The sequence below is a fragment of the Paroedura picta genome, chromosome 15, assembly GCF_049243985.1.
Source record: "Paroedura picta isolate Pp20150507F chromosome 15, Ppicta_v3.0, whole genome shotgun sequence".
Taxonomy (NCBI): Eukaryota; Metazoa; Chordata; class Lepidosauria; order Squamata; family Gekkonidae; genus Paroedura; species Paroedura picta.
This window is the reverse complement of record NC_135383.1, coordinates 22,196,652-22,267,915: the sequence shown is the minus strand read 5'-3', so window position 1 is coordinate 22,267,915 and position 71,264 is coordinate 22,196,652. Positions and strand designations below refer to the sequence as shown.

Below are 71,264 nucleotides of genomic sequence, written 5' to 3'. Positions count from 1 at the left end.
CACCCAGAGGATCTGATGCTTATAGTTTGATCGGCTGGAATTCCAGGAGATCTCCAGGTCCTACCTGAAATTTAACAATCTTCTCTTTCCTTGAAAGACAACATTCCCGCTGTATACAATGAAGTCCTAAAGAGTTGCACCCTTTCAAAGCCAGCGAATTTAAAGGGGGGGGGGGATTTAAGGTTGCCTTAGTAACAGCAAAGTACTCCAGAACATAATTGAAGTCGAGTGGCACCTTTAAGACCAACAAAGGTTTATTCAAGGTATAAGGTTTTGTGTGCATGCACATTTCTTCCGAGACATTGAAATGGAAGTTACCAGTTCATACACAAAGGTATAAGGTGAGCAGCAAATTAGCATAAGTATAGTAAAGGTTGATTCCGGTAGGTAGCTGTGTTGGTCTGAAGCAGCACAACAAAACAAAATCAGAGTCCAGTAGTGGCATCTTTAAGACCAATGAAGATTTATTTAAGGCGTAAGCTTTTGAGTGCAAGCACTCTTCCCCAGACTTGGTTGTTTAACAGATGCAAGGACCAAATTTAAATAAGCTTAGTTTATATGATCGGTCACCATTTGTTCAGGTGTAATTCCAGGGGGAGACATGGTAAAAGAAAAGTATACATTAACAAAATTGGAGACTGATGTTCAAATGTACCCTTTTTAATTGTGAAATGCTGGAAATAATTATGCTGAAATAAAAAAAATGCTGAAAATAGATCCTGTTGTTATGCTCCATCCATCTCCTTTCAAGCATGGAAGTAGCTAACAGCATCCTTTTCTTTACAGTGGGGTGACTGGCTGTGTAGTGTTATGTTTCCTTTGTCCTCAGTCCTGAGAAAAACATTCCAATCTCCATGTCATTCTACTATTCATTACACTATAAGCACTATTCCAATCTTCTAAATAAAAGAAAGAGGATGTTTAGCCCTTCTTAATGAGAATACAGATGTAAAGACTGAACTAGATGAGCATATGTAATGAGATAAGAAAACAAGAAACCAATATCTGTGTTAAGTCCAGGGGGTTTCATTGTTCTGAATATTTATAATATGTAACCCAGCAATTTCCCTTTCTAATCTATTCCTAGAGTTCCTTTATGATAAAACAGCTACTTTCAGGTAGTTGTTGTTAAAACCAGTGATGGTGTCTGGGTGTTCTAGAGTGGAAAGAGACCGTACAGTAAGGTGACCAGATTTTAACATTGGTAAAGCGGGACACCATTGACCGGGGGGGGGGGTATTCTTGATTAAAATTTTGGTCTATATGGAGCAACAAAAATTTTCATAGAACGCATAGAATGCAAAAATAGTACTGTAATATATATATAATATATATTTTTTAATTTCAACATAAGTACAATTTGCCAGGTGCCCCCAGATGTCCCTCCAAAAGTGGGACAATCTGGTCACCTTACCATACAAGCCATCCAGTCTATCCCCCTGCTCAATGGAGGATCAACCTAAAGCATCCATGTGACCATAATATATTTATACAGTGGAGTCTAGAAAGTGTATTTCTTACATAGATTGTTTAATTGTCAGGTTGATGGCGAGGTGAAAATTCTTGAATGCTAGGTGGCATCTGTCCAGGGCTTCTTTACCATATATCCAGACAATAAAAATGTTATAATTGAAACTATAATGCAAGTATGGGAAAGGTGTGAGTGGGCAGGAATTCAGGAAGCACTGCTCTAAGTCGGACATGAAGATGTTGGCATACTGTGGTGCCATGCGGGTGTCCATGGCTGTAGCATTAATCTGAAGGTGCAAGTTGTTACCAGATTTCGAGTAGTTGTCGGTGAGCAAAATGGCAGAGTTTTGTGGCAAGGACAGCTGTGGTCTTGTCGGAAATAATGTTTCTTATGGCTTCTAATCCATCTTTATGTTGAAGTACTAGGCTTCAAAGCCCGCTCGTAAGAGCAGGTTTGAAAGGGGGGGGCGCAGCGGCAGCCCCCACACACCCCGGTCCTCTCCACACAGGGACCCCCCTCCCAGCCCCCTCCCCGAGGTCAGATTATTATTATTATTATTAGATTTATTTCCCGCCTCTCCCAACAGGCTCGAGGCAGGTCACAACAACTAACAAGATGTACTTCCTTGGGGCCAGGGACCATCAACCAGCTGGAAGTGGCAAAGCATAGCGCTCTTTCGGGGGCATAGGCAGAGAGGTAGTCCCTCAGGTACACTGGGTCTAGACCATGTATTTCCTTAAGGGTAATTATCAAGACCTTAAGTGTGATCTGGGATTCAACTGTTAGCCAGTGCAGTTGTTGGAGAGCGGGCTGGATGTGGGGCCTCCACAGTGTTCCTATGAGGACCCCGGCTGCTACATTCTAGACCAGCTGTAGTTTCTGGATCAAGGTTAAGGGCAGAAATCTAGTCTAGAAGTGACTCCCGCATAGAACACTGTGGCTAGGTGTTCTGGGGCCAAGTAGGGTGCTAGTAGTTTGGCTTGGTGCAGAAAGTAGAATGCCAGCCATGCTACTTTTGTGATGTGTGCTGCCATAGAAAGGGAAGCGTTCCGGATCATGCCCAGGTTCCTGGCAGAGTGAGCCACTGACAGTTGTACCCCATCCAGGATGGGCAATTGCGCTTCCTTGCCCAGAACTTCCTACACAGCCATAGAAACTCCACCTTTGAAGGGCTGAGCTTCAGATGACTCTGCTTGAGCCGTGTTGCCACTGTGTCCAGACACCTTATTGTTAAATTCAAAATTTTGAACTTTCAATTTTTATTTTTGTTCATTGCTTGTATCTTTCATTGTATATTGTCAAGCAGTTTATCTGTTAGAGTGCTGCATCAAATAAACAAATCTAAACTGAGAAGAGCTCCTGAAAGAGTTGTGGCCAATAAACGGTTGAGAATGGCTGCTCCAGACAGAGCAAAGACATCCCCCGCCCTGCACTTCCTTGTTTTCTCTGCAACCCACACCAAAAGGGCTCTGCAGGTTGCAACTGACACCCTCTGGCCAAATCGAGCTGGCACATGCTGTCAGGGCTCCTCAATATACAGCCCGAGATGTTGTTCTTTCTTTTTATCCTTTAGCTGGCAATTGATGGAGCAGGTTGTCCTCCTGGCCAATCTGCTGCTGTGGGTGCCACTGGATTTTTTTTTTGCCTTGTTTATACTTCTACTCTTGGCGGTTGCACAACAAAAGTCTGAGGAAGAGTGCCCACACTGGGAAGCTCCCGCGTTGAATAAATCTTTGTGGTTCTTAAAGATGCTTGTTGTTGTTGCGTGCAAATTCGTGCCTGACCCATGGACTCCAGGCCTTCCTGTCCTCTACCATTCCCTGGAGTCCGTTTAAAAGTGCTACTGGACTTAATTTTTGTTGTGCTACTTCAGACCAACACGGCCACCCACTTCAATCTTGGCGATTGGGGGCAGTAGGTTTGGCCATTAGCCCCAGCTGTAGGAACCAACAAAGGGAGACAGCCCCTGCGAGAAGGGAACCTGGCAGCCAACCACTTGGGAAGGAGCCTGGGGGCTTTCCCCGCCCCCACCCTGCCCCCTTAGCAGGGAGACCCTCGTGCACAGGAGGATGGACCAGAGCCCGCGGGAGGCAGCGGCTCACGTACTCTGCTCTCCCATCCCTGAGCTCGGAGCTCGCTTGGTTGCTCTGCCCTCCCATCCCTGAGCTCGGAGCTCGTTTGGCTGCGCCTGGTTGCCTTAACGACAGCCAGAGAGCCACCAAGCGCCGGCTTTCCTCCCCCGCCTGACGTGCTTATGAGCTCATTACGTGCTGAGACGGCCACGCGCCAGCGGCGGGGCGGGCACAGATGACGCGCCCTTGTTTTCCTGCTCTGATTGGCCGGTGTTGGTCTCTTCCCGTCGGCGCTCTCGAGGAATGCTGGGAAGCGTGGCGTGTAAAGGACAAGGATGGGGGCAGTTGTCATGCGCCCTTCCAGGGATGGTGGAGGAGAGCCTCGGCCTCCCTGTTAACCATTGCGTTGCTGGGCCAGAATAATTCCCAACTGGCCGTGAAGGCGGCCTCACTGTTGACTTGCGTCGTCCCCACCCTGCCCTTTTCTTCAAAGGAGACCCAAAGCGCTCAGGTCGAGCTCCTCTACATCATTTCATCTTTACGACAACCCTGTTGGGTAGGCTAGCGTGAGTGGGTGACTGGCCCAAGGCCTCCCAGCAAACTTCCAAGGCAGAGTGAGGATTCAAAACACGAATCCGTACGTTGGCTGGTTTGTCCCCCACCATGCAGCTTCAAGGGGGAGCAGGCAAAGTTCGAGTCTGCTGACTCCCTTAAGACCAACAAAGAAAGGTTCATCCAAGTGAGAAGCTTCCCTGTGCTTCTTCAGATACATTGCAACGGAAATTACCAGTCCATTCAAATAGGTAGAAAATGAGCGGCAAGTTAGCCTACACATAATAAAGAGATTGAACAGATACAAGGTCCAAATTGGAATGGCAAGCATAGTTTATATGGTTACCATTTATTTGGGTTTAATTCTGAGAGAATACATAGTGAAGGAAATAAATATATCGGCAGCAGGGATGGATGCGCACATGGACCGTTCTTAGTTCTGATGAGAGTAACGAAGAATTGAGACCCTGACGCTTCACCTGTCCCAAGTGTGGAGGTAACCTTACAGCATCCTCTCCTTTGGGGTGGAGCAATTGGCTGTGCAGGGTATCTCCTCTGCCTCAGACCAAAGAAATACATTCCAATCTCGCAAATGACATTACATTCTACTATTCATCACATTACATTACATTGCTTGTTGTTTCATTTTATCATTGTTAATCTAAGTTATTTGTACTGTTTCTGTTCGGTTTCACGTGAACTGCCCTGAGCCTTCGGGGAGGACAGTATACAAATATAATAAAGTAAAGGTAAAGGTGCAAGCACCAGATCATGTCTGACCCTTGGGGTGACGTCCTCCAGCGTTTTCATGGCAGACTCAATACGGGGTGGTTTGCCACTGCCTTCCCCAGTCATTACCGTTTACCCCCCAACAAGCTGGGTACTCAGTTTACCAACCTCGGAAGGATGGAAGGCTGAATCAACCTTGAGCCAACTGCTGGGATCGAACTCCCAGCCTCATGGGCAGAGCTTTCAGACTGCATGTCTGCTGCCTTAGCACTCTGTGCCACAAGAGGCTCTACAAATATAATAAATAAATAAATAAATAATGCATTACAATATACTATTCTAAAATAAAATAAAGGGTATTTATTTATCATATTTATTTACCGCCCTCCTAGGTGATTACTGAGAATACACACAAGCACTGACTAAGGTTAGTGTATGTAGTGACATAAGAAACCAACAACCTTTCTGTTTCTGTTGTTCTAAGTGTTGTAATAATGTCCTGGAAGGTTGTTACAGCAGTGGTTCTCAACCTGGGGGTCGGGACCCCTTTGGGGGTCAAATGACACTTTCACAGGGGTCACGGCAGGGGGAGCTCTATTGCCTCTCTGCATAGAGGTCCTCTTTACCACCATAAAGATAAAATTGTATTCAAAGTGTAAGCTTTAGTGGGCTATGCCCACTATGTGGGCTATACCCACTATGACTGTGAGTGGGGCTTGTTTTTAAGCAGCCTTTAGATGTATAATAGGGCATATGATACTTGCTGCTTAAAATTGTTGTCTAATCCCTACAACTGAACAAGTGCTACAATAAAATATGGTTTGCCTGAAATACTGGAGTCCCATTTTATTTTTGCTGTGACAGACTAAAAGTACAATCTTCAAGTCACACAATTCTGAGCACATTATGTTCAATGATCTTGAAGGGGTGACACTCTGCTAAGGATTGCACTGGCAGGATTCGTTGCTGGGAGACCTAGGTGCATTTATCTAATTCCTCTGCTCTTTATTGTTTAAGGTTCCCCTTAGCAGTGTATGATCACCATACCTTGTGCAGGGAATGCCACTTGGCAGATAGTGCATGCCATCCATCCTCCTTGTTAAATCAAAGCAGGGCCGGGCTTGGTGAGGGAACAGGTTAACTGGATTGCCCCTGGTACTAGTGTAGAGTAAAAATATCCTTCTCTCTACGCTGTTCACAATCGGGCAATGATCTAGAAATTAAAAAGTGGTTCAAACTGATGTCTTGCATTATGGGGCACAAATTATAAATTTATTGTGCTGAATAATGAACCAAGTGGATCAGATCACACCCATCACCCATACCCAATTAAACCTTCATTCCCCCCCCCCTTTTTCACAATCAGTATTCTAGCTCTCATATGTGTAACTATGGCATACATTTATGAATGGAAAGGTGTTCTAAGGTTTGCTACACAGAACCTTCTTTAAATGGACCTACCCTATCCATATTTACTTGAAAACACTCTATTCATGTGCAGCTTAGTTTCAGGCTCTTTTATTAAATATTTATGTATTTATTTAGAAACAGGATAGTGATGCATAAAGGATCCTAGCACCCGTTACCATATATTTTACAAGTTCTTTATACACTTTAACATTATCTGGTACCATATTTAATAACAAACATTTTGGATTCAATATAAATTTGACTTTCAATATGTTTGCCTCTCATCATGAATTATAACCCACTATATTTCCTTTCTTTCTGACAAGACCACCACATATGATAAAATTATGCATGTATATTTTGACCTTTCCAGCATTTAGCGATACAACTCTTATCAATTTTGTAATGTCTTGAGGGGTAATATAACACCTAAAAATTAATGCAAATTTTGTTTTAACATTTGTCATTCAGTGAATTTCAATTCATTGATTCATAATCTCTTCCTTTGATAAAAACTTATGCCCTCTCCAATATTTTGAGCCCATGATATCATAAAGTCTTTCTATTTGTTCTGCTTCTAAATCATACTGCAATAACAATTTATAATTTTAACCTAGAAAACCAGCAATCAGTTTTTCATAAGTATTTTTTTCTCTTGGGTGACCACTTTTTAAAAGTTGTTCTTTCAATTTTGAGACCACCCGATAATAAATTAAACATCATATATACTTTCCTTCTTTCTTGATAGTTTGCTATTCTTTTATTTTCCCTTGTTTATTCATCATATTCTCACAAGTTAAATTGTCTATTTCTTTCTTGAATTTAAATCAAGATGAGCATTTGTTAAAGATGTCAGCAGTGAGAATGATGGACTTAATCTTTCTCTGCACTTAAACCATGTTTTTAGTAAACTGTCACTTATAACATGTTTGTCATCTTGTCTCTGGACTGTTCTTAAGGATTTCTTTTCCCATAACCAAATCTGAATCTAGTAGCACCTTTAAGACCAACAAAGTTTAATTCTGAGCATAAGTAAGAACTGATTGACTTAGGTTGTATAGTGAGATAAGAACCTTAGATCTCTGTTAAGCCTTGGGAATTCCATTCTAATAAATAAATAAATAAATAAATAATCAGAAATGTTGTGATACATGTAATCTTCCATTTTAGTCTGCTTTTGAAATTCATTTGAAACAAAACATCTTGCAAAGGAATTTCAGAAACAGACTAGGAGACTGATGAATAACAAGTTAAGACAACACTCAAGGCAATGGGACCCACAGGACTTAACAGAGATGTCGGGTTCTTAACATGCTACATCACTCAGTTCTCTCATCTGTTCTTTTATTATCTGAATGCTGATTTATGCTATTCACAGGTTTTACCAACTGCTTTAATCCAATCTTAGCTATAGTTACCACTCAGTTACTCATGCATCTTGATTCCATTTAGCCCTTGCTGGCAACTACCCCCCGCCATTATCTATATGTAATTATTGGTGAAGTCTTTTTCAATTAATTAGAAGACATGTGCATGCACACAAAAACCTACACCTAGAATTAAACTTAGTTGTTTTTAAACATGCCAATGGACTCAAGCTTTTTTTTCTGTTGCTTCAGACACAGATACCCACCAGAATTTATGAATGAAGACTTTGTTTAAAACCTGCTTTTTTGCTATTGCTTATGATGTAGCAGGATCTGGCTCATACATCTGCCCCAATAGATTTGTCGATTTTTCAGGTGTCACCAGGCTGTTTGTTCAGGTGACACATATAATCCAAAATATAATAATAATGATAATAATCTTTAACTGCTCCTGCAGAGCGGAATAAATATAAGAGTAAGCCCTAAGGGGGAGGAGAAAGGGTGGGCTCTGTCCGGGATAAAAACTCGGAGGGCCCAATCAGGAGCCGCGAAGCTGAGTGTCACTCCCTGCCTGGCCAGGGACTATCTGCACACAAGGAGAAGCAGCCTTCCCCGACAGTGAGTACTCCCGCTGGCTTCCCCTCGCCCTGATGAAAGGAGCAGGAACACCGTGTTGCAGACGCGGCGTCACTGCTCCTTTCCTGGTTGGGGTCCTCGCGCCGCCGCCGCTTCTCCGCACCCAGACACACACACACAGCCTCACCAGGCAAACCCCCCTGGCCGCCCCCCCGCGATTGCCCTGCTGCCACTTCCCTGCCCCCACAGACACACACACACCGCACTCTCCCACCCCTTCCCCCACCCCACACTCCCATGCACACACTCCTCTCTACCCCCCCTCTTCCCTCGCCACCTCCCTCTCCCAATTCACCCCCCCGTGCGATTCCCCCCCTTCACACACACCCTGTACCCTCCCTTTTCACCTACCTCTCTGCCTGCCTTCCTTTCTTCCTTACTTCCTGTATTTCTCCATCTCCTTCCTGTCTCTCCCTCTCACTAGCTTCCGGTCTTTCTCCTTTAATTCCTTTCTTTCTCCCTTCTACCCATCCCTTCAACCACACCTTGCCCTTTTTTCTCCCTCCTATACCTCCTTTCCTCTTATTCCTTCCTTTCCTACAGTCTCCCTCCTCATCTGCTAGCGCCCACTGTATTTCTTCAACAGCAGGCTTAATTTCTAGTAATAAATATAATAATAAAGAAATCCAAATATAATAATAATGTCACAGCCTGATCTTATATTAACAATGTCACAGCCTGATCTCAGTGCTAAGAGGAAGGCACTTTTTATTAACTAACTACAAGGCTGCAATCCATACGCACAGTTACTGTAGAGCAGTGGTCCCAAACCTGCGGGCCACGGCCTGGTGCCGGGCCGCGGCTCCCTCTCCCCGCACTAAAAAACTTCCCAGGCCGCAAGCTTGCGGCCCGGGAAGCTTCTTACTGTGGGAAGTTGGGGAGAGGGAATCAGGACCGGGTCGCGCATCGCGCATGCGCGGCCCGTGCGGGCGCGGCCCGATGCCCTGCCGGTCCCCAGCCTCAGAAAGGTTGGGGACCACTGCTGTAGAGTAAATTTAATTGAACTCAATGGATCTTACTTCCCTTTAGTTCAGCTGCCCACTTTACTTAGTGGCCAAATTACCTTGGAGTGCCAACATAGAGGCCAAGGCCTGAGATCGCCTCCTAGTACTGATATTCACGGCTGGTGTCTCTAACAGCCTATTCCAGCATAAACTTGTAAGTCAGGTGAATGCAGTGTTCATCCCTAACCTGATTTGTGAACCCTGATGCCAGAACAAGTCTTTTGAGATGCCACTGGGGTTCTCTGTAATAATGCTCATGGCTACCTAGTGGCTTACTGGGGAAGGCACTGGCAAACCACCCCGTATTGAGTCTGCCATGAAAACGCTGGAGGGCGTCACCCCAAGGGTCAGACATGACTCGGTGCTTGCACAGGGGATACCTTTACCTTTACCTAGTGGCTGTCAATTCCCCCATTTAATCCCGCCTTGAAACAAACAATACTTCCACTTGTCTCTCAATGGCAACAAAAGTGTAAAAGCAAAATTTCTTTTTATCCCTCTGTCTTTTCACTCAAGCCCTCACACAAATGTGCCTCCATCAAAAACCAAAACACATGTACTAGATTTAATCGGGGCCAACTCTATCACTTCTTGGCATCTTGACTAGGAGCAAATGTCGTATCTATTCTTATCAGTTTGTGTTTGGGGACCAACCCCCAATGCACAGTATATCAGTCCAAATGTTGGGACTAGGATCTGTGAGAGCTAGATGCAAATCTCCCTTGTTGCTATGGGATCATGCTGGGTCACACACTCACAGCCTGTCCTACCTGAGAAGGTTGTTGTAAGGCTAGATTAAGGTGACCAGATTGTCCCACTTTTGGAGGGACACCTTGGGGGTACCTGGCAAATTGTACTTATGTTGAAATTAAATATATATATATTGCAATACTATTTTGCGTTCTAAGAAATTTTTTGTCGCTCCATATGGACCAAAATTTTAATCAAGAACCCCCCCCCCCAATGGTGTCCCACTTTATCAATGTTAAAATCTGGTCACCCTAGGCTAGATGAAGAGAAGAAAGTTTTGAGTCCAGCGGGAACTTTGGGTCCAACAAAGTTTAGTCTAAGATTTCGTATGCAGGCACAGTTCTTCAGATAACAGAAGTGCAGTATGTCACTTTGGGAAGAACGGTTGGGCATTAATAAAGTCAGTGTGCCCGTAAGGACTTGGATGGGCGACCATGGAGGAAGTCCAGGCGAACCATCAACTCTTACTGTGAAGACCATGGGATAGCTATGGCTTGCCTGGGGCTTTCTCCTGCCTCCTACTAGGCCTCAAATCCTCTTCACCTTCCTTTACTGGTTTTCAACCCTGCAGATATATCTAAAGGGGCTGCCTATAACTTACAAAAGCAAGTTCATACTACAAACCATGCTCAATAAAATCAGAGCCCAGTAGCACCTTTAAGCCCAACAAAGATTTATTCAGGGCGTGAGCTGAGTGCAAGCACTCTTCAAAAGCTCTGCTTTGAATAAATCTTTGTTGGTCTTAAAGGTGCTACTGGACTCTGATTTTACTGTGCTACTTCAGACCAACACGGCTACCCATTTGAATCAACACAAACAATGCTGTTAACCTCTTTTTTGTGGTGGTGGGTTAATACATGTATCTTTGTCTCATTAAACCAAAGAAACAAAATACAGAAGGTATACATTTAACCATTGTGCTGTTAACCTCTGAAGATGCAACTGGTTCTCAAGCCCATACCTCCAAGGATGGCTGGCCCAAGAGAGTCAGGCTCGCTCCACCTAACTTCCTTCAAAAGGCTACTGTGATGATAAAAGAGAGGAGAATCCAAGTAAGTGGCGAATTCTAATCTGCAGAATTGGGTATATATGATTCCTAACTCCTCCTCCCCATGCAGCCAGCTGTGTGACCTCCTGTTCAATCAGTTCTCTTAGAGCTTTCTCAGACTCCCAGGGCCGTTGTGGGGAGAGGAAGGGAAAGGCCTTTGCTAGCTGCTCTGGGATTCCTTCAGGTAGTGAAAAGTGGGGTATAAGTCCCCATCCCGCTCTTCTAATCTGGAGAGCTGGGTTTGATTCCCCACTCCTCCACATGCCAGTGACATTTCTGTTAGGACTGTTCTTGCAAGGCAGTTCTCTCGATCTCTCTGCCCCAGCTCCCTCTGTCTGTTGCGGTGAAAGGAAGGGGAGGTGTTTGTAAGCCCCTTTGGGGAATGAAAAGTGGGGCATAAACTCCAAACCCTTTTTTCTAATGTTTGAGAGCCATGTTTGATTTCCCCTCCTCCTCCCGCTGCAGCCAGCTGGGGGACCTTGGGTTAGCCCCCATTCTCTCAGGACTCTCTCTGCCGCCCCTTGCAGGGTGTTTGTTGTGAGGAAACGGAGGTGTTTGTCAGCCGCTTTAGGACTCTTTCAGGGAGTGAAAAGTGGGATATAGCCCCCTCCCGCCCAGTTTGTCTTCAAATCTGGAGTGCTGGGTTTGAGTCCTCACACTTCCTCCCCCTGCAGCCAGCTCCATATGGGGCCATCCCCGTTCTCTCAGGGCTCTCTCCACTGCAGCTCCCTCACAGGGTGTCTGTGGTGGGGAGAGGAAGGCGAAGGCGACTGTAAGCCGCTTTGAGACTCTTTCAAGTAGTGGAAACGTATACCCCCCCCCCCCCGTTTGTCTTCTAATCCGGAGAGCCGTGTTTGAGTCCTCCGAGTGCAGCCAGCCGAGGGACCGTGGGCCACCCCCATTCTCTCGGGGCTCTCTCCGTCCCAGCTCCCTCACAGGGTGTCTGTGGTGGGGAGAGGAAGGCGAAGGCGACTGTAAGCCGCTTTGAGCCTCCTTCGAGTAGTGATAAGCGGGGTATAAACCCCCCCCCCCCCGTTTGTCTTCTAATCCGGAGAGCCGTGTTTGAGTCCTCCGAGTACAGCCAGCCGAGGGACCGTGGGCCATCCCCGTTCTCTCGGAGCTCTCTCCGCCGCAGCTCCCTCACAGGGTGTCTGTGATGGGAAGAGGAAGGCGAATGTAAGCCGCTTTGAGCCTCCTTCGAGTAGTGATAAGCGGTGTATAAACTCCCCGCCCCCCCCCCCCAGTTTGTCTTCTAATCCGGAGAACCGTGTTTGAGTCCTCAAAGTGCAGCCAGCCGAGGGACCGTGGGCCATCCCCGTTCTCTCGGGGCTCTCTCCGCCGCAGCTCCCTCACAGGGTGTCTGTGGTGGGAAGAGGAAGGCGAATGTAAGCCGCTCTGAGCCTCCTTCGAGTAGCGATAAGCGGGGTATAAACTCCCCCCCCCCAGTTTGTCTTCTAATCCGGGGAGCCGGGTTTGCGTCCTCCGAGTGCAGCCAACCGAGGGACCGTGGGCCATCCCCGTTCTCTCGGGGCTCTCTCCGCCGGCCGGGCGCCTGTGGTGGTTGGGGGGCTCCTTCGGGGGGGGGGGGGGGGCTCAGGCCGCCTCAGCTCTCAGGCGCGGGATGCCGCTTTCCCCTGAGGGGCGGGCTGAGGCCGAGGCTGGGGCTGGGACTGGGGCGGCGCCGGGGCCCAGGCCGCTCCTCCCCCTGCTCCGAACGCGCCGCTCCGCTCCGCTCCGCCGGGGATTGTTGCGTGCCGCCGCGGCCGCCGCCTGGACGCGCCTCCTCCTCCTCCTTCTCTCCTCTCCTCCTCCTCCGCCGCCGCCATCGTCGCTGGAGCGAGCGAGCGAGCGAGGGAGTGAGCGGGCGCCCGGCAGGCAGGCAGGCAGGCAGGGAGGCCGGCAGGGAGAGGTCCCCTCGGTGGCCGCCTCGCCCCCGCGGCCGCATGGCGGGGCCCCCGCGCTGGCTGGCCGTGAGCGTCTCCTCGGACCAGGGCGGCAGGAAATACATGGAGGACGTGACCCACATCGTCGTCGAGCCCGACGGGGCCGCCTCTCCGCCCGCCACGCCGCCGCCGCCGCCGCCTCGTCCCGCGCCCGCCCGCCCGGCCTCGGTGGCCTTCTTCGCCGTGTGCGACGGGCACGGCGGGCGGGAGGCGGCCCAGTTCGCCCGCGACCACCTCTGGGGCTTCATCCAGAAGCAGAAGGGCTTCCGCGCCCGCGAGCCCGACGCCGTCTGCGCCGCCCTGCGCAAGGGCTTCGTCGCCTGCCACCGCGCCATGTGGAAGGAGCTGCGTGAGTGGGGGGCTGAGAGGGGCTGGGGGTCCCGCCACGGGGGGGGGGGCTGGGGGACCCCCTTGGGCCGTCGTCATGGGCAGCCGGGGGCAGTAACCGAGTCGCCTGCGGGCCTTCTAGGGACCCTCTCCATGGAAGTCGTTTTATTCGGTTTTACACTTGTATGCCGCTCAGGGCGGCGGACAGAGAACTTGGCAGGCGCAAGACAGGCCCGACGGGGTTCAATGAGAGCAGCGACAGGACGGCAACAACAGGAGTTGCAGAAACAGATCAGAGTGTTAGGTTTTGTGGGTTTTGTCATTGTGCAGGTCCGACGCAGATTTGTATGGCGGCTGTGTGGGAATATGTACGGGACCCTGGATCAGATTGTGTATGTGTGTGTTTTTCATGATGTTTGGACAGGGGGCTGTGTATATTAAACCAGCAAGTGATGTATGTTGAAGTATGTATGTTAAAAAACAAGCAAGCTCCAGGTCCAGAGTTTTGGTAGGATGTTGTGCGGGTTCTGTACGCAGGATGCGTTGGCATATAAGTGTGTGTGTTGAGACACAGGCAAGAGCTTGAAAGCAATTAGCCAGGGTTGCAGGCAAGTGCTCTTGATGGTCCCTGGATGCAACCATACAGGAAAGGATAACAGCTGTAAATAAAAGCCAGCTGTTGCTTCCTCTTGTTGGTCATCGCTTGCTCTTATACTATATATATGAAGATTCTCTTCTAACCCACTGGAACAACGCTGGCCAGTGTGGTGCGCATTCCAGATGTGTGGCCAGACGTTGTGCACACAGGTGGTTGGGCCTTGTAAGGCCCACCAAAGTCTAGTGGGACATGCTCTCACTGCGTACGTCTGAGTGTATTCTTCCCTTCAAACAAGGAGTAAACTCGTCTTATTGAAAAAGCGCATGTGGGATTGGGACCACAGCTTTGGCATACTTAACACTAAGAGGGGCTCTCTTACCTAGAAGTAAAACCCACTGAGTACAATAAAATCAGTCCACTAGCACCTTTAAGACGAACAAAGATTTATTCCAGCTTGCACTCAAAAGCTCACACCTTGAATAAATCTCTGTTGGTCTTAAAGGTGCTCCTGGACTGATTTTATTGTGCTACTTCAGACCAACACGGCTTCCCATCTGAATCTATCCCACCGAGTACACAGGGAATTGCTTTGGGATAGGCATGGATAGGATGTTATAAATTCCATTGAAATCCATAGCACTTCTAAGTTAACAAAGATAGGATCAAGCTGCCAAAGCTGTCTTTTGAAAGTTGTCCCCTTTCGGAAGGTATCTTGCTTACAGGAGCCTGTGAGTGGGTGTCACTGCTTTACCCAGAACAACAGATTCAGTGTGTGGATGGCCTTACCTTGCGGTACGCTTTTGTTCAACTGATCAATGGAGTTTCAATAAAACAATAAAATCCACTTTTAAAAAGAAAACAGCAGGTGGCTAGCCGCCCCATCCGTCAGTACCAGAGGAAGTGGAAAACATGAGTAAGGAGTTGACTTGTTCCTTTGAAACATGCCTACCTTTAATGGTGTCACACCTTTAATTGTGGCTCCTGAATTGTGCCCCTCACAATAAACAAAATGTACTGTAAATTGCCACAAGTGTGTATGAACTAGGCGGGAACGTGGTTGCGTCTCTTCCTCTGGGCGCCGTCTCTCCTTAAAGAAATTCCCCAGGCTCTGCATTGATCAGGTTAGCATATCTTTCCTGTCCTGCCCTCCTGCTTTAGAATCATCTGCTGTCCTTTCTGTCACCTAATTAAAGAGACCTGAATTGCTGAAATTCCAATGGACGGAACTCTGCTTTAATTTGTTTTCTGCCTACTTGCTTGCAGCTGTTTTGGCCTTTAGTTTAAATAGATAGATGGATGAAATCTTTTTTTTTTTTTAATGCTACTCTGATGGTTTTAAACCAGCTCAATTAAGTACCGTATTTGCCGGCGTATAAGACGACCCCCCAACATTTCCACTCAAAATACAGTACTATGGGCAGCTATGTCTATCCCAACTGAAGTGCACCCGGCGTATAAGACGACCCCCCCACTTGGAGGCATGTTTTTCAGGGGGGGAAAGTAGTCTTATACGCCAGCAAATACTGTATCTCGAGTGTGTTCTCGTAGACATTTGGCCAGCCTCTTCTTTCCAAGACAGCTAGATTGTGGCAGATAATAGACAGGCCCTTGGTGGTTTATTATGTCTTTAATTTAGAGAATTTAGACCCAGCCTTTTCTATAGGCTATTTAAAGCAATATCAAGAGATAGGACAATCACATCTGTTAAAATATAGACACGTATCCAGAAACTGCTAGAAGGGATCTAGGTTTTTAAAAAATAACAGCACCAAAGAACAGTCTCTGACAATATGCATAAAATAGCATTGTTTCTAAAAGGTCTTAAGTTCAGGAATTGAAAAAACGTTAACTAATACCAGATTTTTAAACCTGGGTTTGAAGGCCAGAAAGAAGGCCTGGACAGGATCCGAGGGGAGGGGAGGGGAAAGGAATGCCATCATAGAGGGGGGCCTGAAAACCCGCTCATCAGAGTCTGCCATGTCTTCACCTGTTACTGTAGAGCCCTTGAGAAGGCACCAATGCTACCTTTAAGGCCAATCATGTTTGTATCTTATTTATTTATTTAGTGCATGCACACGAAAGCATGCACACCTTGACTAAAACTGGACTCAGATTTTGTTCTGAGAAGGACATACCACCAGACTCAGGAAGTCTGAGGAGGAGTGCTTGCACTCGAAAGCTCACGCCTTGAATAAATCTTTGTTGGTCTGAAAGGTGCCTGACTGGACTCTGATTTTGTTATACCACCAGACTGTTCTGTTCATTCCAACAGACTCCAGTTAGGATCCAGGTTGCTCCTTTCAGAATACATTGAGACTGCGGGCCTGGCTTTAAATAGTTCAGGCGTGTGTCTCTGTCTGAAGTGTTTTATTCGACCTATGGGGGTCTGACGTTTGGGAAAGAGAGTAAACTAGAACACTCCCTAATTTTTGTTTACCTTTTAAGTAAGGCCCATTACATCTTTCTTCCAGTTCAGACATCCACACAATGGCATTGACTGGTATTGGGCCCCTTTGTTCACCAGGCAGCAAACTGAATTGCCTCCTTTTTTCCTGCAATCTGGGGAACAAGTGATAAGACCCTGGGATGTGTTGACACATCTATTACCACTTTTTCATTAAGACCATTTTAATGGCTGCTTCGCCCGCCGAAGCGCCCAACGTCCTTGGAGATATACTAAAACGTGCCTCTCCCAAGCCTCTTTGCCCTGATCGGGATGTCTGAGGCCATACACTCGAAAGCTCCCACCTGGACTCAATCTTTGCTGGTCTTAAAGATGCCCCTGGACTCTGATTTTATTGTGCTACTTCAGACCAACATGGCGACCCATTTGAATGAGGCCGTACATTTTTCGAGGCAAGTGATGGACAGAAGTGGTTTGCCATTGCTTGCCCCTGTTATTCTTGGAGGATCTCCCATCCCAATTTAACCCAGCACTAACCCTGCTTAGTTTCTGAGATCTGACAAGATTGGGCCCATCCAGGTTAGGGTGTGAGCAATACTGGGGATGGGAACTGCCATCAAGTAGCAGTTGAGTGATGACAAGCCCATAGAGTTTTTGAGGCAAGAGAGGAACCAAAGTGGTTTGCCGCTGGCTGCCTCTACTCAGCGACCCTGGACTTGCTTGGTGGCCTCCCACCCAAGGAAAACCCTGCTTAGCTTCCAAGATCTGATTAGATCCGGCTGGGTTGCTGTAAGTTCTCTGCAACTTGATGGCCCTTTACACGAACACTTGGTCTTGTTGTCACCCCTTGATTTGGAATCAAATTGATGGGGCTGTAAGTAGGAGGGTAGGGGACCATCTGCACTTCCCTCATGCCAGGATCCGAGTCGGTTGGAAATCTGCTCCCCAGAGACCGTTGGCTGTTTTTGGGGAGGTGCGTAGATGGCTAACATCTGGAACTTTTCACCCCCCCCCCCCATCATTGCCTCCCAAAGTGAAAAAGTGCTTGGTCCCAACAGAAGGCTCTGTATTCATGTGAATGAATCATAGAATCATAGAGTTGGAAGGGACCTGCTGGGTCATCTAGTCCAACCTATGCAGGAAACTCACAACCCCATCGCTCATCCACTGTAACCTGCCACCCCCTTGACTCTTCACAGAATCGGCCTCTCCGTCACATGGCTATCCAGACTCTGTTTAAAAATTTCCAAAGATGGAGAACCCGCCACCTTCCGAGAAAGCCTGTTCCACTGAGAAACATGTATTGCACAGGAAAAAATCCCAACAGAGCTTTGCAGTGCAATACTTTTAAATTTAAATTTTTTAAAAATTTAATTAGAATTTGTAAGCCACTTTGGGAGCTGATCTTACTGTGAAGTTGGCTGTAGGTAAACCAGGTAAGTTTGGTATTGAATGTTCATATCCTGTGTATTAATTTAAATATTCTGCACTCTGACAGCAGATTTTGCCTGACAAGCAGGATAAAAATAAAACATTAGCTGTGTTACATTTGAAGCAGCAATCATTTGAATAATAATAATCAATATGGTATTATTTTTTTGTCTGAAGCTGAACAAAGACTCTGGCTTGGAGTCAAATGGGTCGCCATGTTGATCTGAAGTAGCACAACAAAATTTGACTCCAATAGCATTATTAAGACAAACAAAGATTTATTCAAGGTGTGAGCTTTCGAGTGCAGGCACTCTTCCTCAGACAAAATGGAACAAAGATCATAGGAGTACAGATATAAGGCAAAAGTAAATTAGTGGTAAATTAGTAAATTATGTCAAAGCTGATCCATCCTTTGGGTTCTTCTAAGAGAACTATCATCCAATATTCCTAAATATGCAGAGGAAGATCTATATACGGGGAGGATTCCCCAGTGTTGAGGGGAACAGGTGCTTTTAGATGTTGAGCTCAGTATCTGTGCATCTATATCCTCCATTCTCTGCGTTACTTGCCTTATGATTGTTCTTTCGTCTTGGGCAACTAGTAGATGGAAAATCCAGTCCAATACCCTGCAGTTTCCCTAGTATCTTCTTGTTTACAGCTTCCAAAAAAAAAGGGGTTGGCTAGCAGATTGAAGAGTAAGGACACCCAAATTCGTGCAGTTCACAAAAACATTGGCGAAATAAAAATGTCAAGGTTGGTCTTAAAGGTGCTCCTGGACTCAAATTTTGTCTGGCTTACAGGTTGAGGAACAGTGTTATATGCTGTTGGAGAACAAATTTTGTGTGTGTGTGAGAGAGAGATCATGGAGTGTAAGTTGTCCTCACAAGCTACCTTTCCCCCTTTAGCTTCACCTGCCGTTTTCCTCCCCATCTTGACAAGCAGCTTGGTCCATATAGTGCTTTTTCTAAGGATCCCCTCAGAACTGGCTGGGGGTGTGAGAGAAGCATCAGCCAGGCTTGGATTGTGTTAAGGGCTTGGGAAAAGGAAGTGGGTAAATGAACTGTAAGGGAAGGTTTTTGGTATGACTTGTGTGCATGGGTGTGTGTGTATGTCTGAGTTCTGGAATTTGCTTCATTTAATGCTGCAAGCAGCTTGATTCTCGACAGGTGACTTGAATGGGGCGGGAGGCCAGACTGTGCTGTGATGTTATAGAAAGCAGCCTAGGGAGGGTTCCCTCCTGGAGTTTCAGAACACATGTTGAATGTTGTTTTGCAGGCTTGCCTTTGTCTCGCACCACCTTGCTGGTTTCTACCAAATTAAACAGGCCTTGATCCTAGGCAGGCATGCCAACAGCACAAATCCCTAAATCACCTAGATCTTATTCCAGCCCTCGATCCACTATAAGACACTGGCTCACATTCCCATCTTGCTTTGTGTGTGGGAAGGAATTCCCTTTAGGGATTCTGTTTGCTATCTTTCTTCCAGTTCTCTAGCTAATCATGTGAACTTAGTCAACTAATTGAAGGACAGTTCAGTGATTTGATGACAGCCCTTGAAGTGTGAAAGGAAGTGTCAAAGGCAATGTTTGCAGATAGGGAAGGCCACAGATAGTGCAAGCTTTCTGGTGCGATTTGCTTCTCTCTGTTGAGAAACGAACCATGGAGGCTTGATGGCTGTACCATTTTTGGAGTTCTTGCACTTGTTTTCTTTTTTCCTCATCAAAATGATGATTGATTGAATGCCTTTGTTCTCTACCTTTCTCCATAATGGGGACCCAAAGTGACTTCCTTCCTTCTCCTTTCCTCCATTCTGTCTTTACAAGAGTGTGTAGGTTAGTCTGAGAACGTGTGACTGGCCCAGGGTCACTCAGTAAGCTTCCATGGCCCCAGTGAGGATTTGACCCCGAGTCCCCCAGGTACTAGTCCCAGATACCAAACCAGCATATGTTTCCACATTAGAGTTGGCATCAGTTGTATAAAAGAAGCGAGATTCCGCACATGCAGCAGTAGCAGCAGCAGAAGGGAGTGAGGCAATGACGAATGAAAGCAAAGAGAAGGAAAAAGAACTGCTGTTATTTTGTGATTTGATTTTGCAAAGGGCCCTGGTGCGAATGCCTGTCCATCCATAATGTCACTTTTGAAAAACCGGTAATGGAATAGGTCCTCTTTTGGAACAAAAGGAAGAAAAGACTGTTTTGTCCATCCTAGAATCTTTGCTGAAAGTTACTCCAAAGTGTATTTTTATCTTGCTGAGTGGAGTGACTCCCAAGTCCCATCATAACTAATGCGATGAGTTTGTGAATGTGCAATTCAGGCTTGGCGCCAAGGAGGCATCCCAGACACTGCTGCATATTCCTTAATGACTTCCTAATCACCTGCTTCTGTGCTAGGCTAATTAACAGCCCGATGATCACTTCATGCCTTAGATGGGTGCTCCCAACAAGCCAGAAAACTTGCTGATAACCTTAGCACTTAGAACTAGGGTACAAGGTAATGGCTGTAAATCTGTAGTTACTAAATGGTCAGGTGAGACCAACCCAACTTGGGGCCTGCAGAATCTATAAAAAGGAAGAGGGGGGTGCAGTTGAAAGTACAGCCTGGAGAACAAGCACCCTATGCCCCCTCCAATTTCTTGCCAGTGGTTAGGAGTGTGGACTTCTAATCTGGCAAGCCGGGTTTGATTCTGCACTCCCCACATGCAGCTAGCTGGGTGACCTTGGGCTCGCCACAGCACTGATAAAACTGTTCTGACCAAGCAAGAATATCAGGGCTCTCTCAGCCTCACCCACCTCACAGGGTGTCTGTTGTGGGGAGAGGAAAGGGAAGGCGGCTGTAAGCCACTTTGAGCCTCCTTCAGGTAGAGAAAAGCGGCATATAAGAACCAACTCTTCTTCTTCAGTTATATCAGGGCTCTCTCAGCTTCACCTCCTTCACAGGGTGTCTGTCATGGGGAGAGAAAAGGGAAGGCAACGATCAGCCGCTTTGAGACTCCTTCAGGTAGAGAAAGCGGCATATAAGAACCAACTCTTCCTCTTCCTCTTCCACCACCTCCACCACGTGGTTTTCCTTCCAGCAGGGTAACCTCTCAGAGCTCTACCAGGAGCCAGGAAAGCAGCTTGGCTGCAACAGTTGTGGGTCGAAAAGCCTGAGCTTGGGGTAGAATTTGGATCCCCCTGGGTTGAATTTGGATCGCTTTTCCACCCTCGTCTTGCCAAGCTGTTTCGTAGGGCAGACCCAACAACAAACCAGCTGCCATCGCCAGCTTCCCTTTTGCCTGAACTCTGCACCAGTTGGCTGTTTCTTTTGTTGGACCTCACTTGTCCTGCTCTGCAGGGGTGTAGGGCGAGCCACCTGAGACTGTTTCATGTTTGCACACAAAAGACCTACCACTATGTAGCAGGTATGTTTGGAAGGACTCGATGAATCCCTCCATATTTTTAGCCTGCTTTAAAATGTGGTTTACAGTCTTTTATTTGGGGAGGGGGCTGTTGACTGGCAGGCTCCTTCCCTCTCTTGGATGACTTCTGATGGAGGGTGCCCAAATGACCAGCCCTCCCTCTTCTGGGAAGCTGCCTTAACACCACGTCATTTATTACGGGGGTCGTCAACGCCCGGTCTGTGGCCCACTAATGGGCCGCAAAGGCCTCGGTGATGGGCTGCCACGCCTGCCTCCCCCCTCCCCCGCAGAGAGAAGCTCACCAGGCTGCGAGACAAGTGGCCGCCAAAGTGGCCGCGTCACTTGCGGCCCACCTAGTTTCCTGCTGTGAGAGCTGGGGGGGAAGACGTAGGTGTGGCCGTGGCACGCTGGCGGGCACAAATGCGCATGCGCGGAGCTCCCGCGGAGCTGCTGCGCATGTGCGTTTTCACCACCAGGGGGCACTAACTCGCATGCGCAGCGCCTAGGCCGCCGGCTCTTCACCACCCCCCGGAGCGCGGTCCTCAACCTTAAAAAGGTTGGGGACCGCTAATTTATAAGATAGTAGTTACCTTCCTGGACCTTTGATATTAATAGACCCAAGTTATATGGCTTAAAATATAAAATATAAGGTATAAAATATAAGGTAGTTTGTTGAAGACTTTGTTAGTATCCTTGAAGAAAACCAATTAAGAAATAAGTTTACTGATGAAGTGAAATATGAAAACGAGGTTTTATACCTAGGAACTCGTTCTATTGTTTGAATAAAGTTTTTGCCATCGCCAGCTTGAAAATTTCTTTCTTGTCTGCATAACACCACGTCCAGCTGGTGATGGGCCATCCAGTCTGACATGGTGAGAATGCATAGTTGCACGCTGGAAGGCCGATTGATACGGTTGGGCCATGTACACATTCCGGCATTGCATAACGGTTACAGCAGGTATCCCAGAAAGACCATTTTTCCTCTTAAAAGCCTCATGTGAGATAAGGGTACATAGAAGGAGGCTGAAATTTAAATGATAGGGAAGAATTATGACTTTGGCACAATGTGAAAGAGCCAACTTGGTGCCGTTGTTACGTACAGCATCTTCTAATCTGGAGACTCAAGTTTGATTCCCCACTTCTCTTCCACCTACAGCCAGCTGGGTGACTTTGGGCCAATAACAGTTCTCACAGAGCTCTCTCAGCCTCGCCTCACCCACCTCACAGGGTGTGTGTTATGGGGAGAGAAAGGGAAGGTGATCGTAAGCCGTTTTGAGACTCCTTTAGGTAGTGGAAAGCGGGGTTCCAAAAATCAGCTTGCTTTCTTGCTTCCTGCTCCCTGCAAGCTTAATTGGTATCTCCTCTATTTCTTTCTGCATCTTGTCTGTATGTGTGTGCACCTTTAAGACCAACAAAGATTCATTCAGGCATGAGCTTTCACTCTGATTTTGTTGTGCTGCTTCAGACAGACCAACACGGCTACCCACTTGAATCTATCTTAATTTAACCCCTTAGAGCGGAGGTAGTCAAACTGCGGCCCTCCAGATGTCCATGGACCACAATTCTCATGAGCCCCTGCCAGCGAATGCTGGCAGGGACTCATGGGAATTGTAGTCCATGGATATCTGGAGGGCCGCAGTTTGACTGCCCTTTATCTGCCTCATCTCTTTCCACTTTTGCTTATGACCTCATATTCCTGCCCTCCGTTATCTCTACCACTGCTCGCCGCTTGGGGCAGGGAATTCTGACTCTGCAAAGCATCCTTTTTGGTTAGCGGGATTAAAAAGAAGGTGTAAATTAAATATGGACATCCAGGAGAGATCTGTGAGTTCTCTGAATTGCGAACAGGGCACCGTCTGTGTGCATTGAAGAAGGACAGGTCCCTCCCCGTGAAGAGGCCTTCTGCAGAATCAGATCCTTGGTTAATGAAGACGAATCTTCTCAGACTGGCAGCAGCTCCCCAGGGTCTAGGGTCTGGATCTTTCCCATCACCTACCATCCTGATCCTTTTAACTGAAGTTGCCGGGGATTGAACTGGGGACCTTCTGTGTGCCAACCAGATGCTCTGCCACTGAGCCATGTAATAGAGAGTGGTTCTCAATCTGGGGGTCGGGACCCTTACACAGGGGTCGCGGCAGGACAAGCAGCTTGGCCGGGGGGGGGCACCATCTACACAACAGCCTTGTGGGGTAGATCGAGATAGAGCGTTTGTCTGTCTGGAGCAGCGGAAAAGAGCGAGATCGACATGGTGGGACAAGAGTAGAACTTAACTGAGAAACCCCAGAAAAAAACCTGATTTATATACAATCATGAGCAATGGATCTTCACGCCTTTGGTCAGTTTGGGTTTAATTTCTGCGAAAGAACACTTGCATAATTTAGGGTTGGGGGTCATCACAACTTGAGTAATTGTATTAGGAAGGTTGAGAACCACTGAAATAGAGGGACTGAAGGGAGGGAAGAAGGGGATGGGTGGGGAAGAACGTGTTTTTATTCCTGTTGAACATACGTAGGAGGAGGATGCCTAAGGTGGTCCTGGAAAAGGTGGCCTCCAGTAAGGGAACCAAGGAACAGAGAGAAGGAAAGGGGAGTTAGGGAGAAATGGGCAGAGCAGGAAACTTTCTCAGGAGCTGAAGGAGGCTGCTGCTGCCGCTGCTCTGTGCCTTCAGAACTTACTTTTCTTTCCCCCCCCCCCCTCCCTATGGTCTTTATTCAGAACAAGGCTTAATTCTTTACCTTCGCCATTCAGCGTTCTCATTTCTTCCCATTTATTTATTTATTTACAAATGCAGTATGTAATAGTAAAACATCACTGTTTTTCTTTCTGCTGTTTGCAAGGTTCGCTGTTGCATCTATTACTCCCTCCAGATTTTTTTGGGGAAGCATTTTCAGTACTTTTCCATGGTGGAAGGAGATGGCTGCCTTTTGCCGCCCCCCCCCCCTTTCTGTTCTCTCCTCCCCTCCCACAATAATTTCAGATGCTTTAGTGCTCCCAGCAATGAGAACAATGGAAGAGGGAAAAAGGGGGCTGGCAAAGGTGGACCCTTTAAAGGAGGGATGGGGCGGGTGGAGGAAATTGTTCCCCGGCTGTAACAAACAACAGACGGGGTCTGCGGATCTGCTCTCTGTCTTGTAGCTGGTAGTTAAATAAGTGATTTGTGGCCTGGCTTATTGGTGAGATCTTGGCTCTTTTTCCAGAACCAAGCAGCGGTCGCTGGTTTGCGTTTCTTGGCCAAGGGCAGCAGCTGAACATTTGTACTTTTGGAAAGGGGGGGGCAATGAGCCTGTGTGAAGCGGGGAAGGGGACAGAGAGGAAACAAGGCTAGCTGTGTGCAGGGGTGAGGGCTGGGGGAGGGGGTGCATAATAAAAATAATTACATTTAAAGCTGAGTGAAGAGACTCTCATCTTGCACAGTGTAGATCTTTCTTAGAGCCAGTCTGGTGTAGTGGTTAGGAGTGCGGATTTCTAATCTGGTGAGCCGGGTTCGATTCTGCGCTCCCCCACCTGCAGCCAGCTGGGTGACCTTGGGCTCACCACGGCACTGATAAAACTGTTCTGACCGAGCAGGAATTTCAGCCTCCCCTCCCTGTCTGTTGTGGGGAGAGGAAAGGAAAGGCGACTGGAAGCCGCTTTGAGACTCCTTTGGGTAGAGAAAAGCAGCATATAAGAACCAACTCCTTCTTCAGTAATCTCAGGGCTCTCTCAGCCTCACCTTCCTCATAGGGCGTCTGTTGTGGGGAGAGGAAAGGGAAGGCAACTGTAAGCCGCTTTGCCTTCGGGTAGATAAAAGCAGCATATAAGAACCAAATCTTCTTCTTCTTCAGTAATATCAGGGCTCTCTCAGCCTCACCTCCTCCTCCTCCTCTTGCTGCTGCCGCCGCCTGCATATGTCTCACCAGAACCTGGCCAGTTGACTTCAATCTTCTGGCCATATGCTTCTGTGATTTTTCTGCTCTTGGAAACCTGGATTCCAGGAAGGAGGATGCTTACTCTTCCTTCTGTTTGGTATGCTAGTTTTCCATCTACAGAGAGAAGCATTCTATTATGCGAGTCTCTGTAAATACGAAAGCCCAGGCTAGAGCTGCCAGCTACAGCGTGGAACAAAATTGTAGGGCAAGTTCCCGAGGAGGGTGAAGTTTCAGTCGGGAGTTCAGAGAAGATGTGATGGCACTCTTGGACTTCTGTTTCTCTGCACTCCCAAAGCTGCCTCCAGGGGAACTGGTCTCCCTAACCTGGAGATCACTTGTAATTTTGGGAGAACTCCAGGCTTCAACTTGGTCACTCTAGCCCTGATGCTGGTTGCTCAGAGCCAAGAGAAGTTCCAGAAGACAGGGGAGCTGTTTAAAAATTGTGTTTTTAAACTCCTGTACATTTAATGCAACTGTACTGATGAAGACATATTCGAAACAGGCTTGTCTACTGTACTGTTGAGATTACCCTTCCTACTGGGATGTGTTGGCACGCACTAGAAGATTAAAGTAAGCAATGCAAGAGACTTGTCCTGGCGTTTTTGATATATAAGTCACAGAGTTCACATTGTATTGCTTACATGGGTCCTTTCTAGCACTCATGTTTATTTCCTCAGTCAGAAACTAGATTGAAATTAGAGGTAGCCAGCACCTGTTGGTTAACACCTGTTTTCCACGTTGAATGGTGACATGACAGAGTTGGTTCTCCTCCCAAACAACTGAGGTGAGCCCCGGAGGTGCAGACAACATGTTGGGGCTGGTAGCCTGGGAGAAAGTGATGGGGCTGGGCCCATCTTCTCCCACGGCTGTGCCATGTGAGCCAAGTGTGAGCCAAGCCTGGAATTTGGCTTGTCAAAGACAACTCTAGTCTGCCTCTCCCCTCCCATTTTGCCTCCTGCTCCAACCCACAACGTCCTTGGCTGGAAGAGCTTAACAGCCAAGGGTGGCCAAACTGTAGCTCTCCAGAGGTCCATGGACTGCAATTACCATGAGCCCCTGCCAGCATGGTTCTGGCACATACGCATGGTAGTATGAACTTACTGGTAGTCCCGGGCCCTTGGGACGCTCGCCTGGCCTCAACCCGGGCCAGGGTCTTTTCAGTCCTGGCCCCAACCTGGTGGAATGACCTCCTGGAAGAGCTGAGGGCCCTGCCGGAACTGTCAACCTTCGGCAGGGCCTGGAGGATGGAGCTCTTCCACCAGGCATACGGTTGAGGCCAGGGCACGGTCCCGCTATTCAATCTGGGGTCCCCCATGTATCCATCTGTTGATGTGTTCCCCACTCTCATCAGTAGGACAGTAAGAACGTTGTCCCTGGCTGGTCGAGGGGGTGAGTTGCTAGCGGGTTTTCTTTCGTCGGCCGTCTTATTGTTTAACAATGTATTAAGGGAATTACGGGGGTTTTATGGGTTTTTTATTCTTTTACCATGTAAATCGCTGTGAGCCCAATTGGGAATGGTGGCATATAAATCCATTAAATTAATAAATAAATAGTCCATGGGCAACTAGAGTTTGGCCTCCTCTGCTATAGACCAGGGGTAGTCAAACTGCGGCCCTCCAGATGTCCATGGGGCCCGGGACTACCAGTAAGTTCATACTACCATGGACATCTGGAGGGCCGCAGTTTGACTACCCCTAGTGTAGACTATATAAGGTCAACGTGCCTTTTTAGACTTTCATAGTGGGTAGGGATGCCAATCCCCAGGTGGGACCTGAGAAGCGCCTGGTTTCACGGCTCATCTCCAGGCAACAGACCAGTTCCCCTGGATAAAATGGCTGCTTGGGAGGGTGGACTCCCAAGTAGGACTGGGTGGGGAAGGAGTGGGTTTGGAGATATAGGGGTGCTTGCGTAGTAAGAAACTGGGGAAGACCTGGTTGGCTTGTTCCTGAATAAAGAGATTTATTCCACCGAAAGTCTGCTTATTGGGAATAGCACAGGAGCCTCACACATATCATTATACTCCACTGAGGTCCTTCCATGTCCCAAATCCCACCCACTCTTGACTCCACCTCCAAAGTCTCTGGGTATTTCCCAACCCAGAGGTGGTAACCGTAATAGTGGGCAAGTTGGTCTGTTTTTACCCATCTCCTTTGTCGGGGCTCCTTCAGAAGCCTCTGAGGAGCTGCAGAGGTCCCTGGGATTTGCCCGCTGCTCTCAGGTGGCTGGGGTGTGCTCAGGTGAGGAGCAGCAGGTTACCTGGAGACTTGTTCCGACTTGCCTGGGTGCTTTTGTGTATGCTGAAACTCAGCTACACAGCCAGGTGTTTTCTTTGAGGGCGGGGAGTGTATGAAGCTGCTTTGTGCCAAAATCAGAGTGTTGGTTCCTTGTGGCCGCTGCTGCAGAGGGACGATCCTCCCATCAGCTGTCACTTGAGAGCTTGCTGCCATGTGCCGAAATCAGAGCATTATTCCTTGTGGCCACTGCTGTGGAGGGATGATCCTCCCATCAGCTGTCACTTGAGAGCTTTCTGCCTTGTGCCGAAATCAGAGCATTGGTCACTCATGGCCGCTGCTGCGGAGGGACGATCCTCCCATCAGCTGTCACTTGAGAGCTTTTTGCTTGAATCCTGGATCCCCTGGCTGCTCTGTCTCTTAGCCATATTCCCCCCCACAGTTCTCGGCTAGCTGCTGCACGGTGGATTGCTTTGTGCATGTAGACACGTTTAACCTTCCCGTGGGATCTCTCTCAGTTGTTGCTCAAGAGCCCTGATTTAGGGTTGCCAGCTTTGGGTTGTGGCACAGTGGAGAAGAGTGCTGAACTGGTATCTAGGAGACTCAGGTTCAAATCCCTGCTTGTGCCATGGAGGCTCACTGGGTGACCTTGGGCCAGTCCTCTTCTGTCAGCCTTGACCTATCTCTCATGGTTGTTACTGTTATTAGGATAAAATGAATAGACTGATGTAAGCTGCTTTCTCCATTGGTGAGAAAGGTGAGGCACAAATGAACTGATTAAATAAATAAATGCCATCTCCCTCTGCCTCGTGGTCACTCTCTCGTTTTCTGGAAAAGTGCTTTATTAAGAGTTCGATGACTCAAAAAAGTATGACAGCCAAGCAAAAAAACTTTACTCGCTTGCTCACTTCCTTTGTGGTAGGCAAGAGACAAGATGATCTTTCCTGTGTTGGTTTGTATAAACCAGGGGTAGTCAAACTGCGGCCCTCCAGATGTCCATTGACTACAATTCCCAGGAGCCCCCTGCCAGCATTCGCTGGCAGGGGGGCTCCTGGGAATTGTAGTCCATGGGCATATGGAGGGCCGCAGTTTGACTACCCCTGGTATAAACGATCAATGTAGAAATTACTTTTCACAGCCCCTAGCGTGGACTGGTTCTGAGGAACCAGGAAGACTGGGCAGTTCCTTGGCCCAGGTGTGCTTGTCTGTGGGGAGCAGTGGGGACCCTTGGCACAGGTTGAGATGAGCAGTTGGGGTGGCAAGGAGAGCGGTTATTGGTTTACCATGGTTCATTGCTTTTATGATGAGAGGGTTCCTGCTCAAATCCGTTTCCTTCCCCTTGCAGCAGAGTGGCCAAAGACCATGACAGGTCTTCCAAGTACATCTGGGACGACTGCCAGCGTGGTGATAATCCGGGGGTCGAAGATGTACGTGGCTCACGTGGGCGACTCGGGAGTGGTGCTTGGAGTCCAGGATGACCCCAAAGATGACTTCATCCGGGCCATAGAGGTGACACAAGATCACAAACCCGAGCTCCCGAAGGAGAGGCAGCGGATCGAAGGACTCGGGGGCAGGTGAATGTCTTGCTGTCCTTTTCATGGGTGAATCTGCCTTTGTCAGCTGAATGTGGCCTGTCCAAGCTGTGTGCAATTTCTGATTTTAAGCCATCATGAATGTAAAGTGAAAAATTCTCCTGATGGTCTTACTCTCAGAGGGTGTGTGGGACACATACCTGCTCTGGGGCTACTTGGTCAGGGCTCTCTCCCTCTCCCACAAACACACATACACACACACACACACACACAGACTCCATTCTCTCTCCCTCCCCCCTCTCGCCTTACCTGTTGGTTTCCTGACCTCCTCTTTGGTTCCTCCCCCCTCCCTCACGAACACACACAAACACGGACAAACTGAAACCCACTTTCCTTCCCCCTTCCTGTTTCCCACCTTACCTGTTGGTTTTCCAACCCCCTCCCTCCCAAGAAAACACACATACACACAGAGACTCCCTTCCCTTCCTCCATCCTGTTTTTGCCTTCCCCCATCCCATTCTTGGCTAACTTGGGAAGGGGTTTCCCAACCCCCTCCTTGGCTTTCCCACCCTCCCAAGCAAACAACACATAAAGGTAAAGGTAAAGGTAAAGGTATCCCCTGTGCAAGCACCGAGTCATGTCTGACCCTTGGGGTGACGCCCTCCAGCGTTTTCATGGCAGACTCAATACGGGGTGGTTTGCCAGTGCCTTCCCCAGTCATCACCATTTACCCCCCAGCAAGCTGGGTACTCATTTTACCGACCTCGGAAGGATGGAAGGCTGAGTCAACCTTGAGCCGGCTGCTGGGATCGAACTCCCAGCCTCATGGGCAAAGCTTTCAGGCAGCTGCCTTACCACTGTGCGCCACAAGAGGCTCAAAAAACAACACATACAGACACACAAATACTTTCCCCTTGCCTGTTGGTTTCCCAAACCCCTCCTCTCCCTTCAGTTTCCTCCCTCCCTAGCAAACACAAGCATGCACGCATGTGCAAACACACACACCCTTCCCTTCCCACCTCCCTCTTCCCGCTTACCTTTTTACTTTGGGGTCACCTCCTCTGCTTCCTTGGCCCCTGCTCATGTCGCAGAAGTTGGCTGGGCTTCTGGAGAGTGGGATGGCTTCTGTGTCAGAGGCTGTCTGGCTGCCTCCTTGCCCCCCGCTGGCAATGCAGACACTGGCTGGGCTTCTGGGGGGTGGTGCGGCCACTGCCTCTGCCTCTGCCTCGCTCCTGCTGGCATTGCATTGGTTGGTGGGGCGGCCTCTGCCTTGGAGGCTGCGTTGCCGCCTCCTTGCCCCCCGCTGGTGTTGCAGGTGCTGGCTGGGCCGCCAGGGGGTGCCACCTTCTCTGCCTCGGCTCCTCAGCTCCCTTGGCCTCTTCTGCCTCTTCTGATGTGCTCCCTGGGGCAGGACTACAGACATCACATCCGTATTCATATCCATTTCAGGAGGCGCGCCAGAAGATGTGTCCCACATAAAAAAATCCAAGATGTGGCACCCAAAATCATATTGCATAATGTGAGAGTGCATAACAGCCTGAGCCCTATCACTCTGGTGTGTTTGGATCCAGGTTCATAGAATCATAGAGTAAAAGAATCATCCTTACCATATTATGGAAATGGCCATCTGGGCAGTGCTGTCCGAGTGCTGTCATGGACAGGAACCTCCTGTCCGGGTCAGGAACCTCCTGTCCAGGTGCTGTCGCTTCCCGTCCAGCAGGCCAATCCAGATGCGTGTCAGGTTGTAAGACGTGCTCTGCTGGATCAGACCAAAGGTTTATCTATCCCAGTATTCGATGGCTATCCAGATATTTCATAGAAGCCCACAAGGCAGGTGTGAATGCAGCAGCCAGCTCCCCAATGTATGCCTCAGCGTGTGCCACTTAGAAGTGGAATTGCTCTAAACTTGGAGGTTACAGTTCTGAATGGCTAGTTACAAATGGCTATAAACAGTGTGAAAGGCCTGCCATTTTCTTGCATCACATTTGGAAGTGTGCATTTGCATCACACACACACACACACATCTGGTTAGCATTAGCCATAGTTTGGTTTGGTGCAGACGCAGCCTCGCGATAGCTTCAGTAGAGGCATGCAGAGGGCCAGTGTGGTGTAGCAAGGCTAAGAACAGGCTGGCCAGGGTTCAAATCTCTGCTCTGACATAAAGTTTACTGAGTGATCTTAGGCCTGCCGCAGTCTCTCAACCCAAACTTCCTCACAGGAGAGGTGTGAGGATAGAATGGGTAAAGCGGGCTCCCCTGAACTCCTAGGAGGGAAGGCAGGATAAATAGGAATTAGATACATAAACACAGTTTGGTTTGGTTTTAAAATGCACAGTCCTGATGCTGGATGTATTCCTCATTTTTAGATTAATTTTTGTACCAGCATTTAAGTAGAAAGACTGAGCTGGAAGGGACCCTAAAGGCAATCTAGTCCAATCCCTGTGCAGGAAATTCACAGCTATCTTCACCCCAGAGACAGGCAAAAACCTCCAGGATCCCTGAGCCAACCTGACCTGGAGGAAAATTCTTTCCTGAACTCAAAGAGATGATTGGCATTCCCCTGAGCATAAAAGAAGGGGCCACGAGAGCCAAGCACTTACTCACCCCTTCCTGCCCTTTCTGTCACAATCAGCCTCAATTCATAGTGAGCCGTTGAAATCAGCCTTGCTGTCAGGTGGCTTTCTAGCCTCTGCTTAAAAACCTCCAAAGAAGGGGAGCCTGGCTCCCGAGGAAGCCTCTTCCACCAGGGAGCTGCTCTACCAGGACGTTTTTCCTGTTTCAGTTCCTTTTTAATCTTCCCTTTCAAGTTTCTAGTCTTTGTGACAGTGAAGATCAGGCGGGAAGCAGGTGTTGGCATCTAGTCCTGGTCCTGAGAAGATTCTTGTGGGGTGTTGGTGGCTGGCTGAGTGATGAACAAAGGGGCATGTAGCATTTAAAACATTTCCGGTTTTCCTTTCCTGTTGGACAGGATCCCCAACGTGACAAACACCCAGCCATTAAAAACTTATAACAGTAAAAATACAAACAGGTACAAAGTTCTTAAAACAAACATGAACACGGAGGAAGGCTAATAAGAGTTAGTGAGGGAACACCAAACCGACTGAAAAAGTATTCACCTGCTGAAGAGAGAAAGTGATGGAGGCAGAAAGGAAAAAGATCAAATGCTTGAGGAGGGAAATCAGTCATTATGCTGGTTAGAAGGCTGGTCTCTCTGGATGGGCGAGACGGTTCCTATGGAAATAGATTCAAGGGGGTCGCCGTGTTGGTCTGAAGCAGCACAACAAAACGGAATCAGAGTCCAGTGGCACCTTTAAGACCAACAAAGATTTATTCAAGGCGTGAGCTCAAAAGCTCACGCCTTGAATAAGTCTTTGTTGGTCTTAAAGGTGCCACTGGACTCTTATGGAAGTAGTGATAAAACTGAAAAAAAAACAGTATCCACGTGAAATTTCACAAGGCAGAGACAGTGAGTAAGATTACTCCCAGGCAGGTGTGGGTGGAAAAATCCTAGCTTTCCTAGACCCCCTAGGAGTTTGCTAGCTCTGCTACTGGTTCAGTTCTTTAACCCTGTGGCCCAAAGCCAGCCATTCTCATGCTTCTAGTGCTTGCTAAACAGTGAGGTGTAGGGTTTTTTCCCCTTCAGGACATCTGGAAGTGTGCCCTGCAGAACTGAGACTTATGCAAATGCTCTTCCTTTGCCATTGCGATTATGAAAATTATTCCGCATTTACGATGAGTCAGCCTTGCAAAGCCAGCCTGGCAGGGAACACTATAAAGAGCAGCTGCCCCACTGGTGAGGCAAAACACAGACTTTGGGATTGGGACCTGGCATTACATCCCCGTCGGTTCTTCAAATCTCCACCAGCTGGGCAGACTGACTTCCCTTGCATTGCAAGTGTTTGGGAAGCTGCAACACCCACAAGGTTTTCTTTTACCAAACTCTTGCTGGCTTGTTAATCTCCAGATAGCGAACGCTTGGCAGGTGGAGGTGCAGCTGTCTGCTCCAACAGGACCAGCATAGGTCAGCCAATGGGTTTCCTCTTTGACGGGCTCCTGCCTTCGGATATTTGTTTATCTTGGCTGGTTTTGGAATGCGAAATTGTGATTGTAATTTGAATTTGAACCCAAGATCTTTGTATTGACGCTGACCATTCCTACCCCCCTCCAATAATTTATGTATATACTAGGGGCAAAGCCCGTTGCATTAAGTGGGCACTAAGATTGGGGGGGGGAGGTGGAAGAACTCTGTGGATGGCCTCTCCTCCCCCCCCCCCAGGACCTGGAAAGGCTGCAGGGATCTGTAGCCTCCAAGCATCAGAGGGAAGTGGAAGGAGGCAGGGATGAAAGGCAATTGGCTGACTGTTGGACAGAAAGGCAACCCGGTTGGAGGAGGAAGCACTCAGGGGCGGGACAGCTCCCATGAGTGGGTGTTAAGCACTGAGTGGCATTTAAGCCATGAGACCAGCTCCTCCTCCAAGGCCTTACCAGAAATATATAGTGGAACAGATATATTATTACATTATTCACAAATGTACTGTGGCGGGGACGTAGTGTTTAATATTTTGTATGGTGGCCTAGTACAGCGTATACAGTGTGGCCTAGGTACACTCTGTACTGGGCCACCATACAAAATTATATTCATGCTTTTGTAGATTTCCTTGAAAAGGAGCAATAATAACAAAACCAGGTATATGGACTAAGTTAAAAAGGCACACTAAAGAAAGCCGGTAACCTGCATGTAAAGGTTAGTAGAGAACAGTTAACGTTAATCAATCATAGAGTGGCTCTATGTCAGCAGCCCAGTTCTTTCTGATTCTAGCAGCTAGCCAAGCACATCTCGCTAACTCTATTTGTTAATTCACAGTTTGACTCACATAAAAGGAGTCTAGTGGCACTTCAGTGGGCTGTATGTGTGCATATATTGTGGCATTAGTTTTTGTGAGCCAAAGGCTTCTTCCATGGATAGCATGCACTTCATGCACCTTGGGAAGTGGACTCCACTTCGCGAAAGTCTGGTTCAGTAAAATCTGCTGGTCTTCAGGGTTCAGCAAAGAATTTGGTCTGCTTTTCTGCTGCAACACCCCTGTGGAAGTTGCACCCAAGAAGAGAGCACCCTGTTAGCTCAGATCAGTCATCATTCTCTTTTCCCACAGTGGCCGGCCAGATACCTCCTGAACATATGGAAGCAGGTCACAAAGGCCAAAGGACACCTCCTCCTCATATTATCACCCTTCACCAGCGGCTTTTCACTCTGACCAGGATGGCCCAGGCTAGCCTAGAATTATAGAATCATAGAGTAGGAAGGGACCTCATGGGTCATCTAGTCCAACCTCCTGCACTATGCAGGACACTCACATCCCAATCGCTCATCCACTGTCACCTGCCATCCCCTTGAGCCTTCACACAATCAGCATCTCTGTCAGATGGCTCTCCAGCCTCTGTTTAAAAATCTCCAAAGATACAAACCCACCACCTTCCAAGGAAGCCTGTTCCACTGAGAAACTGATCTGACTGTCAGGAATTTCTTCCGGATGTTGAGACGGAATTTCTTTTGCATTAATTTCATCCCATTGATTCTGGTCTGTCCCTCCAGGACAAGAGAGAACAACTCTGTTCCATCCTCTACATGGCAGCTTTTTAAATACTTGAAGATGGTTATCAAATCCCCTCTCGGTCGTCTCCTCTCCAGGCTAAACAGACCAAACTCCCACAACATTTCTTCATACGTCTTGGTCTCAGAAGCTAAGCGGGGCAGACCTTGGTTAGTCCTTGGCTAAGAGATCACAAATGCAGTCCAGAGTTGTGACGCAGAAGCATGCTAACCACCCTCTGTGTCTTTTGCTGTAATGTGGATGCCCTGGCCTAGCCCAGTCTTGTCAGATCTCAGAAGCAAAGTAGGGTGAGCTTTGAAGTCCAGGTCACTATGCAGCAGCGGGCGGTAGCAAACAGCCTCTCTTCCCCTCTTACCTTGAAACCCTTATGAGGTTGCCATAAATCAACTATGACTGGTTGGCACATTCTGTCCCTGCCACAGCCGCTTTTCAAAGGTACACTGCCTCTGAACATGGAGTTTCCACTGAGTCGCTGTAGTGCGGGGGTAGTCAACCTGTGGTCCTCCAGATGTTCATGGACTACAATTCCCATGAGCCCCTGCCAGCATTTGCTGGCAGGGACTCATGGGAACTGTAGTCCATGAACATCTGGAAGACCACAGGTTGACTACCCATGCTGTAGTGGATTTCAGTTTAACTCAGTAGTGTTTTATTTCTATTCCGTTCCCCATACAACTCCTTCTGTTCTTTCCCCCTGAGCATTAATAATTAGATGGCATTCTGTGTGTGTGTGTGTATCCGTGTGTGCCCCGCCCCCTCACTTTTTGGCATTCAGACTTATCCTGCTGTTCAGCCTCTGAGAGCAGGTGTTAAAAAGGCTTAAGGGCACATCTCTTCTTCTTCTTTGTCTAGCTCAACCCATCCCCTTTGCCTCTAGGCAGATGAGGACTACCCTGTTGTTTCTTTCCTTTCTTTCTATTTAAAATTCCGTCTCCTGCTGTTGCTGGCAGAAATCCCAGGAGAACCCCGGCTGCTTTGAGTCTTTCAATTAAAAAAAAGCACCTTGGAGCCAGGCCTTACTTCTGGCAGTGGCAAGCGATGATCTTTTCAGTGCCACTCTGCTCCATTGTGTGATTTGGCATCAGTACGGTGGTTGCTGCTGTCTCCTAGAGCAGTGGTCCCCAGCCTTTTTATCACTGGGGACTGGTCAATGCTTGACAATTTTACTGAGTTCCAAGGGGGGGGGGGTTGTCTTTTGCCGAGGGATGTCGCCGCCGCCTGAGCCCCTCCTCCACTTACTTTCCCGCCGGTGCCCCTGACTTCTCACCGCCCACTGGGGGGTGCTGCCAACAGCAGCTGCAGAGTGCCACACCGAGGGGGAGCTCCAGCCATGGCAGCCACCGGGGAGCACCAAAGGTGAGCCAGCGGCAGAGTGGCAGGGCAGCCCCCAAGGAAGCAGCCGGGGGGGAGGACGTGGAGCCGCAGTCCGGGACTGGCTGATCCACGAACCAGTACCGGTATCAGACTGGGGGTTGGGGATAGCTGTCCTAGAAGTCCTTCAGTTGCCTTTTGGGGGTCAGTTTTCACAAAATTAGGAAGGAAATCTATCTGGAATAGAGCATGATGCAGTCTCCAAGTTGGCTATGAAACTGGCTTCTTGTGCAACCTGACTGGAGTGGTGGATAGGCTGGTGCGCTTTGGCCCTTTTGGTGGGCGTTCATGCCCGGAGTGACGCTAGCCGCTTCGGTCATGAATGGCCACTGAACTACCCAAAGTGCACCAAAGCACACAAGCCTAGTGGGGGGAGGGAGGGAGAGAAAGTGAGTATGGTGTGGGGAGGCCACGGAGGGACAAAGAGACTTTTCCTGGAAGGAGTAATGGTATCGATCCTGGTTTTGTGACCTGGAGGCATTATCACTATTATTATTTAAAATATTTTAATGCCACTTTGATACCTGATCAGGAGCCACAAGGCAGGGAACATAAACATTTACATATTTGAACCATTAAAATAGGGTTAAAATTGTAAAACAGTTCAGTTAAAAACCCACAACCTAGAAGGACTGGACCAGTAACCATTTTGGGGGGTATGCTGGATGAAACCAAAAAGCCTTCACCTACTGGGGAAAGACAAAGAGCCTCTTGTGGCGCAGAGTGGTAAGGCAGCCATCTGAAAGCTTTGCCCATGAGGCTGGGAGTTCAATCCCAGCAGCCGGCTCAAGGTTGACTCAGCCTTCCATCCTTCCGAGGTTGGTAAAATGAGTACCCAGCTTGCTGGGGGGTAAATGGTAATGACTGTGGAAGGCACTGGCAAACCACCCCGTATTGAGTCTGCCATGAAAACGCTAGAGGGCATCACCCCAAGGGTCAGACATGACTCAGTGCTTGCACAGGGGATACCTTTACCTTTTACTGGGGAAAGACAGCAATAGGAGATAGACGAATCTCCCTGGGGACAGAGTTCCGAAGTTCTGGTGCCACGACGGAGAAGGCCCTTTCTTGGGTTCCCATCTGCCTAGCCTCAAGTGGTGGGGCCAACCAAAGCAGGGTTCTGCAGATGACTGGAGGGCCATGTAGTGGGTTCGACATTATCACCTGCTGTAGCTTCTTGACTTTCTTGATGGACTCCACGGTTCCATGACTAAGGCATGTAGAATCTCCCATATTGTCACTTGAATTCCCAGGAAAATTGGGTCCTGATTCATGGTGCTGGTAGGGGAACTGAAGTGAAGATGCTAGGAAAGAGTGATTGCTAGATTTATCAGATGGTACTGTGCTAGATGAACTGGTGTGAGGCAGCTTCTTTTCTCAGGCAGTCTCAAATAGCTGAGTGGAGGAGCACCTGCCTTGCATGCAGAAGGTCCTTGGTTCAATCCCAGGCATCTCCAGTTACAAGGATCTCAGGCAACTGGAGCTGGGAAAGGCCCTCTCGCTGCCTCAGCTTTTGGACAACTGCTTCCATTCAGGATGCTGGGCTCTGTGGCTTCAGCGTTCACATCAAAGTGCTTTGTTCTACCGACTGGCAGGGGCTCATGGGAATTGTGGTCCATGGACATCTGGAGAGCCACAGTTTGGCTGTCCCTGGTCTAGTCAAGTAATTTTAAAAAATGGAAGCGGAGTGTCCTGGAAAGCAAATCCTATACTTACTGCTACATTTGCCAGGTTTTCTGCACTAGTTGTGGCATTTATGGAGATTTAGGAAATGGGGGGAGCCATAGTTGTTTAGACTTTGAGGCGCCACCCCCTTGTTCTCAAGGCCTTGGGAATTTTGCTCCGCACTCTGCAGCCGCCGTTCTTCAGGATCTCATTAAGTATTTATTTATTGACATCTTTTATGCCCTCCCTTTCTCTCCGTTGTTTGTTTATTTATTCTTCATTTCAGCCCTTGCGGCAGCCCTGTCTGGTAAGTTGGGCTGAGTGGTTGTAAAGAGGCCATGGTCGCCTTCAGTGGAAGAGTGCAGAGTTGAAGCTGTGTCTCCCAGATTCTAGTCTGACGCCCTAACCCAGGCGTGGCTGAAGTGTGGCTCTCCACATGCCCATGGACTATAGCATGCTGGCTCATGGTAATTGTAGTCCATGATAGGCTCAAGACGTGGGCTAGCCTGAATAAAATGAAGTTCAATAGGGACAAATGTAAAGTTCTGCATTTAGGTAGGAAAAACCATAGACGCCAATATAGGATGGGGGAGACTTGTCTTGGCAGTAGCATGTGTGAAAAGGATCTAGGAGTCTTAGTAGACCATACATTGAACATGAGGCAGCAGTGTGACTCGGCGGCTAAAAAGGCAAATGGGATTTTGGGCTGCATCAAATGGAGTATCGTGTCCATGGGAGGTGATGGTACCACTTTACTCTGCTCTGGTTCGGCCTCATTTGGAGTCCCATGTTCATTTTTTTGGCACCCCAGTTTAAGATGGATGTGGACAAACTGGAGCGTGTCCAGAGGAGGGCAACAAAGATGGTGAGGGGTTTGGAGACCAAGACATATGAAGAAAGGTTCGGGAGCTTGGTCTTTTTAGCCTGGAGAGGCTGATTCTGTGCAGGCTCAAGGGGGTGGCAGGTTACAGGGGATGAGCGATAGTGCTGTGAGTGTCCTGCATAGTGCAGGGGGTTGGACTAGATGACCCAGGAGGTCCCTTCCAACTCCATGACTCTATGATTCTATGACATCTGGAGAGCTACAGCTCGGCCTCCCCTGCCTTAACCGATATACCCACCCACACACTTTCAGCTTGCTCTCATGAAGTCTAGAAGTTATTTTTTGTTTTTGGAAATTAAGTGTAGGATGCCCAAGATTGTGAAGTTGAGCAACTTTTAACTGTCTTGCTTTGTTTTCTCTATCTTTTCCCATCCCTTTGATGCCCTCCTTCCCCAATTTTAGTGTGATCAACAAATCTGGTGTGAACCGGGTTGTGTGGAAGAGGCCTCGTCTGACCCACAATGGTCCTGTGCGGCGGAGCACGGTTATTGATCAGATCCCGTTCCTGGCGGTGGCTCGTGCCCTGGGTAAGCAGTGACCAGCCAGATACAGGATGCGTGGGTGGTGGAGGTGATCTGAGAGATCTTTTACGGTAGCAAATCAACACTCCTGTGTGTGCTCATTTGGTAGTAAGTACTTGAATTCCTCTCCCCCTCCATAGGAGGAGAAAAAGATGGAGTCCACTAAGGCAGGGGTAGTCAACCTGTGGTCCTCCAGATGTCATATTAACCGAGTAGCTGTGGTTAATATGACCTTATACTCTGTCCAAGAGACAAGTATTTACTTATATGAAGTTTGTCTGAAACACTAATAATTTGTCCCTTGACAAAACCAGTAGGCGAAACGCATTGGGACTTGTATGAAGTAAGAATTAAAAAACAACTGAAACGGAAGAGAGACAACTCTATTTGGATATGTTTATTATTGCCATATTGGTGTCCCAGTGCATCTGTGCTATTCCATAATTAAAGTTAGAGCATGTGCAGAGGAAGGTTCTGTAAATTCTAAGGGTCGTGTGGGATAAACTGCACCTGTGCACATGGGGCACACTGCTTGTCCTTTGTGGGGCTCCCACAGTTGAGGTATGGCAGAGTGGGTTTTTGTCACCGCTGCAGTCTTGGAAAAGCTTTTCTGTCCACCTTAAACATGAACGCTCGCCATTCTCATAGGTAGGAGGAAGCAAAGGGATACAATTAAGATGGTATTGAATTGTGGGGAAGCCAGGCTGGAATCCCTCTTCTGGTGACCCCGTTGACCCCTTTTGGGCATTTCAAATCAAGCCAGCCCATTTTTTTTTTCTGCATAGGGTTTCTGTCTTTTGCAAGCACTAGGCCTAGGCTATGCCTTTTCCCCCTGCCCTGTTGTTTTAGAAAGCATGCAGCATATTTTTAAGCCTCAACAGTAAGAATCTTAATCATCCAGGAGTTAGATTCCCCCCCCCCTGATCAGAAAGCAGATATAATCTTTTTGGAGGACATTCATATTGGAGGACAGGACCATGTACAAAAATTAACCAGCTCCTTATTTCATTAGGGGATTTCATTGAATGTAGAGGGATGTAAAGTACATCTAGTCCAAGGCTATGGTCTTCCCAGTTGCAATGTATGGCTGTGAAAGTTGGACCATAAGGAAGTCCGAGCATCAAAGAATTGAGGCTTTTGAACTCTGGTGCTGGAGAAGACTCTTGCGAGTCCCTTGGACTGCAAGGCGAACAAACAGGTCAGTCTTAGAGGAGATCAGCCCTGACTGCTCCTTAGAAGGCCAGATCCTGAAGATGAAACTCAAATACTTTGGCCACCTCATGAGAAGGAAGGACACCCTGGAGAAGAGCCTAATGCTGGGAGCGATCGAGGGCAAAAGAAGAAGGGGACGACAGAGAATGAGGTGGCTGGATGGAGTCACTGAAGCAGTCGGTGCGAGCTTAAATGGACTCTGGGGAATGGTAGATTACAGGAAATCCTGGAAGATCATTGTCCATGGGGTCAGACACAACTTTGCAACTAACAACAACTAACAACTCTGTTTAGGCTTGCTCTGCAACATGATATTGTTCGGTGGTGAGAAAGCCATTGACAAAGTTGAGTGATCCTTTTCATTACATATGCTGGAGAAATTTAACATTGGATCCTTCTTTACTTCTTGCGGTAGAGCTGCCGATCAGCAGTGTTCTGACTAAACCACTAATAACCCAAAATGGCACAAGGAAAAGCTATTTTTATCATCAGCTTTAATATTTGCCATTGAACCCTGAACAATCCCTGTAAAGTCAAGGAATAATACCATAGGATTGATAGTGGACAAAAATTTGCTTTAGCTTTAATTTTGCTTTAGCCCTGCAATATCCGTTTAAACCGTTCTCAAATTAATCTGCAGTTTTGGCTCTTTCTGAATAGAATACATCAAAAACTGGATTATTCAGTGTGAGTGTTTCAGGCCAGGTAAAAAAGATTCTGCCAGCTGCAGCTTGTTTGGATTAACCGTGATTAGCATTGGGTGTCCTACCTTTTGTAGCAACAGTATTCTTCAGTTCCTTTACACTTGGGTTTACCAACGCTCTTTTATAAAATGTAATAATACAATACAAGCGGATGTATCTGTAGTCTCCATATCAGGTCAGGAGCAAAATTACCTTCTGTTTAATTTTTTTTTATCTGGAATCAATACTTCATTATTTCTGGAGATGTGGCTGAATGGGTTTGACACGGCATCATTAGGTTTAATGATGTCATTAGTCTGAACACTTGCTTGATTGAACAGGTAATTGGATGCGTGATGAATGGGGCCAATCCATCTTGGTTGCATTATGTACAGCTCAAACATTCATGTTGACATATAAACAGAGGTGGTGTTCATTTGAAAGAAGTGAAATTTGAATCCCTGAGGCTGTTGACTCATTGGAAAGGAATATTATCAGAATTCCTGGTTTTAACTCAGGTGAGATCTAGTGAGAACATTTAAGGATTCTTACGATGAATTGTTGATCCTGCTGCTTTCTGACATGGAGACTGTATTATACAAATCTCTGCAGCATTTCCGTTAACTTGAACCTTTAGAAGTAATTATATGAGTGCTTCTTGACCCCTCAGTAATTAAATAATTTCACTATATTGTTAAGGTTGACAAAGCTCTCAGTCAAGATCAGATCTTATTTATATCCTTTGAGCATACCTAGTTATTCAGAGATTTTGAAGTGGGATTGTGTATAATACTGTTAATATAATAGTTTGTTCTGAAATCCCATCTGATCTATTAAATATTCTGCTTGGCCCTCAGTTGGAGAAGCTACATTATGAGCCGGTTTGGAATTTATTGAATGCAATTAAAACTTTAGTAGCAAGATGTTGGTACAGTGTAAAACCTCCTTTGTTTCACCCCTAGTTTATTAAATTCTAGGACATTGTGCCAATACCAAAAGTTACAGACATCCTCCACAGGCGAAAAACAGCAAAGGAACTTCTCATTCTGCATAGTAACGTTTTTGTGGAATTCATGATTCACCATTATAACATGGATTTTTAAAAAAGTGTTTTGCTTTTGGTGTGATTCAAATCCTAGCTACTCACTGGGGTGGAAACTACACCTTTGTTTACAGTAAGCTCCTCGAACCATAGGGCTTGAGCCATACAATAAAATCAGTATCAATAACAGTTAAAGCAAACTGATGAATTAAAATTACGCCACTAGTAAGATCACGGCTGTCACGTTAACATGTAGCAGGAGGGTGTCTCAGAAGGTATTATAATAGACAAGAATTTGACCACAAAACACATAGCTACAAGATGAATGTCAGCTTACAGAAAGGAAACCTCCCGAGGTTCAGGGGCAAACTGCTCAAAATTGGGAAGTCCAGAGTTCTCACTAGGTGGGTTCTCCGTCTTTGGAAATTTTTAAACAGAGGTTAGATAACTATCTGATGGAGAGGCTGATTCTGTGAAGGGAGTGGCAGGTGACAGTGGTTGAGCGATAGGGTTGTGAGTGTCCTGCCTAGTGCAGGGGGTTGGACTAGATGATCCAGGAGGTCCCTTACAACTCTAGAATTCTATGATTGTATGACTCTATGACTCTTGCTCAGAAAGGCAGTTTGACAGAGGTGGCCAGAGAACGAAGGACTAGCAAATCACCCCCTCAGTTTTGCCGTGTAGGCAAAGCAGTTGTGGCGACTAAAGCAGGGGTAGTCAATCTGTCATCCTCCAGATGGCCATGGACTACAATTCCCATGAGCCCCTGCCACCACTTGCTCATGGGAATTGTAGTCCATGGACATCTGGAGGACCACAGGTTGCCTACCCCTGGACTAAAGAGAACATCCACGTTCAGAGGCAGTAAACCTCTGAATACCAGTGCCAGGAGGCAATACCAGGGAAAGGCCTCTGTGCCCTGCTGTTCACCTTCCAGAGTAATTGATTGGCCACTGTGAGATTCAAGATGCTACACATTTGAGAGACCAGTTGTATTTTGGAGGTTAATTTGGTACCATTTTGGAGGTACCCTCTAGGGTTGTGCGCTCTGGCACGGTTTGGTTGCTTCAGCAATCACTGAAGCCTGATGCGGCCAGCACCATGGAGGGGGGAGGGATGGCACCGTTGGTGGCGCACCACACGGCGTCCGCATGTCGGTTGAATGCGGGCGCCAGCTGGTGCACCGTCGCCATTCCTCCACGCCGCAGCACTGGGCGCCTCAGGCTTCTCTAATTCACCCCCGGACAACTTTGCCAGATGTCCGGAAGCAGTGACGGGGTGGCTCAAGCCAAATTGCTGAAACTCAACCCTTCAAAGACAGAGGTGCTGTGGCTGGGTAAGAAAGGACCAAGCGAGGAAACTGTCAGTTGTGTATTGAGCTAGAATTCTGGGCATGATCTTCGACACCTCCCTATCTATGGAAACACAGGTCTTGAGCATGGCTGGCATTCTTCCGCCTCCGCCAAGCCAAACTACTAATGCCCTACTTGGCCCCAGAGCATCTAGCCACAATCATCCACGTGAAGGTCACCTCTAGATTGGACTTCTCTAACTTGCTCTACACGGGCCTGCCCTTGTTCTTGCCCCAGAAATTGCAGCGGCTGGGCTTCTCACAGGGACACCTTGGAGGGTGCACATTCAGAGTGTGCTCCTGCAGCTGCACTGGCTCCCAGTTGAATTGTGGATCAAGTTTAAGGGTTTGGTACTTACCCATAAGGCCATTTGCGGGCTTGGCCCTGCGTACCCAAGAGACTGCCTTTCTGTCTACACCCCCCAAAGAGCACTCTGCTCCAGTTGGTGGTCCCTGGCTTCCAAGGAAGTACGTCCTGTCCTGACCTCCACCTGGTGAAATGAGCTCCCGGAGCAGATCTGGGCCCTGACGGAGCTGGCACCCTTTCGCAGGGCCTGTGAGAGGGAGCTCTTCTGCCAGACTTTTGGTTAGGGCAAGTGAAACGAGCACCCAGGCCCTCCCAATAGCAAGAAGCCCTCTTTAGTTTAGTTCTGGGAGAACCGAAGCACTTTATGACTAGGGGTGTTGTTGCTGATATTACATTAAATCTGTTTTTAAATTGAATTTTTAGATTTAAATTTTTAATGAGTTGTTTTAACTTGATTACATGTTGTGGCGTAAACTGATGTACACCGTCCTCACCCAGCTTGCTGGGAGGGCAGTGTATAAATTTAATCAAATAAATGAATGCCGCCCCCCCCCCTCCCCCAGTCTCCAGAATGTTCCCTAGGCCACAGGAAGGCTTGCAGATTTGGCTGAAGGGAGCAGTAGGATACAAGTCGGATCCAAGGAGACTTCACTTTTCCTTTTAAAAGAAAAGACAATCCATTATCTGAAAGGCAAAACCCTCCTGTCCTAAGAACATAAAAGCCAGATGGACACCAGCAGATGGTTTGTGTTTTAATTATGCACTTCATTGAGTTAGGTTAACCCCTTCCTTCTTGGCCACTCTTGCCTCACAGATGTAGAGCTTTTATTCATTTATTAAACGTGTCTGTGTCCTTCTTTTCCACTAGCCTTGAAGGCGGCTCATGATACAACACCATTCATAGCCATGTAGATTAAAATAAAACACACACACAGTTCAAGGAAACGGCATTTCTTCGTCCCCAGGGAGGATCCAAAGTGGCTTACATCATTCTCTCTTGTTTTTTCACAACAGCCTTGTGGGGTAGGTTAGGTGGATTCCCATGAGCCCCTGCCAGCAAACGCTGGAGGACCACGGGTTGACTACCCCTGCTGTACAGCACTACAACTTAGCGGAGTGCCATTATGGCTTAGAAATCGGTTTTCAGTTCCCGGAGGGTGCAAGTAATACTGGGCCAATAGGGGACAAGGGTTGGGTTTCATGTGTTATTGTTTTGCTCTCCAAAACAAGCACTACTCCTCTTTTGATAGTTTTTTGTACTCTTTGATGAATGCGAGTTCACAGGGAAGTTTTTGCCAGAATTAATGTGCATAGCTTTGGAAAATGCAGCCGCATCGAGTTACAACATCTGTTTGCATGTCCCAGGCACGCCTGCTTTGTTATTCCCTCTCCTCCTGAGGAAGCTTTGGATTTGCAGAACGAGGGCAACTTGTGAAGGGTAGGGGGCTTTGTACAAATGTTTGTATTCCACACCCCCACCCCCTCCGCCAGTGACAAATCATGTTTGTATAAAATCACAGTGCAATGCTGGTGCAGAAATGTATTTGGATTTTTAGGGCTTTCAGGTTTTTTAAAGTTAAATATTTCTAGCCCTCAGTGTGGCAGCGAACATAGAATCATAGAGTTGGAAGGGACCTCATGGGTCATCTAGTCCAACCCCCTGCACTATGCAGGACACATCCTGAATGTTGTCCTAAGGGCTGGGATGTGATTGTATTGGATGTTTGCAATTGGTGTTGTGAATTGCAGATTTGTGACTTAACTTCTGTTGCATTTGTGTGTGTGTGTGTGTGTGTGTGTGAGAGAGAGAGAGAGAGAGAATCAGTGCAGTGTAGTCAAGTTGCTTCTGGCTCACCTCCAAAATGTCCTGGAGTTTTGCTCAAATCTTGCAAACTGAGAGCTGTGGCTTCCGTAATTGAGTCCATTCATCTTGTGTTGGGTCTTTCTCTTTTCCTGCTACTTTCCACTTTTCCTGGCATTATTGTCTTTTCCAGTGACTCTTGTCTTGTCATAATATGGCCAAAGTGCCAATTTAGACCACTGGCTTATTTTAAAGAGGGGACCAGGGGCAGGGAGGGACTTTAGCTACAGCTGCGGAATGCAGATTTTGACACAGATTTGGCCTTTCTGGAGGGCTTTTTGCAAACTACCTTACCTCCCTTTCTGCCCAACCCCTCCCTCCTCCCTCTCTAAACTCCTGTGCCTTGCTACCTCTCTTCCTTCCAATCCTTTCTCATTCCATGATGTCTGTCAGGCTTCGGTCTTAATCCTAAATCCTCCCCTCTTAAAAAATGCCTTAATTTGCACCATTGCATTTTCTTTTCCTTGTGTCCTGGTATCCTCACATCTCCTTTCTCTCTTTTCCTTCCCCGACATCTGGAATTTCAATCATAAGCATCCTGGGAAAGAGACTTGTCTTTCTTGTTTATGGTGTTCTGTAAAAAAAAAACCCTGCAAGACAGTGGCTTTCTATCAGAAGCACCCATCGTTCTGGCCGAGTTTCCAAGGCTGTTGGATCACTTAACTTGCAGTATTCTTCTGCATTAGGTCAGATCAGCCTTCCTAAACTTTTTAACCATTGAGAAATCACTTCTTGTTTTGCGTCTCAGTGTCTGTTCTACTGTGGATTCCTGCTGGGTGCAAACGCGCGTGCGCGGCAGTCCGCACATGCACATTTGCGCTGGGGCTGACGCGCGTGTGCTGGGCCCCGGGCCACCCTCCACTCCGGAGCAGCGGTCCACGGCAACTGGAAGGTTGCAGACCACTGCCTTAAGGTAACAAAACATATTTTTGTCTGTTTTCAGAAGTCTGGATTGCAGACTTAACAATTTGGACCTGTAATATTAGGATTTGTCTTTCCCATACTTGGAATACTCACAGGGCAGCTTTCTCTCACCTAGGATTAAAATAAAGGGCACACTTCACTGTTACATTGATGATGAATATGTCCCCTCCTAATTAAGCCTCCCTGATCTGGATGGCCCAGGCTCGTCCCATCTCGATAGATCTCAGAAGCTGAGCATAAGGCCACCAAAGAAGTCCAGGACCACCGTGCAGAGGAAGGTGTTTGCCGACCACCTCCGAAGTCTCTTATCTCCAAAACCCCACAAGGGGGTCACCATAACTTGTTTATGAGTTGGTGGCCCTTTACAGACACAACTGAACATTGTAATATGTAGAGCCCTGTCCTGAATAGCCCAGGCCAGCCCAATCTTCTCAGATCTCAGAAGCTAAGCAGGGTCAGTCCAGGTCAGTGCTTAGGGGAGAGACCACTTGAGGGAGCCGAAGGTTGCTATGAAGAGGCAGGCAATGGCAAAGCATTTTCGAACATCTCTTGCCTTGACAGCATTGTTGTTGTTTGGTGCGACCCCATGGACAATGATCCTCCAGGCCTTCCTGTCCTCTACCATTCCTCGAAGTCCATTTAAGTTTGCACCAACTGCTTCAGTGACTGCATCCAGCATTATGGAGTTGCTAAAAGTCCGCTGTATCTGAAGAAGTATGCATGCCCAGGAAAGCCGATATACCTTGAATAAAACCTTGTTGTTCTTAAAGATGCTGCTGGATTCCGACTTTGTTCTGAGAAAGAAGTCGGCATTCTCCTTTCGAGTGCAGGATATTCCAGTTAATGTTGCTTCTGTTAGCAGTGTGGCACACGTGGCTCTCCATCCTTCCAGCAAACCTGACTAATGGGTAGAACTACACGTTACCGTTTCCCCAGGTCCTCCAGGTTGGATGGATGTGCGCCTGGAGTTACGTGCTGCAAACTCAGTTCCTAGGCTTTGACTTGGACTGTGATGGACTTGGGTTGCTCCAACTAGAGATGTCCTGCAAGCAGCCTCTGTTCCTTGTCCCTGATTGGTAGTCCAATGGGGGGGAGAGAGTGGCACCACTCTGATGTCATTTCCAGTATAAGCACAAAAGTGACATAATTACACTGGGGCGATGTTCTAGGACCCCTGTAGAACTCTACGAACATAAGAGAAGCCATGTTGGATTGGGCCGGTGGCCCCTCCAGTCCAACACTGAGTGTCACACAGTGGCCAAAATGCAAGTGCCACTAGGAGATCCTCCAGTGGGGCCAAAACTTCTGAAGCCCTCCCACTGATGCCCCCCATCATCAAGAATATATAGAGCAGGGGTAGTCAAACTGCAGCCCTCCAGATGTCTGTGGCGTACAATTCCTATGAGCCCCTGCCAGCGAACGCTGGCAGGGGCTCATGGGAATTGTAGGCCATGGACATCTGGAGGGCCGCGGTTTGACTACCCCTGATACAGAGCATCACTGCCCTAGACATGGGTTTAATTTATACCTTGTGGCTAAGAGCCACTGATGGCCCTCTGCTCCATATGGTTGTCCAGTCCTCTCAAAGCTGCCTGCACTTGTACCCTCCCTTACTTCCTGTGGCAGTGAACTCCATGTGTTAATTACTCTCTAGTATGTAGTAGTCTTCCGGTATTACAGTGCATGTCCACCGAGCTCATTGAGTGAAGTACTTCCTTTTATCTGTTCTATAAGCCTCCTGCTCATTAATTTCATGCCCAAGAGTTTTTGCATTGTGAGAAATGGAGAAAAGTGCTTCTTTCTCTGCCTCCTCTATTCTCTGCATAATTTTGCAAGCCTCTATCATGTCATCCCCCTTCAGTCATCGTTGCTCCAAGCTAAAAAACTACTTTAATCTTTGGCTGGAATCCGAAGGCATCACCCTGATGCAAGGGTGTCCTTTCCAAGTTCATGCTGGAAGTGACATCGCAGTGACACTAATTTATGCATGCGTGTCCCCCTCCCCCCCCAGCTTCTGTTGGGCAGGCAACCTTGCAGTGCTGTTTGGAGAGGGGGTGAGAATGCTTCTCTCCCCACCTCTGGCTCGTTTTTCCTGAGCTGAAACGGCCCCAGGGAAGCACTGCTTGCCTAGTACCTGTGTAGCCGTAGTGGGCCATAATGTATGAAATGTCAGACTAGTATCGGGGAGACCCATGTTCAGAATCCTACTCTACTACTGAAGCTTGTTTTGGGGCCTGGGGCCAGTTGCACACGCTCAGCTGAACCCGCCTCACTGGGTTGCTGTGAGGATAAAAAGATTTTTTTTTTTAATTAGTGGAAATTCTACATACCAACAGATTAAAAAAAAAATAGCCATTGTAAATAACCTATCTCAAACAACAATAATACCAGCTCCAGTCTAGTAACCCTCCCAAAGGCATAAACAACAAGGAAGAAAGGAAGAACTCTGAGCAGGGAGTGGGTGGGTAGGAAACAATTTGTGTGATGCCGTATTTCACGCACCACGTGCAGAATGCTGGGCTTCCTGGGCTTTAAACCCTCTCCTGGGCTTTGAGAGCGAGGGTCTGTTTTGTTCTCACAAGGTCTAATTCGATGCTTCTGTAAAAACAGCTTTCATACTTGCTGTAATCAATTTCTAGAAGAGTGTTTACTTGTCTCTTGAATGGCTTGTAGTCATCCAGTAATGTTTCTCCTGGTTGACAGTCATGACCGGGTAATGCATATTTCACATCAGTCGCGTGTAGGCCTGGTGTCTTGTTGGTGGAGGTTTTGTAGCATAGGACTTGCTTCCAAGGAGCTTAGGCCGGCAGGTCTGATGTCCCTTTCTCTAGCGCTGTTCTGACGGCGACCCTGTTAGGTAGGTAATGTTGAGAAGAAATGGCAGGTTCAAGGTTTCCACTAGGCCGAAGCACACAGCCCTGGTTCCCACTTGACCTTCCGGAACACGTGGGTTTGAACGTGGCTCTCCCTCCCTTAAGCTCAGCATTGGACCAGTCTTGCTCAGACTACAAAGGATATCTCGTTTTACTGCACTGTCATATAATATTTTTCCTTGCGTTTTGTTTGTTTGCTTGTTTGTTCTTATTCTATGCCTTGCATCTCAACAAGACAGGCAAACCTCAAATGGCATTAAGCGAATAAATCAATATTGAAAATTGTACATTGTCTTCGTCACTGTAATTTTCCTCCAGGTGATTAAGGAGGGAAGAGTTCATATACAGGAATTATTTCTGCCTCTTTTGTGCCAGGGGGAATACTGTCAACAAGAGCCAATGTGGTTGTATTAAATGTTGAGGTCTGTGTCCGTCATCCCACTGCCTGTTCCACAACTCCAGAAAGCGGGAACAGTGAATAGGCGTACTTAAAAATAAATAATGTGAACGCTGGAGATCCAGAGAAGGAACCAAACTCCTTAAGGCAGGGGTAGTCAAACTGCGGCCCTCCAGATGTCCATGGACTACAGCGAATGCTGGCAGGGGGCTCTTGGGAATTGTAGTCCATGGACATCTGGAGGGCCGCAGTTTGACTACCCCTGCTTTAACGAATCTGGGCACTCACTGCCTGTTAGTAAATCTTGCATCTAACTGCAAGACTGGTTTTGTTGTTTGGCATGTAAATTGAGTATGTGTGTGTTTGTGCAGAAGGTGTGTGTGTGCGCGACACTTCTGCATTCTTTGCAAGACCAGCAGAGCTGAACTGTATATCTGACATTTGCATTATCAGCTAGCTCTAGGCTCTGTCTCTGTCTGTCTGTCTGTCTGTCTGTCTGTCTGTCTGTCTGTCTGTCTCTCTCTCTCTCTCTCTCTCTCTCGCTCACACACACACACACACACACACACAGTCCGCTTTCTTAGTAAATCTGCTGGTCTCTTCTTTCCTTTCCACCCCTCCCTGAATCGGCAAACTGTCTGTTGTTGGAAAGGAATGCCTCGCAGCAGAGCGCAGGCTAATCAAAACCAGGAAACAGCGGCTGTGCCGATTCAGACCAGGGCTGCCTGCATGTGAATTCACGTTGCTCTCTCTGGGATGCATTTGGATCTGCTTACCTTGTTTTTTTCTCCCTTTCAGGGGCCTCTAAAGCTTGGGGTTCCTAACTTCAGTCCTTTCACCTGAAGAGTTGCTTCCCTGGCCGCCCTCTATATCAGGGGTAGTCAACCTGTGGTCCTCCAGATGTCCATGGACTACAATTCTCATGAGCCCCTGCCAGCAAATGCTGGCAGGGGCTCATGAGAATTGTAGTCCATGGACATCTGGAGGACCACAGGTTGACTACCCCTGCTCTATACCTTTCGCCCTCCTTCCTCCTCTTGTTTTTCACCAGCTGCTGTTTCCCCAACCCTAGAGGTTTGCCAAGACGTATCCCTGCTCTTATTGAGTCTTTTATTATTTCCTAGGGGATGCGGAATACGCTTCTCCTACCCAGATTTGCACTGACTTTCTATTTAAAGTCAGATCCAGCAATAATATAGGGACGTGTGGATTCCCTGTCATGATAGTTTTTCTTTTTCTTTTTGATACTGAATCTTTCTGGTCCAGTTCCTGAAAACGAACTCCCAAATTCCCCTCACATTTTGCTTGAGGAAACACTTCGGCAGCAGCTTTGCCGGAGACAGTGCCATGTGCAGCCATTTTAAAAGGATGCCCATGGGGCATTGTTTGTTTGCTTGTTTGTTTTTTTTAAGAAGGCGGCTTGGGTGAAGGACCAGGGGAAAGAGGGGTAGGCTGTGTGCCTTGGAAGAGGAGGGCAGGAGTGATAATGTAATTGGGTGATTTTTATTCATTTATCATTACATTTTTATTCCACCACAACTGGCTCCCGGTGGATTACAACATATGTATAAAACCAACACAACAATAACCTCCCGTCCCATCCCCCCTTAGCCCCCTCCTGACATTGGCCCTCAGCTCACCTTACCTCCTACCCCTCCAACTGTATACCTGGTCTGACTACAGTCAGACATCAAATTGAACTAGGGTGGGCCAGATTCTTATTCATTCATTCATTCAGTCAATCAATCAATCAATCAATCAATCTTACCTATATACCGCCCTCCCTTGTGGGTCAGGATGGTTTACATGGCCTGGCCTAGAGTGGGGACGTGTGGCCAGATCTGGGGAGAACCAGGGACCTCAGTGGAGCGCAGTGCCATGGAATCCACCCTCCATAGCAGCCAATTCTCCCAGCGGAATGGACCTCTGCAGTCTGGAGATGAGCTGTAATTCCAGGAGAATCCCACATCTCCCTGGAGGCTGGCATCCCTGAACTGAAGCTCGTGCCTTTTCTCCTGTGCATGCCTTGCTCCTCTTCCTTTTCCCTCCTGCCTGGAGACTCTCCGTTGAAAACTCATCTCCAGTGACGTCGAAGGGGAGGGATGGTGGGGCAACTGGAGTTGGTTCCTGCTCTACTAATGGGGCTTCTAATCCAGGCTTAGGGTCCCAACGAGAGAGGGAAAAATTTACCGGAGCTAACCTGCACACCGGCTCATTTTTAGCTTTCTATCTGAGCTGGGGAAGGGACAAGGTGTGAGCAGGCCCAACTGCAACCTTGGTTTTTGCTAGAGTTGCCAAATTGCAGGCTGGGTTGAGGAGGGACCTCAGGAGGGTATAATGTCAAACAATCCACTCTCCAATAGGGTTGTGTGCTTCGGCCGTTTCGGCAGTCACCGAAGCTGTGGTGGCGCCGCCCCTCCTCACCGTGCCACTGGCCTCCTATGTGCCGCTTTGGTCATCACCGAGGTGGCCGAACCATGCCGAAGCGCATAACCCTACTCTCTAAAGCAGGGGTAGTGAAACTGCGGCCCTCCAGATGTCCATGGACTACAATTCCCACGAGCCCCTGCCAGCGAACGCTGGCAGGGGCTCGTGGGAATTGTAGTCCATGGACATCTGGAGGGCCGCAGTTTCACTACCCCTGCTCTAAAGCTACTGTTTACTCCCAGGGAATTGATCATGGGTGTCTGGAGTGCAATTATAATTCTGGAAGAGCTCCAGACCCCACCTTGGAGGTTTGGGAACCCTTTGTTGTTGTTGTTGTTGTCAGGTGCAAAGTCGTGTCCGACCCATCACGACCCCATGGACAATGATCCTCCAGGCCTTCCTGTCCTCTACCATTCCCTGGAGTCCATTTAAACTCACACCGGTTCAGTGACTCCATCCAGCTACCTCATTCTCTGTCGTCCCCTTCTTCTTTTGCCCTCAGTCACTCCCAGCATTAGGCTCTTCTCCAGGGAGTGTGCATATCGCCCCCCCAACCTTAGTTACATGTGATGTCTGAATGCAAGCACTATCTTTTCAGTAATTGTTCCCGTCTCTTCTGCTAGTCTCTTCTGCCACTTTGGTGCCGTGGTTGAGTGGCGGCTTCTAATCTGAATCTGGGTTTGATTCCCCGCTCCTCCACATACGTCCAGCGGAGTGACCTTGGGCTAGTCACAGCCCTGATAATGCTGTTCTCACAGAGCAGTAAAATCAGGGCTCTCTAAGCTTCGCTTACCTCACAGGGCATCTGTTGTGGGGAGAGTAAGTGAAGGCTGTTGTAAACTGCTTTGAGATCCTTTTGGGTAGTGAAAAGCGGGGTATAAAAACCAGCTTTAAGAATCATAGAGACGTGGAAGGGACCCTCAGGATCATCTAGTCCAACCCCCCTGCACTATTCAGGAACTCACAATGACCTGCCTACCCACAGTTGCCCCAATTTCATGCTTAAGTGATTCCCCACCACCACCAAAAATCTCCTGCCTGGCATGGAGAAAATTCACCTACCATTCTTCTTGGGGTGAACAAGAATAGTCTCCAGACTAATCATAGTATTTTTAGTAAACCTGAACAGGGTTTATTTACCCAAGTGGTCTTAGGGCCAGCGTAGGAATCTTGCGGCAAATTTGAGAGAGAGGCCTTGGCTGGGAGCGCCTGCTGATTGCAGAAAGCCTTGGCTATCTCTTGGATTGGCAGGTGAATCTTCCTTGGGCACTCTCATCTGTGAATGACGCTTCTTGAGATACAGGAGTGGGCCAACTTGCTTGTTTCTGTTTGCATACACTTGCCACTCTGATTCTTCTTGTGGGCAAAGAAGACGCATAGACACTCTCAGGGCAGAAAAGCTAGGGAGATATCCAGTGCTGAGCCTCTTGTGGCGCTGAGTGGTAAGGCAGCCGTCTGAAAGCTTTGCCCATGAGGCTGGGAGTTCGATCCCAGCAGCCGGCTCAAGGTTGACTCAGCCTTCCATCCTTCCAAGGTCGGTAAAATGAGGACCCAGCTTGCTGGGGGGTAAATGGTAATGACTGGGGAAGGCACTGGCAAACCACCCCGTATTGAGTCTGCCATGAAAACGATAGAGGGCGTCACCCCAAGGGTCAGACATGACTCGGTGCTTGCACAGGGGATACCTTTACCTTTATCCAGTGCTACTGCCCTGGTTAAAAGGCCTGGCATGGTGACTGTGTGGAGATCACATTAGTAGCAAGACATTTCTCAAGAGATATTTAATCCTCTAGGGCAGGGGTAGTCAAACTGCGGCCCTCCAGATGTCCATGGACTACAATTCCCATGAGCCCCCGCCAGCATTAGCTGGCAGGGGCTCATGGGAATTGTAGTCCATGGACATCTGGAGGGCCGCAGTTTGACTACCCCTGCTCTAGGGCTACGTGTATCCAGTGAGTATATGAAGAAATATTCACATTGCCTCAGAAGTCTGTTCATGTCCATTTTATGGTGTCCCTGATGATGCAGTCCAAAAAAACTGCAGGCTTTCGAAATGTCTTGCTTTCTGCAAGTTTTGACTTAGGAGAACCTCTTTATAATAGTGAGAGAGTCACAGGAGATGAGGCATCTGTGATTGAATCTCCAGCAGGTTTTCTCTTCTTTGTTATACGATGGACGAGGGTCACCCTTATTTGGACCACAGCTACGGAGACGGAGAGAGGCGGGCTGGAGTCTCTTCTTGCATGTTGTTTTCCCCACAATTTCCAGGCAAATAGCCTGTTTCTCCCTCTATGGGAAGAGATGGGGAAGATTAGTGTGGGAAGAAGAGATAAACCTCTCCGTGCCGTGGCCTAAATTATCTTCAGCTGCTATTTACCATGGAAAACCATGCTGGATGGTGGATCTTCCAGCTACTCCTCTGAGTGGGCCCTAAGCCAGCGACTTAAGAGGCTGAGTCACTGGTGAATTTGGCAGTCATTTTATTCTGTGTCCCTCTTTTTAATTTTTATTGTTCTGCTTTCCTGTCGAGTTACAGAAACCTGTTCGATTGGTAGGTGAAGTCAGGCTGGCACGTCTTGGGGTGGGGAAGGGCTAGCAAAGCTCAGGCTGTGTGCCCTGGCCCTGCACAATCCCAGCCGTTGTGTCATGAGGTGCTGCTCAAATGACAAACGGCTGCAGCTCGCTGGCCTCGATGGAGGAACCTCTTGTCAATATGCCTTTGTCATGGCTTGACAAATGAGGCTGCTTGGGAGAAATTTTTATTCCTTGGTGATTGAGCCTGCACACTGACTGAGGCAGAAGAAGCAGCCCAAGCTACTAGCCAGGGTGGTTGTAGTGGTCAGGCTGGAGCAGGGGTGGCCGAACTGGTCCATGCACTACAATTACCATGAGACCCTGCCAGCACCATGCTGGCAGGAGCTCACCGTAATTGTAGTCCTTGGGCATCTAAAAAGCCACAGTTCAGCCACCCCTGGCTAGAGCTTCGGACTAGGCCAGGGGAGAGCCAGGTTCAAGTAGCACCCACCCTCCCACCTCTTTGCATGATCTGCTGACTCCCATTCTACCTACAAGGGAGGAAAAGGAAGGCCAAGCCTCTACCTCAGGGGTAGTCAAACTGCGGCCCTCCAGATGTCCATGGACTACAATTCCCAGGAGCCCCTGCCAGCGAATGCTGGCAGGGGCTCCTGGGAATTGTAGTCCATGGACATCTGGAGGGCCGCAGTTTGACTACCCCTGCTCTACCTTCTTTGAGTAAAGGTGGCATAAAAAACCCCACATATTTCAGCATGTGATGTATTAGGGTTTTGAAAGATGGTATTCTATTGTTGATCGTCTGTGTCTTTGAAGAAGAAGAGTTGGTTCTTATATGTGCCACTTTTTCTCTACCCAGCAGAGTCTCAAAGTGGCTTACAGTCACCTTCCCTTTCCTCTCCACATAACAGACACCCTGGATGCAATGGGCCTTACTACTAGTAGAAGAATAAAAGTTGGTTTTTATACCCCGTTTTTCTCTACCCGAAGGAGTCTCAAAGTGGCTTACAGTCACCTTCCCTTCCTCTGCCCACAACAGATACCCTGTGAGGTTGTTGGGACTGAGAAAGCTGACAGAGTTGCTCTGTGAGAACAGCTCTAACAGGACTGTGACTGGCCCAAGGTCACCCAGCTGGCTGCACTCACCAAGCTGGTTCCCACGATCAGTTATTGCACACAACCAAAACATTCAAGCAAGAGCTCAAGGTCTCTCAGAAACAGAACAAAAGTCTTTTTTTTTTCTTGTTTGCATACATCCTCACGTGTAGGTTTTCCACTTTGTAGTCCTATAATTTGCAGGGCAAATACAAAGACAGAGCAGGGGCTGTACATTTTCAGGCTGCTGGCAGACAATTATCAGAATGGAAACCCTGAGATGAAAATGAAAACTTCCCGCATCCATCTAGTATAAAACATATTTTCACCGTCTTTCCCCCCTTAGCTGTTCAGGAAAAGAACAGTTTAAAAGACATTGAAAACAGGATAAAACCAGCCAACATGCATATAAAGCACACGGCTTTTAATTCATTTAGTGAACTGACTTCGGGACAGGGAAGGGGTGGTGATGGGCTAGCCTTCACCCTGCTGTCCTGGTTTCCTATACATAGATGCGTGTAATGGGGCCATTCCTCCGTAGACTTTTACCGCACTGGGATGTTCTCTGCTGCAGATGTTCTTGGGCACCCCGGAGTTGTTATTTTGCCAGGAGTGGCTTCCGTTTCCTTGTGCCTAATTGCTGGATGGGCAGGGGGTGAATCTCTCCTTAGGAGACTTGGCTTTTTAAGTAGAGTTTTTAATAGAAGTGTAGTGCTCTCTGCCTCTTTTGTTGGCTGCTGTGGCAGAGGTGAATTGGCTCTCGAAGGAAAGCCGGCCGGCCATGCTTAGCCACAGTGAAGTGGAGTAATTGATTTGAATTGCTGCTTGTTACGTTCTTGAAAACCCTGTTTGGTTTGATGGGGGCCGAGGAAGGCGGCCTAATGGCGAGATTTCTGTTCCAGAAAACAAAGGAACCGGGTTCTCTCCCCCCACCCTCCCACTCCTGGCAAAGATTGCAAAGTGCGTGCCGAGGGGAGGGCCGGCAAAATGCTTGCTTTGTTCAGGGCCTGGAAACTCAGAGGTTCAAGGTTTCTCATTCGAAGGTGGTTGCTGACTTTGCATCAGATGGGAAGTTTGTCTCGCTCTGGGTTTTTTTTTTGTAAGCCGCCTGGACAGACAGACTTAGCAGCGGTGCTGAGGAAATACTGTACCCCGGCCTTAAGGATAGATCCAAATGAGTAGCCGTGTGGATCTGAAGTAACACAATAAAATCAGAGTCCAGTGGCACCTTGAAGACCACAAAGATTGATTCAGGGCGTGAGCTTTTGAGGGCAAGCACTCTTCCTCAGACCTTACATCAGTGGTCCCCAACCTGCGGGCTGCGGCCCGGTGCCGGGCCGCGAAGGCCATGGCGCCGGGCCACGGCTCCCTCTCCCTGCCCCCCCGCAGTAAAAAACTTCCCAGGCTGCAAGCTTGCAGCCCGGGAAGCTTCTTACTGCGGGAGGGCGGGGAGAGGGAATCAGGGCCGCGCATGCGCGGGCCGTGCATCGCGCATGAGCCATGTGCGGCCGAAATCGCGCATGCGTGGCACTTTTGCGCATATGCAAAAGTGCCGCGCATGCGTGATTTCGGCCGCGCATGACGCATGCGCGCGGGCCGCAGGCGTGGCCCGCTGCCCTGCCAGTCCCCAGCCTCAGAAAGGTTGGGGACCGCTGCCTTACATGATAGGGAATATATGTAAGGAACTAGACCTAGGTTACCCCCCACCCACCCCGTTGGCTAGAACATCTGCTACTACCACGAGCCAACTTGGCCGGGAGTGGCAGGTTATAAATCAAATTATTATAATAATAAATATAATAATAATAAAACATACGTTGGGCCCTGTTTCTCTGTCTTGGCAGAGTTTTGGGGTGGGTGGGAGCTGGGACATTTTTTTTCGGTGCCATTTAGGTCCACAGTGGGAGGAATGCAGGGAATGACATTAAACAAGCGAGGGGCTGAAAATTCTGGATAGAGTTTGGCCCAGCAGTTCCTGCTACCTGGTGGCCTCCCTCCCCCCCAGCCCGCATTCAGACCTGCGTCCCCAGACCCGCAAGCTATTGTGGCAACGTCCCTGCCAAGCTCTACTAGTTTTTCATATATTGAAATGAAAAACAGCCTCTAAAACTCCAGCAGAGAAACATCTCTGTATTTCAGGCCAATGAAAAATAGCCACGATGGGTCGTTATATCGTTCCCGTACATCAGGGGTAGTCAAACTGCGGCCCTCCAGATGTTCATGGACTACAATTCCCATGAGCCCCTGCCAGCGAATGCTGGCAGGGGCTCCTGGGAATTGTAGTCCATGGACATCTGGAGGGCCGTAGTTTGAATACCCTTGCCTTACATAATGCTCCCAAAACTGGGCTTGTGTAAGAGATCCTCGATACCTTCCCCTGACTTGTTGAGCAGCGTAGACAAGATTTGTGTGTCGTTTTGTGGTCAAAACGACAGCGTCCCTTCTTGAGGGTCTTTGTCTTGGGGGGATTGCAACCCTTGCTATGAACTAATCCCTTTGTTTTTCATGTCTTTGCCATGGAGACCATTGAAATCCAGTCATTACCGTGGGGTAAAGCACCTCGATGCTGCTTGATTTGAATGAGGTTTTGCCAGCTTTGAGTGCTTCTGGCCTCTGCTTTGTCAGTATGGGATGTATTGTGCTTTGCGTGGAGCTTTTGGTTTTAAACAAATGTGAATGATTGGTTATGCTGGTCTTGTAAACAGACCTTTAGGGGATGAGAGTCTATCAGACAGGGTAGGTTTGGAAGAAGCAATCCATCCTGGGACAGAAGAAGAAGAAGAGTTGCTTTTTATATGCCGCTTTTCTCTACCCAAAGGAGTCTCAAAGCGGCTTACAATCACCTTTCCTTTCCCTCCTTAGAAATTGATCTCTGTAGTCTAGAGATGAGTTTTAATTCTGGGGGGGGGGATCGCCCAGGTCCCGAGTGGAGGCTAGCATCCCTGACTACAAAGTCCCTGATTCAAATCTCAGCCTCACCTTGACCTTAAGTCTTATTACACACACTGCACTGTCTTTAACTTGCAGCCCTCCCTCCCCACCATCTGGAGCATGGACCATTTTACATAAACTTTATAAGGCTTAGCAGGCAGACGCCGAAGGGACGGGATGTGAAACGTTTTGGGTAAGATGACAGTGTCTTTCTCCCCATTTAAATAAACCTCCTCTCCCTTCCCCTTTCCTCCTCCTTTTCTCAATCCAGGGGACCTGTGGAGCTACGACTTCTATAGTGGTGAGTTTGTGGTGTCCCCCGAGCCGGACACGAGCGTGCACACTCTAGACCCTCAGAAGCACAAGTATATCATCCTGGGCAGTGACGGACTATGGAACATGATCCCGCCTCAAGAAGCCGTTTCGATGTGCCAGGAACACGAGGAGAAGAAGTATTTTACGGTAGGCCTGGGCCTGTTCGAAACCATAGCAACGGATGGTCTACTTCCCCCTCCCTGGATACTCACGCCAGGACTCTTGGGTGGGCAGGGTGGCTGGGTCCCCTCTGGCCACTGGCTGGGGATGAGGTGGGTGGGTAGGATTGCCTCAGAGGGACGGACCAGAACCAATGGGATGAAATAAATTCAAAAGAAATTCCGTCTCAACATCCGGAAGAAGTTCCTGACAGTGAGAGCGGTTTCTCAGGGGAACAGGCTTCCTCGGGAGGTGGTGGGTTCTCCATCTTTGGAGATTTTTAAACAGAGGCTGGATCGCCATCTGACGGAGAGGCTGATTCTGTGATGGTTCTAGGCGGTGGCAGGTGACAGTGGATGAGCGATAGGGTTGTGAGTGTCCTGCATAGTGCAGGGGGTTGGACTAGATGACACAGGGGGTACCTTCCCACTCTATGATTCTATGGAACTCCTGGAGATTTGGAGATGGAGCCTGGGAAGGGCAGGGACTGCAGCTGGCACAATGCCATAGAGACCACTCTCCAAAGCATCCGTTTTCTTCAGGGGAACTGATTTCTAATGAACAAGTGGCATTCACTGCCGCAGGAAGTGGTGGTGGCTACAACCATAGACAGCTTCAAGAGAGGACGGGATCTAAAGATGGAACAGAGGCCCATTATTGGATCTTGGCCATGAGGTATAGAGGTAACAGTGTGTCGGCAGTGATGCTCTGTCTCCTTGGTGCTTGGGGAGGCCACAGTGGGAGGACTTCTGGAGTCCTGGCCCCATTGGTGGACCTCCATGATGTTTTTTGGCCACCGTGTGACCCAAAACGTTGGATCGGAGGGGCCATTGTCCTAATCCAGCTCCATGAGATCCCAGGTCCCACTTGGAGACTGACATCCCCATGGATGGATGTTAAAATAGATCAGAAGAATGTTTTCTCTTTCTTTCGCTCTCTTTTTAAAAATAAAAACAAGTTTCTAGTGTTTCCCCAAGAGACAGATTGGATTTTTTGAGTGGGGTACGACTGCCAGGAACAGCAGATGTACGTCTCTTTCCTGCATTATCCTGTTAACATCAGGCAAAAGAATTAAATAAGCTTGGGCTTTGTGGTTGAGTTTGTGATCTGCCACCTCCTTATGGGGGGGGGGGTCGGCCATTAGAAGTACTGTGGTTTCACATCATATGCCATTTTTTGAGGAGATATTAACAAGGTTAACAAGAAGTTCCTGACAGTTGGTTTCTCAGTGGAACAGGCTTCCTCGGGAGGTGGTGGGTTCTCCATATTTGGACACTTTTAAACAGAGGCTGGATAGCCATCTGACGGAGAGGCTGATTCTGTGAAGGTTCAAGGGGGTGGCAGGTTACAGGGGATGAGCGAGAGGGTTGTGAGTGTCCTGCATAGGGCAGGGGGTTGGACTAGATGACACAGGGGGTACCTTCCAACTCTACTATTCTATTATTCTAAGGAGACCTGAGGAAAGAGAGACTGGTGAATCATAGAGTTGGAAGGGACCTCCAAGGTCATCTAGTCCAACCCCCTGCAGAATGCAGGAAATTCACAACTACCTACCCACCCACAGTGTCCCCAATTCCATGCATTAAGAGTTGATCTTAATGTTGCTCTGCTTTGCAACATCTTGTTTCACCCTGTTAAGGATGGGTACTACCTATGCCAGGGCTTGTGGGCATAGAAACAGAAATAAGGGGATGGCCCATGAGAGCCATTATAGGGAGACTTCGCTCAACCATGGAAACTCAAGTGGATTACCCTGGGCCAGTCTTTGTCTGTTTTTTTTAAGAGAATAAAGCAAAAACAGTTTTTTTGTGAGGATAAAATGAATAAGAGAATGATGTTATAAGGTGCCTTGGAGCAAAGTGGCATATAAATACATCTGAACAAGAGAGAGAGAGCCTACTTTGTATACAGAAGGTCCCAGTCCCTGGTATCTCCATTTAAAGGATCTCAGGGGCTTGAAGAGACCCCTCCCTGCTTCTGGAAAGCTGCTGAGTCAGAGGCGATCGTACTAAGCTAGGTGATCCGTTTGTGACTTGATGGGGGTTGAGAGGTTCGTATGAGGTTCATATGTTGCAGAACCAGAGTGGTATTGTGGTTAAGAGGGGCAATCTCTAATCTGACGAGCCAGGTTTGATTCCCTGCTCCTCCTCTGCACGCAGCCAGCTGGGTGACCTTGGGCTTGTCACAGCCCTGATAGTACTGTTCTGACTGAGCAATTCTGTCAGAGCTCTCTCAGCCTCATCTACCTCATAGGATATCTGTTCTGGGGAGAGGAAGGGGAGGCGATTGGAAGCCACTCTGAGACTCCTTCAGGCAGTGAAAAGTGAGGTATAAAACCCAACTCTATGGAGAGGGGCTGCGGCTTAGAAGAAGAAGAGGAGGAGGAGTTGGTTCTTATATGCTGCTTTTCTCTACCTGAAGGAGGCTCAAAGTGGCTTACATTTGCCTTCCCTTTCCTCTCCCCACAAGAGACACCCTGTGAAGTGGGTGAGGCTGAGAGGGCCCTGATATTACTGAAGAAGAAGAAGAGTTGGTTCTTATATACCGCTTTTCTCTACCAGGAGGAATCTCAACGAGGCTTACAGTCTCCTTCCCTTTCCTCTCCTCCCAACAGACACCCTGTGAGGTGGGTGAGGCTGAGAGAGCCCTGATATCACTGCCCGGTCAGAACAGCTTTCTCAGTGCCTTGGCGAGCCCAAGGTCGCCCAGCTGGCTGCATGTGGGGGAGCGCAGAATTGAACCTGGTTTGCCAGATTAGAAGTCCGCACTCCTACCCACTCCACCAAACTGGCTCTTAGTCAGGACTTTGTTTGAATGTAGAAGTTTTCAGGTTCGGTCTTCGATATATCCAGGCCTGGAGGAACCAAATGTCCAGTGCCTAAGTCTCTGCCAACGTGTGGAGAATATCGCACTGACTATCCCAGTGTCCATGGCTTGTATTAAGGGAGCTTCCTGTGTCTCTTTCCCCTTCCCCAACAGGGAGAGCACCAGCAGTCCTTGGCCAAAATGCTGGTGAACAGGGCGCTGGGCCGATGGAGGCAGCGCATGCTCCGCGCAGACAACACCAGCGCCATCGTGATCAGCCTGTCTTCGGGGCGGAGCAGTCGGAGCGGTTCGGAGAGCGACGAGGAGCTCTGCTTCAACCTAGCGGACGGCCCAACCTACCACAGCCCGGAGACGTGGGTGACGATGCCTTCGCGGTGCTCTACTCCCCCCGTCAAGGTACACGACGCCCCGAACTTCAGGTCATGGCTCTGAAAGGGTCCCGCAGTATAAGCCAAGATCAGAAAGCTCAGATCCGTGGCAGATCTTTAACCCGAATGTGCAAGATTCTAAATGTTAGCATAACTCAAGCAGGTAGCCGTGCTGGTCTGAAGCAGCCCAACAAAACAAAATCAGAGTCCAGTGCCACTTTTAAGACCAACAAAGATTGATTCAAGGCGGGAGGTTTGGAGGGCAAGCACTCGAAAGCTCCCGCCTTGAATCAATCTTTGTTGGTCTTAAAGGTGCCACATAACTCATAGTCTCGCAGTAGAGATTCCCAAACTTCTTGGTGCCTGCAGGTGGCATTCCGAAGTGGTGGGTGGAGCCACACACTGGCTGCTTTTGTTTATCATCAGTCGCACGGTGGAGATCTTTGTGCACAGCCTTTTAAAATACATGCACAGCCAGTCTAACGTCCAGTGGCCAATCAGAACCCTGGCTGGGCCAAAGCCCCACCTGGCTTTCTTCTCTCTATAAAAACATTTGGCAGGAAACAGGAAAGGTGTGGGAGGGTGTCATGGAGCCCACAGGCCCAATGTTGGGTATCCCAGCCTTGAGTGATAAACATTAATCTGAAGCTTCCATTGGCTGTGATATTTTACTGATAGACAGGTGTGCTGCTCTATGCCAACTTCTCTATGGTGCAAACTTAATTTGCTGGCATTGGCAGTTAGAATGACAGCCAGGTTCTGTGCAGTGTCAGAGCAGGTGGGACTGCATTAGGATTGAACTCACTCTATTTTTAATTTGGGACAAGGCCTGAAGGGCCACTGGTATCTGCTGACGTCTGCTTGAACCGAGGGAGAGGGGCTTCTCTCCAGTTTGGACAACTGTGCAGGCTCAGGACAGAGACCCTCTCTTATGATGTCCCTCGCTCCATTCCAAAGGGCTCTTTGACTCAGCTTTCCCCCCTCCACATCCTTGTAAGCAATGGAGGGTTGGACAGATTTCTCCCTCTTGCACCTTTTGGCTGCCTGTTTTCCTCTTATGTATTTTGGCTGCCTGTTGGCTGGTTTGCATGTAGAAATGAGGACATCTGAGCTCAGTAGAGAGTGGAAGAGCCCTTTGCCTTGCTCCTTCGTCTAGTACAGGAGAAGATGGCGGAAGTTCATAATGGGTGGGGGATCTTTCAGTATGATGAGAAATGCTTCCTAGTTGCATGAGCACTTTGATAATGCAGCCAATCAGCAGGGTTGGGAGTGAGCTAAACCCTTGTTGGTAGCAGAGACTGGAGTCAAACTTTGTTGAATGGCCACCTGGCAGGGCTGGTCTTGCTTTGGGCTTCCTCCATTAGATAGTGATGGGGCTGTATTAGAAGGTCCATTCCAACTCTGTGGCTTGAAATGAACACATAACATGTTGTGTGAATGTGCGTCCTTTTAAGGAACGCAAAAGAAGCAGGTGGCATGATAGCTGATGAGGAGCATGCAGCGCATTGGCATGCCCCTCTTCCATTTCACTTGTGAAGCTGATAGGAAGTTGAGCTGGCACCACAAATGAGGACTCTCAATCTGCCTTATGGCTATGCTGGGAGATTGCCTGATGGGACCTGGATTTTGGCCACTGTGTGACACCAAGCGTTGGGACTGGGTGGGCCGTCAGCCTGATCCAGCATGGCTTCTCTTACATTCTTGTGTTCTTCCAACTGTCCTCAGTTTTCAGCTGACAGGGGAAGCTGTCTGAATAGTCGCTGTGAATTTTGAATTGCATGGTTTCCTAGCCATAACTCTGCCCTTTTTGGGAGCCAGTAAGGAGAGAGAAAGAGCCTGTTGTGGCCCAGGGTGGTAAGCGGCAGAAATGCTGTCTGAAAGCTCTGCCCATGAGGCTGGGAGTTCGATCCCAGCAGCTGGCTCAGGGTTGACTCAGCCTTCCATCCTTCCGAGGTCGGTAAAACGAGTACCCAGCTTGCTGGGGGGTAAACGGAAATGACTGGGGAAGGCACTGGCAAACCACCCCATATTGAGTCTGCCATGAAAATGCTGGAGGGCGTCACCCCAAGGGTCAGACATGACTCGGTGCTTGCACAGGGGATACCTTTACCTTAAGGAGAGAGAACCCGGACCCACAGGAGGCCACAGTGGTGGAGGTGTTTTCAGTAGCCTGCTTGCCTGCAGTGTAATGCCTTTCCGCCCCCCCTGCTCGCCTGTAGAAGATCCTTAACTCATGCCAGGGGACCATGAAAGTGGTGATTTCCAAGCTGTCGAAAAGGCTGTCGTTGTTATCATTGTTTTAAACGGTGGCATTTTAATAGTTTCAGATCCTCATGCCTCAACTTCCATCATCTCTCCCACATTTCTACCATCATCATTTCCACTGTCTTAAGAAAAGACTGGACAGCACCCTCAGGCCTGCGTCTCCCCACTCCTTTTGTTCCTGTCAGGACTTTGGCCCACTTCTTGTCCTTTTGGGAGCCCTTTGTGCTGCCTGGCGACGGCGGGGGAGGGGGGGGAGAGGACAGCGCTGAGTGGGTTGGAGATTCCTGCGACGGCCTCTGGCTCTGAACAGCTCTATTGCATTGATGTTCCCGGGAGTCTTTGGATAGCTGCCCTCTTGGCAAAGCAAGATGGAAAAACCAAGATTTGGATGAGCGTGCTTGTTGCTCTCGATCCAAATGTCGCGAATAAAAGAGGAAAGGTGAGCACGCTCTCTTCCTTTGTTCTCTGTATGAGCGTGCACATCAGAGTTTTTTGAGCAGTGGCATGGATATCTCTCTGACCAGCCTAAATGCGCACCATGAGGAATCGGAGATTAGTAACGGGATAGATCCGTTTTGGGGATCCCTTTGGTCTTAGGCTTTCCACAGTTTCTTTCGGGAGGGAAGAGAAGGCTGTATTGGGTGCAGGGGTGGCCAAACTGTGGCTCTCCAGATGCCCAGGGACTACAATTCCCATGAGCCCCTGGCAGGGGCTCATGGGAATTGTAGTCCACGGGCATCTGGAGAGGCACAGTTTGGCCACCCCTATGTTGTACCCGATTAGGACCACAGAGACCCTAGTTCAGATTCCCATTCAGCCCTGATACTGACTAGCCCAACTTGGGCCAGTCCTTTCTCGGCCTACTCTGCCTTAAAGGGTTGTTGTGGTTTTAAAATTTGGGAGGGAGAACATTGTACAGTGCCTTGGAGGAAGAGTGGGATAAAAATGGAACAGGCAGATTATTTTCACAAGTATTTCAGAGATATTTGTCACCTGCTGCCGCTGCCAGGTCTTTCACTTTCTGGGGGTGTAGGGCTAAAAATACCCTGACCTGGGTACCCCAGGCCAGTTCCATCTCTCCGGATCTTCGGCAGTAAGCAGGGTCGGCACTATTTGGAAAGGAGACCGGCCAGGAATATCAGGGTTGTGACACGGAGGCAGGTAATGGCAGACCTCCTCTGAGTGTTTCTTGCCTTGAAAACCCCACAGGATTGGCCATGATCATAGACTAATAGAGTTGGAAGGGACTTCATGGGTCATCTAGTCCAACCCCCTGCACTATGCAGGACACTCACATCCCTATCGCTCATCCACTGTCACTTGCCACCCCCTTGACCCTTCATAGAATCAGTCTCTTCATCAGATGGCTATTTGGCCTCGGCTTAAAAATCTCCAAAGATGGAGAACCTACCACCTCCTGAAGAAGCCTGTTCCACTGAGAAACCACTCTGACTGTCAGGATCTTCTTCCGGATGTTGAGACGGAATTTCTTTTGAATTAATTTCATCCCATTGGTTCTGGTCCGTCCCTCCGGGGCAAGAGAGAACAACTCTGCTCCATCCTCTACATGGCAGCCTTTTAACGGCAGCGCTAAATGCAATGCTAAATGCCCACGCAGGGTGTTTGGACAAGGGCCGGCGTGGCTTTGCCCTTGCGGTAGCTTCTGTGATACCAGCCGCTGCTCTGAGTAACTCGGTGCCCTCTGTCCTCAACAGAGAACCCGCCTGGGTAGAAGGAAAGGCAAGCGGGCTCAAGGCAAGATGTGGGGCAGAAGGAGGTGGGGCCCTGGATCGCTCCCAGTAACGATCCAGGGGCCCTTAAAGAAACCTGGATGACTGGACACAGATGAGAATAAATATAGTAGTCTGATAGCCCGTTTGGGCCCATGTGTTGTTTTTTTCTTGGGGGGGTGGTGATGGTGGTGATTTTGGGCCTCCTCCTCCTGGAAGGACGACAGATAAGTGCATAGAGCATTTATCAAGGATACTATGATAGCAGGGCCCGTTTCAGCTTGTAAATTTAAAAAAAAATTCATTTTCTAACATTTTGTCATACTCGAGTGTGACCAAGGAACCAGAGCAAAGCTCAGCAAGTGAATGTGTGTGTGTGTGTGTGTGTGTGTGTGTGGATGTGGATGTTGATGTAGTTCTCATTTTCTTGTAGCCAGGGTGGTTGTGATCACAGAGCAAGTACATCCCCCCCCCCCCCCCCGTGATGGGTATATGTATACCCAACCACACCTTCCTGGATCACTGTCCAGGAACTGAAGCTAACCATGATATTCCATATGAAGTGGCCCGCCTCTGTTGGTGGGGACCCCACAGACTGGTCATGAATCCTGGGACTAGGGAGAGGCCCTTTTGGACACTGGGTGCCCATAATCTCTTCTCTGCTCCCATTCCCTTTTCCCCCCTGCCACCATTCACAGCCAACTTTCTCCCTCCTCAGCTGTCTTGACCACTCTTGACTCTCAGTTCTACCTTCCCCTTTTCTCCCCCAACACATTGGAGGGAGCAAAGAGTGACACTCATGCCTTTTTAAACTTCATTTAAATAAATTAATTTTGACCCCCAAAGCAGGTTATATCATTCCACTGTATCCTCACAACAACCCTGTAAGTTAGGTTAGGCTGAGAGAAGCCAGGATTTGAACCTGGGTCTTCCAGGCAGCCGTCTGGCACTCTTAACCACTATACTATGCTGGCTCTCAGTGCCAGCAATGTCAGTGTCATGATGTCAGCAGCACAGGAAAGGAATGCTGTGTTGCCTGTGGATGCTTAGAGATGACAGATTATATTTCTGTGCTGCCGCTTCATTAGTCTGGGCCATGCTCACCCTACTTTGAAATGACTCACAACTGTCTAGTAATCAAATAGGGACCCATCGTAGTAACCACACAAATAATCTGGGACAAGGATCCCCAATCTTTTGGCACACGGGGGCCGCATTAGCATTTCCAGTGCCTAAAGAGGGCCACATCTTAAACCAAAAATGTAAAAAAATTATTAACCTACTGAGGGCGATAGCAGCAGACAAGCAGGTTGGAGGGCCGCTTAGAAAGAGGTTGGGGGCCACATGCGGCCCACAGGTCTCTGGTTGGGGACCCCTGATCTAGAACAGCAGGCACCAAAATGAGTAATAGAGAAAAGAAACAGATAAAATGAGGCTGGGGAAACAATCAGCTGCCAGCTTGCTAAGTTCTTGGCCAAGTGCGGGGAGAGGGAAAGGATGTTCCACTGCTAGGGGGCTACCACCAAAAGGCCCTGCCCTTCATGGCTGCCAATCTGACCTCTGAAGGCAGGACAATGTGAAATGGCCTGGATGGCCAATGTTGTGCTTGGACAGGAATGGCTGTTGCACCGTTCTCTTGTGTTCCTCTTCCACTCCCCACTTCCTCCAGGCCTGTTTTCTGTTGGGAAGGTGGAGACCAGTCCTTTGGTTTGGCTATGGACCGTAAAAAGTGCCAGGCATGCTGATCTTTATTGGCATTCTTTACTGCCACTTTTAACTTTTCTCCCCCTACGCTTAGTTTCTTAGGCCTGCCTTTTCCTCGGTGTTGCAGGCATACTCAGCTGTGGGTGTTGTGCTTTTGAGTGTGCAAGGTTTGTCTCAATCCATCGAACAACAGCAGAAAAGTCAGTGACTTACCTGGTGCTTTCGATTGATTGCATGTTGGCCCACTGGGACATTGTCAGACCAGAAGGTTAGGAACCAACATTCTGAGAGCAAGAGGACTGGATTCCACAAGCTCACAGCTACCTGAATAAAATCATATGAAGACACGGTGTTTGCTCAATGTTAGCAGAGATGGTAGGACCTGGATACCAGGGCTAGATGTGATATCCGTTGCAATGCAAGGTAATAATGTAAGAACAGGGTACGATCAACTCAAAGGTCCCTCCGATATTCTCCAGGTGGTCAGCCAGGTGTTTCCTGGAGGTATCGGCACTCCCGTTTTGTCCCCAGCACCTGGGATCCTTTCCACTGAAGGCTGGAGCTTTTACTGAACTTTTAGGGCTAGTAGCCATTTGTAGGTTTTGTGCAGAACTCTTGATACAATAGTATGGAGGCAAGTGAGAATCATTCTCTTACAATGATGTAAATAAACTGAGTGACCACATTTGCACATCAGTGATTTTCTCCTTTTAATTCCACCAGGTCTTGGAAGATGATTTGTGGCCGCGCCTGAACTCTCCAGAGGCGGTTCCTTCGCTTACGTGTCCCAGCAGCGCGTTCAGTAAGCCCTCTGAGATGCCCAATGAGATTGTCACGAGCAACCTGCCCTTGCCGGTAATGTCTCCCAGAGATGTTGGTCCGCAGGAAGAAAAGAACAGCAAAGCACTTGGATTGAGGGTACGAGAATCGCATGGTAAAAGCCCGCCAGGCACCCTCTCCCCATCCAATTCTGGGAACACTGGCACAGACCCAAAGGCCCTCCGTATGCCTCCGGGAGATGCAGCCAAAGCCCAGGAGTCGGAGAGGATGCCAACCGCGAGCTTCAAAAGGACACTGGAAGAATCCAATTCAGGACCGGCCGTCAAGAAGCCGAGACGAGGCCTAACCCGGAATATCGGGCCCCAGCCTGAAAGCTTGTCCTCCACATCCCAGCACAAAAACTCCAGCAAGCTCGTAATGCGCCGTAGCCTGCGAGGACAAAAGAAACTCGGGACGTCATTGTTCCAGCAGCCTCGGAAAGCCCTCTGCGTTTGCTGAAGGGTGTCTGCAGCGATGCAGTTCACCCCTGGCCAGTTTGAAGTTGGTGCAGATATTTGAAACTCTGCATTTCCCCCCCCCCCTCTTTTTAAAAAAAAGTAGAAAAGATTTCCCTTCCCCTCTTGGGTTTTCAGACAGCTTTACCTCTGCCCTTGTACTCGCCTGTAATATAACTGTGAATTTTGTAGACGGTATTAGGAGTCGCTGTAAAAATGTGTGTAAATTTATATTCCTTCCTACACAGGTAGGCTCTATTCGCTTTCCTTCTTCGTTTCCCAATCGAACTCTTGTTTTGCATAATCATTACAAACAGGGCTAAAACTTAGGGGGAGGGGAGATAATTTGCTTTGAATTATACCTTTTCTGTTTGTGGGGGAAGGGTAGGTTAATTTAGTACAAAGTCTTGAATTTGTATAAGCTTCTTGTGACAACTTCACAGCCTTTTTAAAAAAAAAAAGTAAATTATTAAAACAGAATGGAAGATATGTATTTTCGTAGTACTTAATACGTTCTGCTTGGCAAGTGTGTCTTTTTAGAGAATATAACGCTAGGTCTATTTCTTAGCTTTTAGATTTCTCTATTCGGAAACGGAACGGGAAGAGACGTTGGGTTGTCCTGACACAACTCAATGGGGGTTCCTGTATTTTAATGACGATACTATGCAGTACTTATTTTTGGTTGTAATTTTTTGTTTGTTTTGTAAAGATGGAGGGCCAATATTGTAGCCCCCACCAAAAAGATTCCCGCCATGAATTCACGGCTCCTGGGAGCTGCCTTTGGAAATGTTCTTCAGCTACGCATCTGGAAATCCTACACATTCCTTTAATACGAGCATGAGGGATTTTAATAGTTCAACAATGGGTGGTGCTGTTGATGGTGCTTTTTCCACCACAAGTTCTTAAGTTATTGGGATGGTTTTATAGTTTTCATTGCGTATGTGGACCATGTGTACTTATAATATAATAAAACTAGCCAAAAACTTGCTGTGGTGTCTTTCTGTATGCGCTTAAAATAAACAAACACCTTAAGCAATACAGCCTTGGTGTCGTGGTTAGGAGTGTGGACCTCATCTGGCAAGCCAGGTTCGATTCTGCACTCCCCCCCCATGCAGCCAGCTGGGTGACCTTGGGCTGGCCACAGCTCTGATAAAACTGTTCTGACCGAGCAAGAATATCAGGGCTCTCTCAGCCTCACCTCCCTCACAGGGTGTCTGTGGTGGGGAGAGGAAAGGGAAGGCGACTGTAAGCTGTGCTGAGACTCCTTCGGGTAGAGAAAAGCGGCATATAAGAACTAACTGTTCTTCTTCTTCAGTAATACCAGGGCTCTCTCAGCCCCACCTCCCTCACAAGGGTGTCTGGGACCAGTCTGTGGATCAGTTGGTACTGGGCTGCAGCTCCTCCTCGTCCTCCTCCCCTGCTGCTGCCTCGGGCGCTGGCCTGCCACTCTGTCACTGGCTCACCTTTGGCGCTCTCCAGCGGCCGCCATGGCTGGGGCTCCCCCTCGGCGTGGCACTGCGCAGTTGCTGCTGGCAGCGCCCGACAGTGGGCGGCAGGAAGTCAGGGGTGCCGGTGGGAAAGCAAGCGGAGCAGGGGCTCAGGAGGTGGTGGCGAACGCTGGCAGGGGTTCATGGGAATTGATGTCCATGGACATCTGGAGGGCTGCAGTTTGACTACCCCTGCTCTAAACTGAGAGTTCGGCATATATGGAACACGATTCTCCCTTTGTTGGGTCATCTGGCAGTTTCTCCCTAGCCTGTTCTCTTTACACAAGTGTTCCTGTGCAGCTTTTGGGCAGCGTTTGCCAGTAGTCGAATATTTTTGCGAAGCCACCAAATGTGCAGGCAGGCAGGCAGGCAGCCATCTGTCATGAGATCATCAAACCACAGAAGGTTGTTCCTCAACAACATGATTTTGGGACTACACTAATTTAGTTTGGGAACAAACAAATGCTCCCAGCCACTTTGTGCTATTATCCCAACCACATTTTAAAAACAGAGCTTTTGTGTTAGCGGACAGTGTTTCACCAGCTGTGAACTGCACAACCTGGTTGCATGCGAGGTACGTCCTTTATCCCTTAGTGCAGGGGTAGTCAAACTGCGGCCCTCCAGATGTCCATGGACTACAA

General features: G+C 48.4%; 1 protein-coding gene across 1 annotated transcript; it reads left to right on the top strand.

The window, feature by feature from the left end:
* The first annotated feature begins 12,776 nt into the window (after positions 1–12,776).
* Positions 12,777–70,121, top strand: PPM1D (protein phosphatase, Mg2+/Mn2+ dependent 1D). The gene is made up of 6 exons (XM_077311809.1): positions 12,777–13,331; positions 28,623–28,851; positions 38,742–38,866; positions 58,767–58,957; positions 61,949–62,191; positions 68,586–70,121. Exons 1-6 carry the CDS (start codon positions 12,983–12,985, stop codon positions 69,138–69,140), a joined length of 1,692 nt encoding a protein of 563 aa, XP_077167924.1. The 5' UTR covers positions 12,777–12,982; the 3' UTR covers positions 69,141–70,121.
* Positions 70,122–71,264: the final 1,143 nt, after the last annotated feature.

What these genes read in the sequence shown, in the direction of transcription:
- PPM1D (XM_077311809.1), top strand. Translation starts at nt 12,983, where the DNA reads ATGGCGGGGCCCCCGCGCTGGCTGGCCGTGAGCGTCTCCTCGGACCAG. An exon ending in CGCCATGTGGAAGGAGCTGC is followed by an intron (nt 13,332 to 28,622) that starts GTGAGTGGGGGG and finishes TTCCCCTTGCAG; the next exon opens with CAGAGTGGCCAAAGACCATG. An exon ending in ATCGAAGGACTCGGGGGCAG is followed by an intron (nt 28,852 to 38,741) that starts GTGAATGTCTTG and finishes CCCCAATTTTAG; the next exon opens with TGTGATCAACAAATCTGGTG.